Source organism: Aulostomus chinensis, chromosome 14 (genome assembly GCF_037954235.1).
Source record: "Aulostomus chinensis isolate RoL2024-O1b breed Wild chromosome 14, RoL_Achi_v1.0, whole genome shotgun sequence".
Taxonomy (NCBI): Eukaryota; Metazoa; Chordata; class Actinopteri; order Syngnathiformes; family Aulostomidae; genus Aulostomus; species Aulostomus chinensis.
This window is the reverse complement of record NC_141333.1, coordinates 16663974-16724921: the sequence shown is the minus strand read 5'-3', so window position 1 is coordinate 16724921 and position 60948 is coordinate 16663974. Positions and strand designations below refer to the sequence as shown.

The 60948-nt window shown below is 43.5% G+C and overlaps 1 protein-coding gene across 1 annotated transcript; it reads left to right on the top strand.

Annotated features, from left to right (window-relative positions):
- Positions 1-2705: 2705 nt before the first annotated feature.
- Positions 2706-28551, top strand: midn (midnolin). The gene is made up of 8 exons (XM_086224134.1): positions 2706-2985; positions 5127-5355; positions 6705-6792; positions 6897-6959; positions 16834-17388; positions 18546-18669; positions 18823-19146; positions 26079-28551. The coding sequence occupies exons 1-8, from the start codon at positions 2925-2927 to the stop codon at positions 26339-26341; spliced, it is 1707 nt and encodes a 568-aa protein (XP_086080260.1). The 5' UTR covers positions 2706-2924; the 3' UTR covers positions 26342-28551.
- The last annotated feature ends 32397 nt before the right edge of the window (positions 28552-60948 follow it).

The window sequence follows — 60948 nt, the reverse complement described above, 5'->3', positions numbered from 1 at the left end:
CGAAATCAATACCAACTCCCCAAGAAGAAGAAAAGACGTTTTTAAAAAAAAAGAAAAAGATTTTGCATCATTGATCAAATTTACTAGAGTTTTAGAGGGGCCGTTCAAGGTCAAAAAAGGTTGTTTAAACACAAAGCAGCCAAAACATCAAATATGTGGCATTTGTGATCAAATAATCAGTTTATGTCAACAAGATAGATGTGGAATGTTCTATTGTTGCTGATGTCAAATAGGTGAAATGTTGAGAGAGAGAGAGAGAGAGAGAAAGAGAGAGAGAGAGAGAGAGAGAGAGAGAGAGAGAGAGAGAGACTCCGAGTGTGATCAGCTTGACATGTTTGTATCAGCATGAAAGGAATGCAGGCATCTACTGTATATGTGTCAGCCTCCTGCGGTAATGCTGTGAATGTAGCGTGGCAATGGCCGACGAGGTGTGTCTCCTTCATTCAAGCACACACACACACACACACACACACACACACACACACACACACACACACACACACACACACACACAGTCAGGGTGAATCAGAGGGAAATGGTGGCAGAACAACGGCAGCAGGCTGAATGTGTCGGACATGGCTCATTTTTCTCCCGAGGCGGAGGGCGGCCCGTTGGTGACTTTGATGGATAGGAATGTTGTTCACCCACACATACAAACACACAGACACACACACACCCACACGTCCTACACACTCACACTTGTTGTTGTTGTTCACACATGGACACTCGTAGTGGGGCACGCACAATCACACACAGGCTGCTCTGTCCCTCCAGATCTGACATCTAATGTGAAGTGTTTACAACCCGCCCACATGGCCTTCCTCCCTTGTCAATAAACTCTTCCCAGAAATGTGTGTGATGCATGAGCATGTAGATGTCTACATATGGGGGATGCTCTTGCATCCTCCATCACACACATCATGCGTTTGACTTTTCGGCTGCATGATGACAAACGCACACATTTCTTTTTAAAGAATCGCATAACGATTTGTAATATCGATAGAATGCTGATTTATTTCCTTTTTTATGAAGGAGGAGGAAATTAAGACAATGAAGAGGCTGTACAACGGTTTACACACTTGTCACAGAAAATGTGCTATTTTCAGCTCAAACACAAGGTCTAATTCGGTCAGATGGGGTCAGAATGTTCAGAATGACCTGAGCTATGTTGACAGCCAGACCTGCTGATGAGTGCAGCCAAAGCATCTTGTGGCTGTGAGGAGAACTTGACTCTCAAGCGACCGGAGCGATAACTATGGATCGAGCAAATCCAAAAGCATTTGACTAGAACAAAGGGTTGTGTTTCAAGTTGAGGGAGGACTTTAACCAGCTTCTTACACTTCGTTCGACTGAGTCAGCATCTCAGCGCGAGAGTGATGGAGACAGATAAAGAGCGGGCTGTTTGGGCAAAGACAGGCATCTTTGTCTGTCTTTGTTTGCTGGTAGAGTCTCAGTTAGATAACACTAGTGTTTCTTTTGAACACATTCGGTTATCTATCACACATGTAAACACACACACACACACACACACACACACACACACACACACACAAAAGGATGATTCAGTTCTCAGACAGTGTGATAATATGCTGGTGGTGCACAGCGTCCGTGCTCAGTGGGGAGGAGTGTCTCTAATCAGACAGACAGTCTGTGCTGGTCCTGAGGCTGGAGGGAAGGACAGTTCTGGGCATGTGTTTTCTCAAGCAGTCAGTTCTCTCTCTCTCTCTCGCTCTCTCAGACACGTCACATCTCTTTTGTCCTTGAGGTGAGCCATATTGTGATCATTATCACATATCTGACATAATAATCACTACATGGGCATATTTCAAAAGCTTTTATCATCAACGGTATGTTGAAATTTAGTGGAGCGAAATAATAGTTGGCCATTTACTCAGTGTAACCCGTTGTACAAAACAACATTTGGCTATGATATCTTTATGAGCTGAGACACTCAACATGACAGAAAAACAAGAAAACAAATGAGACGCATTTAAAATCGATTTTAAATATTCAAATAGTGGGTTAGTTTTATGCAGCAAAATCCAGCTCATGCATTAGTATAATAAATTTGCAAATTATAAAAAGGTAATAAATGACATCATATATCAGCAACACCAGTGATCCTTTATTAATAAAAAACAAACAACATCAAAAAACAAACTGTGATAAGTATAATAGTGTATAAGTAGGACAAAGGGCAGGTGTGGTAGCTGCACAGCTTTGCAATCAAGATGGTTGTTTCAAAGAGTATTTCATATAGACTGATAGGGTGTACCCCGATTTTTTTTCCCGGAACACTCGAATGAATGGTTCCCGTTCAGTTTTTGTTTATTAGTGTACAGGTCCTGGTATCCAGGCAGCGTGTTTACCTGTACTGTTGCCCAGTGACATTTTTCTGTCGTCAGGGACTGGTAACACCCGTCATACTGCCAAACTTCATTGAGGTTTTCTTAAGGTCGTATAACACACAGATTTGTGTTTTGTTTCCACCGAAGTGTGTACAACAGTTAAATTCCGTCCTTCTGCTCGGGCACTCATCGGCATGGAGCGATATCTCTATCGGTCGCTGCTGTGCGTGGACACATTCCTTCCCATCGACGATCACACGCCAGCAAAACCACGCCACCTTAACTCACATGCTGACATAACAAGAAGAACTCTCCACCCATACGGGGGGAGAGTCGGTTAAAAGGTGTCTCACCTTCCCGGTTATGCTCTTCTAACCAGGAACCGGTGTACTGACAGCACGCGAGGGGCACCTCGAAGAACGCCACCGCGGCTCCTCATTGGCCAGCAGTCCTGCTGCGTAAACGTGGCGCGCGGGACACGCACGAGCTGCTCGAGAGGTTCCTGATAAAATATTGTGGATATTCAAGAGTCTGGATATATCTAAGAGCCTCGGTCGGTTATAGTCTCCACACTACATGCCAAAGTCGGGGGAACAGACGTCTGCGCTGAGCGTTACCGTTTTCGCCACTATAATTGGTAAGTAAACGAAAACATGAGTCATTGCTGCAACATTTCATAATGTACACACAACTGAACTGATATGTTGCTCTGACTTCTCGTCAAACTTTGACGCGGAGCTAGATTGTGTTGTTGGGCAAGACGCTGATGGGGGAGTCGATAAAGCCTGTGGTCGAGTGATTCCATGTAAATTCTGTGGACGTGATTAATTTAATAAGGCCCGTATCGACGACACGACAATGTCCAGCGGTTACTGTAAATTATAATTAGAAGCTGCCTGGAGATACGTCGATTTGTGTCCTATAATGAATACAATATACACGTTATGATATACGTTATAATAATAATAATAACAATAATAATAATAATTTGCCAAGTATCATTTACATTATTTTAAGTAGCACCTTGATTTAATAGACAAGAATCACAACTGAATCACTTTCTCGGGTTAATGATGAAGGTCACCTGCTAATCCGCTAGGTGGCGACAGAGTATATTTTTTTATGCTAAAGCTCCAAGTTTATTTTGACAGACTCAGAAGGTCTGCTTTGCAGACTAGAAATGGGAAGCGCATTTACAAAACCTCTTGACATAGATAAATGACAATTGAAGAGAAAATAGGAAAATATTAAATGCACACCTTATATTGAAGGATTTTTTTGTTTTAAAGTATGTTATTTTTTTATGAATTGGTTATGAAATAGTTTTTTTTGTAAATTAACTCTTGTAATTTTTTAGGCACTTTTGAAATAGTAACTTAATCAGCGATGGTCTCTATTACCCCCTATTATATGTGACTCCGTTCTACCCTTTTTGGTACATGTATATTACTAGATATCCCTCTATCTAGGGAGAATACCCCGTCCAGTGCGTCATTTGCATACTACTTTAATGGTTGTTGCTGAGGTCAGGAGAAAGAAGATGACGTCAGCACTAGCAATGCCAATGCCTTCCTTATAACTTTATGGCAGGTCTCTAAATAGCCACACCCACGCTAGTGCTCCGGATTATTACAGTAATAGAAACATGATGAAACTTGATCCAAACACCGACTCTTATGGTTTGATGTTTATTCTCACGAACATAAAGGTCAGGACGTTCAGCTGTAGTGGGGAGCCCCTGTCTGGACCACTGTAACTGTCTATTTGTAGGCTGGGATGTGGCTGCGTGAGCTGGAGCTGTTCAAACAAGACATCACTCGTTTGAAGATACGTGTAGCTGCCGTGTGTCTAACTTAGTGCTTTTTCAGTTCGGAGCAATTAAAAGAATGTAAGCTTCAGACCAATTGGATGCCATTTATAGCTCATTTTAGTTTGTGTTAATCTACCCTGGAAATGTGGTTATTTTCCAGTTTTTTTAAGGACGGAGACCTTACTTAGGTGCCACCGCTGCGGGCTTATGTACCAAAGGCACATATTTTGTTCTGTACTGTAATTTATTATGAATGACTTTAACTCGCCTGCCCTCCACGTGGGTGTTGATCTCGTCTTTCTATTGGCTGAGTCTAGCAGCGTCCTGAAGTAGCTCTCTTGTGATTGGTCGAACCGCCCGGAGCTGTGGGCGTTTTTTTATCGATGGTGAAACTGGGATACTTTGTGACAATGTTCATTGTCGATATTTCACTGGAGCTGCCGTGGGTATGAATGCGCACCGCGTCTCACTACACAGCCACACGAGGCTTTGCAGCGTCCGGACCGAGTATTTTCTCCTCTGAAGCTCGCAAAAGCTACTAAACACCAAGAGGAATATATTTTCTTTTTATCAGAATTAACAGTTTTTCATTTAAAGGCTACGTACATTGGCCTTCGTGGCATTTTTTTTTGTGCTGACAGCATACTTGCCTGCATTTTATGCATCGATGTAGCATTTAGGACTACTTGGAAAAGACTTGAGGGGGGAGAAGACGACGGAGATTAAGATCAAACAAAGAGAAATGCACTTTCTGGGAAAATATTTTGATAACTGAAGAGAAATCAGACTGTGGTTTATTCTGCCTCTCGGAGAACGAGAGAAAGGAGAGAGACTCTCTGAATGCTGCGTTTGAATTGCAAGCAGAACAAGGGACGGTAGCCGAAACGACGGATCTGCCGCCTCCTCCTCCTCCTCACCCTCTTCATCCCCGGATCTGCTCGTCTCGTCTCCCCTTTCTCTGACCACAGGTTATCGGATGGACCAGCATCCCAGCGCCCGGAGCTGCACCAGCCGCGGGGCTTCGTCCTGCGAGGCCGTCCCGACTGAGCCCTCCATGAACCTGTACATCCACTCCACCACCGGCACACGCTTCGAGCTCTCTCTGCCCCAGGAGGAAACCGTGGAAGGACTGAAGAGGAGGCTGTCGCAAAGGCTCAAAGTACCAAAAGAGAGACTCGCACTGCTGCACAAAGAAACGTGAGTAAATCTCGTTATTAAATACGTTCTCTCGCTATAAACACAGACAAGTCCAAGCATTTTCTAATATTCGAGTTTAGCTGCATTAAGCCCTGCAGTGTTTGTGTCTCAGGTCACTGATACATTCAAGGAAATTACTAACCAACAGGACGCATGGCAGTTACACTGAAGGGGACACACGGTCAACGGAAAACTATTGAGAATGTGCAGACTTGCGTTGATTTATCCCTCCTTCATTATAAGTTCTTGATTGAACTGCTAATCAAACTCGTTTAGCGGTGAAGTTACGGAACTCGGGCTCATATTGTTCATGTCTGACTTATTACTGTGAAATGTAAGGTAGATGTTGCAGATGAGTCATTCATAGTAATAGCCTGGAGCTTGATGATTTCAATGGTTTTCTGGGTGTGGGGTTTCATCTGGCCAGTTTCTTTAAAGCTCAGAATTGTTTCTGTAACAGCACAGTAGGGCGGCACACTGCAGAGATGATAGGCTTAATTAAAAACCTTTAATATTTAAAAGTGGGTGAAACGGTTAACCTGTGTTATGAGGTCATTTACAAGTAAATGAAGCTCAGGTTAAATGAGTTAATAATAGTGCAGGTGGTGTTATGCAAAAAAGAAAAGGGGGGGGGGAGACATGTAAATAGTATGTATTGTTTTTCGACTTCTATCCCCACCCATTCATTGTAATCACCCAATAAATCACTTCATCCTTTAAAATCTGAACCCCCCTCCCCTTAATCCTCTCCCGCTTCTCAACTGTAGTCCAGCTAGCAAGTCGGTGCTGGGGGGCTTTGTTCAGATGCATGGGGTGAGATTTGGGTCAGGCCATGTTGTTCTAAAGCAGGCTTTTCTAAACCTCACTTAGTTGCTCAAAGCAGGTAAACATTATGTGTCAAATAGTCAGCAAACATTAAACAGCAAAGGATTGAAACGGTATTAGATGTGACCACTTCATCAGAACTGCAGTGGAATTATAACAGTTGACATTACTGCTGCTATTTCATGCTTTTCTCTTAAATATCAATAAAATAGCTTTTTGTTTGCAGTGTGGGGTATCTGCTACTCCATTTTACAACTCAAAATGCCAAAAGAAAATACTACCTCCATTTAGTCAAGTGGCAGTGGTGCCAAATATCCACTGCGAGCAGTTGTCAGGCTCCACTATACTCGAAATTGAAATATGACAGCCCAATCAATACTTCTCTTTCATGGAGCTTTTCACCCACGGCTCTTTTCCAAACTAGTTTTGAAGTCTGTCTGCCCCCCTGGCAGAGGGCTATTTGTGTGTCTGAAGAGAGATATTGTCAGCACGGTGTAATTATCTTGTTCTCTCTAACCCTGCAGGCGACTAAGTTCAGGCAAACTCCAGGATCTAGGCATCTCTGATGGGAGCAAGTTAACACTTGTACCAACAGTTGAAGCAGGATTAATGGTAAGGTTTATTTGACTCAGATTTTTATTTAGTTTGTAACTTATTCAAATAAAGTATTACATCTTTTTTTCATCTAACTGACTTTTGATTTTCTTTCCGCGTAGTCTCAAGCATCAAGACCCGAGCAGTCCGTAATGCAAGCCTTGGAGAGCTTAACAGAAACTCAGGTAAGGCACAAGAAATCAGTATTCTACTACAATTGTTTTTGTGTGTTTTCATGGATTGTATAACAGATTGTAGCTTTGAGAGAGTCCAGAACAACACCCATACTGTATATGCGAGAGATGAACCAGGCGGCTCAAGCCTCTTTGCTTGTCTAATCTCAGCCTCTTAAACAAGCCAAGCCATGCTAGACATCCAGTGTGAGCTGTGAGGGTATAATAAACACAACACCCTTCTGTATCCTAGTAACATCTGTGATGGCCTGCACGTGTGGCTCTATGTGTGTGTATACTCAACTCTACCACCCAAGAAAGGCTTATTTGTAAGCTGCTGAGAGGACCAGCACTTCCACTTTTCTGTTTAGACCTTCATCTGTAATTTCTCTCCATTCCTTCGTGTACACTCACACACAGGCACAGGCAAGTTTCCAGGAAGTGTGCTGCGGCAGTCACTCACTCATAAACAGAGTGCTGGATCATCAGATGACAGCGTTCTCACTCACTATTAGCCTAGGGTTCCTGAAAGTACACATACAGTGCCTGAGTGAGGCCTACACCCTGCGCTTGCTGTGTATTGACTCTGAAATACAGTATGCTTTTTAGTCAGCATGGTGAGCATGACTCACCCAAATGATCAATAGTGAGCGTTAAGTGAAAAAAAAAACACGAAAGATTGCTCAACGCCGGTCGCAGAGTGAGTGCTCGTGAGAAGACAGGCGATAAGCCTGAGCGCACACGGACAACGGTGTGACGTAGGAAACACTCCGCAGCTGACTGACTGACTCAGATCCACTTCCTTTTGTTGCCTTGTGTAACACAAAGATATACGTAACAACAGGGATGTGCAACTGCTGCAGCCGCCTTGTGTCATAACAGCACATTGGACGTTGATTTGTAGAGTTAAGTGTGTCAGCAGTGCAGCGGCACACTCGGATTAATCACCAGAGTCATACTGTAGATTCAGTTGAATTTATCAGGTTGTCTGGAGATAGCAGATCAGTATGGCTTCGTTCCCTGCTGATGATTTTATGGTGGAAATCCTGGCCTTGCTGAGTGTGTGAACTCAGCAAGGCAAGCATTGACAGAAGATGACTGCATGTGTGTAGGTGTGTGGAAGCGTGTTAGTGTGTGTGTTAGTGGTGTAGTAGCGGGCTGGAAGCAAGCCTTTCCTACATTTTTTCTGAGTGACTTTCAATTTCACCAGATGATTGTTGAACCATCAACATTGAACTTTTGTTTTCTTGCTGTGTTTCTCTTCACCTGTTCAGTCTAAATTTCATTATTAATCATCTTCACACCAATAATACAGTGCTGTTATATTCATCTTTATTGCAACATGAAATAGAATAAATGCTAAGAATGACACCTGACTCAACAGCTACACAAATTAGTAAAGCCTTTAACCAAAGAGATTGATTCCACTTTATAAATCATGAAGCGGGGCAGTATAGATTGCGGAGAGATTACAGATTTGAGTAAGATTAGAAAACAGGAACACAAAAGCTTTCCTTCATTTCCTCTTTCCTCCTGAAAACCAGGGCTATCAAAAATCAATCAATACACTTAGGCCTTAAAAGTGTCTGACACAATAACTGATATGCCCATGCACCCAAAGATAGCCTTGGGGAAATATGAGGGGGTTGTTAGCTGTGGTAGCCTGATGGGTATGAAACCCTGGACCTTTTATAACCCCTTCGCTGATCTGTATTTTTGCCATGTGAGCTCTCCACAGTAGATCGGATGTTTTGCAGTCAAGCATTAGTTTCCTAGGAAGACTTGACTGAGTAGGTCACATTATATCTTTATTGAGATCCTGGGGGACTTCACAGCTAGCAGCTGGCTAGCCAACCAATCAGCCAAGCAGAAAATGGCAGTTTCCAGACTTTTGTGGAGCAAGTTAGATAGCTTTATGGAAATAAAACCCCAGCAATTATCAAAATAAGATTTTTTTTTTGCTTTTCCCCAACTCCCCATTTTCCTCTTCTGCTTAACAGCTCTCCCAGGGCCCTATAATTTAAATATGCTGTGGTGTGCAAGTGCGGCTAGCTGCTTGAGTTTGTCCATGATGGCTGGTGTCTTTAGCAAGGACAATCCTGACTGCCTTAATTCCTCCTCTGCCATCTCACTAGGCTTTCTGCATGACATCTAAGCTGTATTAAGCCACTGGCTACTGACAGCCCATCAAAGCACAGTTGCCTGCACTACTCTCTTTAACCTCATAGAGGTTTTGTGTGTGTGTGTGTGTGAGTGAGTGTGTGTGTGTGTGTGTGTGTGTGTGTGTGTGTGTGTGTGTGTGTGTGTGTGTGTATACACAGTTTGCATATACCGTCATGCATGGGCACACACACATACGTACACACACCAGAATTGAAAGGATATATTTAAGAGGATTTCTGATCCTGCTCAGAGAATGAGAAAACGTCTGATCCTAGTAGTAAAATGAATATGTACTTAAAAGCACTGAAAGCCAAATGAAAGCAATATTCACACTTTTTTGGCCATATGTTAGCAGTGACATCATCTCTCGATCTATTGATCTCACTATTTGACAGAAAGAGAAGGATTATGTGTCCCTCCCAGCACACGGGGACTATTTGCTCATTGATGCACATTGATGTTAGAATAAAGCCAACCAGGCAGGCATCACTCTCACCATCCCCCCATTGCCCTTCCCCCATGCAGCCATCTCTTTGTTCCTGTCTTAAAGCATGAGCACCAAACCTGCCCATCTGACAAACCCTCGGACAGACAATGATTGAGGGTCACTGCTTAAGTTTGCCTCACTCTCAGGATACTGTCCTAACATCTATAGGCTTCAGCTACACCACACTGACTGCAGCTAGAGCCTGTCTCAGTGGTTGTCCACATCAATGCATGGCCCAGCTGAACAAGGCTCAGCAGGCTGCAAATTGACAAACTTTGCCTTGAACACTAACACAGATTGCTTTGGGAGGAGGCTGTGCTTTGCCATTCCAAATGTCCCGAGAGAATATGCTGTTACATATCTGCCCCACTTTTCCTACTCTAGTCAACAAATATCTCCTGTCCTCACTTCTGTCTCTTCCTACTTCACTTCCTCCTTCTCCTCGAGGAGCGACAGACCTTGATACTCTCATTGTGAAGAGAAGCATGGCAAAAAACTAGTGGGATCTTAGAATCTGCAGGGAGTCACCTCCGAGTCACCCTCGCCTCATTTCCTCAGCTCTGACTCCCTCAGGGAGTGCCATGATGGGCCAGACAGGTAGAGGAGGAAAGACAAAGATTCATGCATTCTGTGATACGCCAAGATGTGTGTGCAAATTTAGTAGGTAGTGGGAAAGATGAGCACACATGCTTGGGTAATGCAGAGATGAAGGGATAGAAAAGAAAGGAGGAGGGTAAGACAAAAGAAGGGAGGCACTTTTTCCTCAGAATCTGCCAAATAATATTGTCTCCCATCACAAACTATGAATCACAGAATTCAGAGAGTGTAGGAACAACGATGTCTGTACCTGTGCTTGTCTGCATGTCTGTACATGACTGTATAAAACAGCTCCATGCTGATGCTCAATAAGTTTCTATTTCCAGTCACCCACCTTATCTAGAGCAGGATCGACACTACAAGAAATCATTGTGATCATATTAAGGATTTGGGAGGGAGAGGAATTGAAAAATGACGTAGTCAATGTGTTGGTCAATAGGACCAGATCCTTCTCTTTTTATAGCATACAACTCCCTCTGGCCTAAACCCACTGCCATTGAAATGAAGGCTTTTTATATGCATGCAGCTTAAAAGAGGAAGCCTTTGCTCTTTAGAATGGTAATGTCTCTTTTTGTTACCTAAATGAAAGCTACAGAAATTAATTTGTGGCTGGATATGTAAATCAAATTGCGTATGGAATACAAGACAATGCTTGTCGAAAAGGCCTATTTAGTCTCTGCTCATGTAAATCTTGGCCTTGAAAATAGCATTAATAAGCTGATCACGCAGTATTTTTTTGCACCTGTGTAATCTCCTTTGTGATGCAGAGAGGCACAGTGGGAGGAGGGGGGTGAGAATGGGTGAAGGGAATCAAGGTGTGCTGTGGGGGCAATTGATGGATTTTGCAGAGGATTTCATTGTCCTATTGTGAACATGCATCTGCCCGCATGTGTGTGAGTGTGCATGGGCCAACATCCATTTTTAATGTGTGTATCTCTATGTGTTCCCTTGTTGGTGGCCAGGGGAGTCTTATTTCTCCATATATGAGTCGTGACCGTCATTGTTTTGTATTCCCTGGCGACACAGAGCTTTTGTGATTCAAGTAGCAGGCATCGTGACTAGTGGGGCTATGGTGTGGGAGGATGAGACAGGAATATCATGTCTGATAGGGCGAACCAAGTCTAATGAGGTCAATTAGGCATATGTTCCTCTTGAAACAGGGACCCAGAGCACAAAAAATCATGGGGAATTAATATATAAAACCTTAAGAATGAGGAAGTTCTCTATACCTTTGTACAATTGATTATTTTTTTCTCTCCCACTTCCTCTCTGTTCACCTATACTCACTCATATATTTCACCTGAAAGGGATAGCTTTATTCCTGTCTTATAGACGGTGGTGACGGAAACAGATTCCCTACCAGCTCATTAAGGACTTCTTGTTTTTACAGTAGCTCAACTTGAGCATGCGAATGAGCTCGATGTAGCTGAGCAGTTGTTGGCACAGTAGGAGTTAAGCTTGAACACAAATCTGATCCTGAACCTTTACCATCTTAATGTCTCAGATCACTTGGCTGATCAAATTCAGTGATGGCCAGCTGGTCCTCTGCTGCTACTTTCAGCCTCTTCACTTTCTTATCAGGCAATGTTACAGATGCCTGTCTTTCTAGTCGGGTCTTTGAAGATACCCCCCCCTACCCCCACCCTGGCTGCTTTTAGGATTTGGGGCATGATGCACGTCATTGATTCCCCCCCCTCTCTCTTTTGAGAGCTACTTATTGCATCTTTAGCTGGTATGTGTCTGCACAGGGACTATCAATAGTGTCCTGCTGCGATCAAAACATCTAGGTCGATAGGCGGGTTAATAAGCCGCCTTTTGAATGCTACCTTGCACCTAGTGGTTCAACAGATGAGCAGCTGCATTGGAAGCAGAATATGGCTGGAGGAGACGGCTTCCTCCTCTCAAGGCTTCTCCCTCTCCACCCTACTGTCCCGCCCTCCAATCCTCTATCCTCTTTTCTCTGGCACAAAGCTGCTCAGTTGTTCATGAATGTCAGCTCAGTGCTGCCAGCACCCTCTATCTTTCCCTCCCTCTCACCCTCCCTCAGCCTCTCTCTTCCTCCATCACTCCTTATCTCCCTGCCTTAGTTCGCTTAGTGTGCAAAGGAAGAACGACTGCAAATGAGTTCCTTGAACCACAGGGACCCCAATAAATAAAACTGTCAGCCAGAGATGTCGAAAGAAAAAAAGAGGGTAGGAGCCAGAGGCACATTCTCACTGAATATTTCATCACCCACCACCAACACTACTCTGACACCCTACCCCCACTCCCCTCGCCATCTTTTCTCCATCCTCCTCCATCCTCCTCCAACTGCCCCTTATCATATTCCCCCCCATCACTGCATAGCAACTGAAGTCTCCTGAATCTCCACAACTAAAACAAAATGGTTGGTGGTATTGGTTCCAGGGTCAGTTTTTAGAGAGGAATGGTGATGGCAATTCAGTTGAGCGGCTCTTCATTAACACCTGTATGTCAACGAGATAATATAATCACTTACGCATGTTGTTTTCAGCAAATACACACCTTATGTTTTAGGAACAGCTGTCTCTTCTCTTTGCATGCCACTGGTGCTGCATCAGAAAGGAAACGATGATCTACTGGTCTCTCTCCATCTGCCTTAACACAACAAAAGTGAGGCCCTCCACTCTCCTCGTCTTGTCTCTCATAACAAACCACTACAGACGGCCATAAGTTGCTTTTGTAAAGGCTTGGAATTTATCGAGTCTGTTACAAGAAGCCAGGTGAAAAAAGAAACAAATGAAGAGGAGGAGGGTTGCAGACTTAAAGAAATGCCTAGAAGCTCTCTTTTGTTTGCCTGTTATGTTCCAGAAAGCTCTATCTGGTGTTTGTCCTGACGTCAATGGTAGCCAGCCACATTGGCTGTCTTGGCTGTGCTCCTGAGAGCAGACAGGCATGTTTGGACTGGAGCTGAGCTGCTAGCTGAGACCTTTGGGAATCATTCACAAGCCAGCTCTCCAGCACTAGAGAGCCCCTTCCCCCCTTGCTACACACACACACACACACACACACACACACACACACACACACACACACACACACACACACACTCCCTCCCCTTGTTTCTCTCTCTCTCTCTCTCTCTCTCTCTCTTTCTCACTCTTTCACTCTCTCTCACTCTCTCTGTCTCTGTCCGTCTGGAAGCGGCTTGTTGTTACACGATCACTCTTGCCAATCTAGCCTCTGGCAGGCAGACTGTGCTGTATCATCCTCCGCCTCCTCCCTTCCCTCAGGAAACGGGCCCCATTTCAGGTGTTCCACTCCACAGCCCCTGGCTTCCAGCTACACAAGCTGTTCACCCGCCCTTTCAGGATCTTCAGGAGTGTTCAGGAAAATAGCATGTTATTTGAAAATAATGCAGAATTACATACCTGAAGGGTTTACTTAGGCTCCTTTTTGTTTTTCCATTTGAGGGAGAAGAAAGTTGACCACAAATAAACTGATGAGATTACAGTATTTGACAGATGAGATTATAGTATTTGAGCTGTCCCCTGTCATTTTCACTGCGAATGAGGTGTCTGTTTATGTGGATTTCACCTTTTAATTTCTTGTCTCAAGAAAAGGTTGTGGTGGGTGTTTTGTGCATGCTCAGAGACCCCATATGAGTCATGTGCATGGTGAGAGTAGAGGAATTCTCTGTGCACATTTTTAGCACTCATTTATGTGAGACTAAGCTTGGTCAGTGTGAGCAACTTCTAAATTGACTTTGCAAGTCAATGACTGAGACTATGAGACCAGGAGTAACACCGATGGACTGGAGGAGGGGAAAGTGTTGGAGAGAAAACCTGCCTTTCTTGCAGGCTCATTCGAAACCTGGCGTGTGGTGTTGGGGGCTCAGTAGGAGTACATGAATTTCATCTTGGTGGTATTGAATAATCCACACTAGTCATTATAAGCGTAATCATGCCTCCTTGCTCTTTCTCCCGCTGTCACTCACTGTCTGCCTTTTTTGTCTCGCGGCTTTTGCATACACTTAGAAACGTAGTCAAAAAGCAAATGCCTTGTTTAAGCTTTATGTAGTGTCGCGGTTCTATCACAGTCAATCCCACAATGTCTCATCTCTAAATGCACACAATCATTAACCACATTTGAGTCAAACTCTCCTACACACAGTTGATATGCTTTTACCAAACAAATGACTAAAGAGAAAATACAGAAGTAGAAATACAGCTGAAATAAAATCAACTTTTTTATATGTAAAATTACACACTGGGATTTCTTCCTAGCAAAATCAGATCACAAGTGTGTCAGCTAAAGCCTGTCCAAGTTGACTCAATGAATTGAACTAGATGTATGAAAAGGGGTCGAGACTCAAAGATAGATCTCAGGAGTGTTTTGCTCATCTTCCAACTTCCCTTGAACTAAATACTGGGTTCATGGTCTCCCTCAGACTTAGGTTCTGTTCAGGATCAAAATACTTCTGGTGTGATCTAAACATAAGTAAACATTAATGTGGTGGTATGTCTAGTCTCTTAAAAACATGAAGGGGAAGAAATCAGAACAATACAGACTGGGTCTCGTCCTTGGAATATTTTAAGCGAAGCCCAACAGTTTGATGCACTCAGTCTTTTCTTTTCTTTTCCTTTGTCCCTACTGGCTTCTCAGGATTTTCTGGGGTTGTGAAATACTACCGTGTTCCTCCAGCGTGGGCCAGGTCACATCTGCATTGATGCTGTTAAAACAATATGGCCTGATGCGACCCGGACCACCTCTGAACATGATTAGATCTCATTGAGTGTTTTCAAACCTGCACTAACATGTTCCCTTGTGGTCAGATCACACACAATGGGTGTTGATGGCAGGTCTGACTGAGACCTTTATGTAACTGTCTGTGTGTCTGTGTGGTTTTGGTTCCCCAAGAACTCATTCTCTTACTCATTGTCTTGACAGCTGTCACTCAGACACAACGACCATCACTTCCCTCTCCTTTTACTCTTATCTCTCCTTTTTACCGCACCCCTTTTTAGGGATTCTCTCTCCCCCCTGGGGTCTCAAACAGACAGACACTCACAGACACACACACACACACACACACACACACACACCTTCTCTGTTAGCCCACAAGTGAACTTTTGTATATGGAGATTCCAAGACCCATCTCATGTAGCACCCTACCCTGTTCTCCACCTACTTCACACCCAGCCGTAGGCCTGCTGAGTTTGTTGTTTTACCACAACAGGGTAATCATGGCGGGTGTGGACTGTATCAACAAGACATTGATAGACTAAGTTTACACTCTGAAAGGGCTGAGTTTCTGTTTATCCTGCAGCATCCTTTATGCTGATTTCTGCTTCTTTAGCTGTTGATTATTTACATGTTGAAAAGCAGCCATGAGATCACCCCAACCCCCTTGTCCTTTCACCTGTCTCTCCACTCCCTCCATCCTCCTTTCCACACCATGTCAATACCAATGTGCAAAGGTCACCCTGGCAACAGGGAGGCAACGGTCGATAGAGAAATAAATAAGCAGAAGAAAAGGGAGAGAAGTGATGGAGGGCAGAGACTGGTGATTCACAGGGTTAACCACAGGCCAACATCTCACAAGCACACTGTAAAAGCTGTGGGGTCTAGGGGGACTGAGGCCTCCACTCTCTTTTTCTGTCTTTGCATGTTTGTCTCTGTTGCTTGTTTTGCTGCTGCTTTGCCATTATTCACCCCCCCATAGTATTCTGTCTTCCTGTTTCCGCTCCCTCTCTGGGGACCGAATGCACACAGGCAGTAGGGGTTGTTGAAAACTTTTTGGACAGACACAACACTTAGTCTCTACTAGTGTTGATTGTGTTTGCTTCTATTTATGGCAAACTCGAGACTGCTGACTCCTCGAGACCCTAAAGATGCTTTATGACCCCTGAATAACTCTCAAACAATCACACACACACCAGTGAACTTAAGGATTGTCAAGATGAAGCAGTGCAGGCGTGCAAGAGGGGGACAACAGAACTCTTGTTGTATAGTGTGAATCTTCCAGCCAAGTTGTGACAACTCTGCTATCCTGTGTGTGTCCATCCGGGCCTTGGGTGGGTCAGAGGAGTCCCCCTACACTTGGCTCTTGTTGCCATTGCCAGTACTCCAAAAATGGGCAGCCCTTCCAGATCCGCCACAGACAATCGGCCATTCTATGTGTGAGAGGCAGGCGGGGTGTATTTCCTGGACGTGGGACTGATTTTTCAGGCCCCAGGCCAGACAGAAGGGTGGCCTTTGTTTCTGAGCTGAATGACACTGCTGACTAAGAATGGACCGAAGGGCAGTGGGAGCAAGAGAGTGGGCTCTATTTGTGTGTGTTTTCCAATAGGTTCCCCAGCAGACGTAAATAGACCAGTGTTAGAGAATAGTCATTGATTGCACGGTGGGCTAATATGGTGTGTTTGTGTCTCGATGAGGGGGAGCTGAACTGTTCTGTGTATTTTAACTGCCATCCACTATTCATTTACAGAGGAGGAAGTCAGTATGCACATGGGATCTTTCTCTTTTTGACTACAGAATTCTTTCATGTGAAATTGTGATTACTTGATAAGACTTTTTTATGTTGCAATGCTGAGTCACTGGCTTTGCTTTAATAGTGTGGTTGAGTTGTTTATAAAGCTGAATTATTCAACCCTCCTCTCTGTTTTCCATCTGCAGGTCAGTGACTTCCTGTCCGGCCGCTCTCCCCTTACCCTGGCACTGCGTGTAGGCGATCACATGATGTTCGTCCAGCTCCAGTTAGCGGCACAGCAGTCCGGAGGTCCCCAGCTCCAGCACAGACACCTCATCACCCGGGGCAACACAGAGACCACAATGGGACAGCCCACAGGGCAGCCCCGTGTCCCTCACCCTCACCCGCACTCCCACCTCCACCCTCATCATTCACACAGTCACCCCAACCCCCATTTGTCTCAGCCTCACCCGGTCCCTTCCTCCCCCTCATCCCCAGGCTCCTCTTCCTTCCCCCTGCCCTCCACTCACCACCAGACCCTTCCCACTATGTACCACCAGTCGCCTGCCTCCACTCACTGTAGCCCTGCCACCCCTCCTCTTCCACCTCACTCCCCTCGCCCATCCCACATCCCTGCTGGTCTGTTCCGCTCTCCTCCCCATCCCCTTCATCACCATCATCATTATCACCAGCCCTCTTCAGGGCAACCCAGCCAGGACATCAGCCAGGCCAGCCCTGTAGCCCCCATCGTCTGCCCTGAGGTAAGCCCCCAATATGTTATCAATTCTTATGTTTCTGTGTTTTTATGCTGCTGTTAAACCTTTATGAGAATAGTGAGAAGCACCATGTGGATAAAATTGTTCCCTGAATACCACAAATTCAATCAGATATTCTTTAGTTATATATAAATTGCTTGTCTTCAGGCCCCCTTAAAAAATGCACAACAGGATTATGACTTGCTTGACCCGAGCGCCATGCAAGTAAAATAAATTACTGTTCATTAAATTGATTAGACGAGTAGGATATCAAAGCAGCATGTGGGTGAATGTGGGGTTTTACTCAGGTCTGAAGAAAAGTTTCATGTGATTTCCAAGTCACCATGTATTTAGTCATCAATAGAGCTCAGTCTGCTCCAAAAATCATGGAGCTCAAACAGTCACAAACAACCACTCATGATGTGCAAGTGTACAGCAGATTTAATGAAGTTGTTGTTGGATTTTTTTTTTTTTTTTTTTTAGTTTGCTAACTAATCATCATCCTCACTGTAGTCATTCATTAATCATTAACCTTTACAGCCATTTATTTAACTGCAGCGTGTAACTTGAACAAACACACTGACTTTTCCCCACCAGCCAAACATTGCTGTTGTTTATACTTTCTTTACCTCCTCAAGCGTTAGTCTCTGGAAAGTGAATAAGAACCAGATGTCAATGGAGTCAGTGGACTCTGTGGGAACGCTGGTTCATGACATTATGAGAACGACAGATCAGTTTAGGAGTGAAAAAAGAAAATGATTATTCCTCGCCAGTCTTTCGCATGCTTGACACAAGAATACAGAATATCACAGTGTTGGGTTTCAGTTTCATTTTCGGATGTCAGTGAATTGTGCAGATACAGAGCTGCCAAGTTAGGTATGATCTGAGTATACGGGAACCAGGGTTTGTTGACATATAGGTCACATTGCTTTCTGTGGTGCCTCATTAACATCAGCCTTTACTGTATAGGTTACTTACAAAGTTCAAGAGTTACTTACAACACCACAAGCTTAGGTCATTTCGGAAGGTTTTCTTACAACACAGGACATGTTTTTAATTTTCACAAAGCTCAGCCATCTGATGTGGAAACAGGATGGGATGTGATCATAGTAAAGGTTTTTTTTATGTCAACCAGCCTCACTCTTTTGGTGAATTTTCTCCAGGCTAACTGCAGCACCAACAGCCCCAGTAGCGGCACCAGTTCGTCGCCACGATCCCGTAAGCCCGGCGCCATCATTGAGAGCTTTGTCAACCACGCTCCCGGAGTTTTCTCAGGGACCTTTTCAGGTGAGAGGACAATAAAAGCTACAATCATGATTATTGCTTGAAGTATAACTGGGGTGTATTTGGGGTCTCAGGGTGTATTGTCGACAGATTTTCGATCTCTTATTTAGATTCAACTTGCATCTCTGCTCATACTTTTTGCCTTCTCTCTCCCAGGCACTTTGCACCCTAACTGCCAGGACAGCAATGGGCGTCCCAGACGAGATATTGGTACCATTCTTCAGATACTCAACGACCTCCTGAGCGCTACACGCCACTATCAGGGCATGCCCCCGTCCCTCACCCAGCTCCGCTACCAAACCCAGTGTGGTACACCCAACTCCCCATCTCCCTCGCCTCCTCCTTCACCCCCAGTTGCTGGCATGACAGGCCTCTCTGCCAAAGCTACCTCTGTGCCCACTGGCAGCCCTAGCAGCCCTCCGCCAACTCTTCATCCACTGGTGCAGTGCCAGAGCCAGATCCGCATGTGCAAACCCCCTGGTGAGAGTCTCTACATTGCATTCCCTGTGCTCATGCAAGCATGTCATGAGCACATACACACACGCACACACACACGTATTCATTGTGCATCCCTTGAAGCTCTTGCAGAGCAGATGTTGCCGCGTGTGTGTGTGTGTGTGCGCGCACGCGCGCGTGTGTGTTTGTGTGTGTGAGTGTGTGATGATTATTCATCACTGTGGAGTCAGATTAAACAACAAAAAAGGACTCACTGTATATATGTCTCTTGGGTTTGAGGTAAAGGAGAAGAGTGCACGATGGGAGAAGGTAGTGCACGATGGGAGAAGGCGGGGTCTTCTCAGAAATGCAACTCAAGCTTCTCCAGACCTGTTCAGTCAGGCTTCACTTGTCAGAGAGCTGAGTTGGCTTTGTTTATGTGCACCATGGAGATAGGTTTACCTCTTCACCCTTGGGCTGGGCTATGTTTAGATTAGATTAGGCTTTGGGTGGTTTAACCTAGGGCTGCAGCTGGGGTGTGCATGGGTAGGGGCTAGTTGGAGCTGGACACCTATGCCCAAGGGCTGGGCTGGGCTTGAGTTTGGATGATACTGTTTAAGCGCTGGGTGTTTTTAAAAAAAAAAAAAAATTCCTTTCCTTGCAGAGACACAGGATGTTGAGTGTCAGACAGATGTCCAGGACAGATAACATTCAGTCAGCATTGTAAGGTTAGACTGGTGGTGCTGAGAGAAACAGCATTGTCCTCTGCTGCCTCCTTATCTCCTGTTGAGGAAATCGAGCTACTCATTGGTAGAATAGTGTTTCAGGGTCGGTGCTCGACAAGTGATTCATGTGTGATGTTTTCTTTTTTTATAGAACAGCAAGAATGTACATTTCTATTGCAATAGTCTGGCTTTGTTCCTTGTTTCATGACCTTGTGTTCGAGCAGAATAGAGTGCTGGAGGTGTAGCGACTGAACATAGTTTGGCCAGGAATGTCCACTATTCTTCTTCATCACCCTGAGTGCCCTTAGAGGTGTTCAGTGAACAGTTGGAATAACACAGGCGTATTTTCCTAACTCTGGGAAGACCTTTCCATCAATGCCTCCTCCAACTTAGCCCCCCACCACCCTCCCCTCTTCTCTCACTTTTGTCATCTCTCTACATCTGCACTCAACAGCCCACGCTACTGTGCCCCCCCCCCCCCCATTAGCTGCCCAAAAACAGCCTTGTCTGTAAAAGTCATCTATCTGTCAAGCCCCCTTCTCTTTCCATGTCTGGGTTGTGCATCAATACATTGTCTGTGTTCATTTGGGCTTTAAATAGATTTATTCCAAAACGCAGCTCTGAAAAAATTCGCTTTGTGGAGTTGGAGGGTAGCAAGAGGAGGAGGAGGACGCGGAAGAGGGGGGTGGTTAAAACCACAACACTAAGCCACCATTCATCATATGGGTGTTTATATCCTGGCCATCAGTCAACCAACTGCCCACTGACCGACTGTGGCTCCCCCTACAAAGAAAGAAAGAATGGGTGAAAGACTAGCTTGTCTAACTCCCAATTCCATTTTACTGCCTCAGCTGACTTCCTGTTCGCAATCCACACCTCCAGAAAGTGATGTGAATGAGTAACCTGCCCAACCAAGAAAGTCTGGCTCTCTGAGACAATGAAATGGTCCGTTCATATCCAGTGTTTGCGTGCATCCTGTTTCGCAAGGAAGCCGATGACTAAGCGCTCTCAGGCAGTCTTATCAGCCGACACCTGATGGAAGACTTACTGGACTTAACACTGTGGCTTAACTCTGCTTCACAGAAAGCTGCCTTCATTCAGCTACAGGAATAACCTGTGCATCCCATCTGCCTGAATGTGTGTGCCCGGTCATACTCGGGTTGAGATGGGCTCTTGAAAATGTCACATAGCTTGGCTGTCTCCTGAGAGCCTTTACCCTTTCCACTACAAGTTCATGTGCGAGGTGAATAAAACAAGTGTAAATAAAAAGCGTGAACACACACATGCACACATACTTGGCCACAAATGCCTGGTTAAAGGCTGGCTTGGTTGGCTTTGGTGTACAGTATTGCTGAGTGTGGGATTTGTCAACCCAGGACTCACGTTGGATTTGAACGGGAGGGCTTTACGATAGCCTGGCAGGCTGATTGTTAGCTAAATTCCTTTACTGAGTAGGGTGAACCTCCCCGGCGCCCCCCTCCAGCCCTCCAGCCCCCTGCCTAGCCAAACCCATTGTATGGGGGCCTGAGACAGGGGCTGCTTACAGGGCACCAGGCTGAGCCATTGTGGGTCGGAGGAGGGGAGGGCTATGGGATTATAGGGCTGCCTTTTAGTCCAGCTCCCACTGCAGCTGCCTTAGTTCAACACAGGCACACAGAATAGGAGCAGTTAGCACTGAAAGCCTCTGCAGCCCCCATTCCTCTGCCTCTTCCGGATCCCTTCACCCCCACTTGTCCCCTTTAGATTTGTCAGGTCACGTTAGCTTCCTGCTGGAAGGCTGAGACTACACAAGCCAAAAGAGGAGGATGAGAAAAAAGAGGGTGGGGGAAGAATAAGAGATCCAATGCCTTAACCTTGCTGAGTCCTGCATTTAAGCCCTGACCTGCTTGACCACAGCAGTGTGCATTATCCACTGGTAGGCTTTACTCCTTCTTTGTCACACAAGGTTTGCTGTGGCACACGTGCACCAGTGAGTGCCCCAGTGACGCAGTACTGCACAGAGCTATCTAGCAAAGCCAGCCAAGCACATCAGGTGCCCTTTCATTGTCGACAAGGAGAGTGAGAGAGCGAGAGAGATAGAGAGCGGGAGAGAGAGTGAGGGAATGCAAATGAAGTCTAAAAGTCATTGAAGAGCTTGTGTCCCTGCAGGGCTGTCAATGCCCTTTCACTAGCTGTCAAAATGCACATTTTAGCTCTGATTTGATTGGTTACTTTGGTGCGCCTGGTTGGTAGGTTTGCTGTTGTTGCTTTTTTCTTAGGTAGAACTGGACAGTTTTTCCAAGATGGTTTGCTGAACTCTACTCCACAATGGTATCTGGGGGGCCTCTGCAGCTTGGCCCTAGAACTTAAACAGTGACTTTGTTGGCTCAAACTTAATTTTACTGTATTAAATTCATCCATCTGAGGAATTTTTACTGAACAGGTGCTTTGTCAAAGTTCATTCTGTACAGTCCCTTTAACACTGGTTGTTCAATGTGAGAATGTTGCACTGTTAGTCTGCAGATAAAATATATGAAAACTGACTGGAGGCATTGTGGTTCCAATGTTAAGTCAGTCGCTGAAGTAGTAGTGTCATGTCCTCATGCATCAACATATTGTACATGATGCACAGCAACTACTGTTTGCCTCATATTTGATACATCATACTAGATACAGGCGGCTCTTTTTAATGGTTGTATTTCTGCATGCGTGTTTGAAGTGGGCAATCTCGCTTCTTATTTTCTCTTTCATTCTCTGTCTACCCCTCCCTGTTTCCCCCGGTTCCCTGGATGCTGACCAAACACAATGTTCTCTCTGCAAGATCACAAGACTTATCAAGGCAAACAAACAAACAACAGCCCTAAGACAACTGCAAATGAAGACCAATCTTTATAGAATCAATAAAAGGAGAAGCTCCTTCAATCTTCCCCTGTGTCCTGTACACTGCAGCTCTTTCTCTCTTCCATCCTCTGTTTCTTTTTCTCCTCGTCCTCCTCCACCACCCACTCCTCCCACCCTCCTGTTTGCTCCGCATCTGAGTCCTTGCCGTGTTGCTGTGCTGGGCTCAAAGGCAAGGAAAACTGACTGACGCATCGATTATTCATAGATCACCTCTTCTGTCTCTCTGCCTATGTTTCTCTGTCTTGCTCCTGGAGCTCAGTGTATTTACAGGCCATGTGTCAAAGACTGCAGAGAGGACAGTTTGGGCTTGCAAACATTTGCAGGTCCAGGTTGAGTTTTGGTTTGATTGACACGCAGGGAGTGGTAAAAATGTAAAGGGAGAAAAATTGACCAGTCTTTTCTTCCCTCTTTATGACCTGTGTTCTGTGCATGTATTCGAAAAGATCAGTCGTTTGCTACCTTGTTTGTCATTTGTGTGTCACATAGGGGTTTAAACGAGGATCCTCCCTCTCTCGCTCTCATTCCTTATGTCTCTTACCCACCTCTCTCAGGGTCCTCCAAGGTTACTGTGCTTACATCAAACTGTAGTTTCTGCAGCCAGGCTCCAGGCCAGCCTGCGTCTATCTGAATTTATGTGTGTGTATGCGTGTGTATGTGTGTGTTGTGTGTGTAGTCTGTCCTTCTTTGCCAGCCCTAATAATAGCCCTACTGTCATAAACATAGTCTGGAGATCCCTGTGGCCAGCTGTGTCCGGCCCAGCCGCCCAGGGCTCCGGTAGTGACGCTGATGAATGGCCACACATGCACACACACACACACACACACACACACACACACACATACACGCACACACACGCACACACACACACACACACACACACACACACACGCTAAGTTTGGGGTGGCTCCAAGCACATTCCCAGAACACATGCCAAGCCAAAGGCCAAGACCTCCTACTGAACCACCAAACTGCCCCTTACACTTTGTGTGTGTGTGTGTGTGCGTGTGTGTGTGTGTGTGTGCGTGTGTGTGTGTGTGTGCGCAAGTTATATTCAAAATAGAATAACTCCTGAATGGACATAGCCAGTAAGACAGAGAAACACTGGAAGACAACAAAGGCAAACCCATTTTGTATATAGGCACATGCCAAGTTTCTACTGTTTTATTGTTCACACCATTTTGACAAAGCTGAGGGGCAGATTTCACTTTTGGCTAGTTAGAACAGGGGACAAAGGGGGAAAAGGAGAACCGAAGGGAAAACCAAAGAGGGAACAAAGCCTTACAATAGTGTCTCGGGGTGACACATGAAGCTGAGGCGGCAGAACAATAGCCCTAATGTAGGAGAACACCCCCTTCGTACACCCACCGCCCAAGACATGACGGCTGCCCTCACACACACAGGCCACATCCCTACTGGACACAAACATCTGCATACACAATCGTTTGTATCAGGACTGAACAGATTGGAAGGGAGTGGAAAACCCCTACCACTCGTTCTCTGTGGCCAACTCCAGTGTGAAGGGGTGTTTTCTTCTATCAAATGCACTTCTGTTGACATCCTCTGTTCTCAAAAAGCAGCACCCAGGCTGCATGACAGCAATGCAGCTCCACTCAGTATGCACTGCAAGACCGTAGTGAATATTTATAGGTAGGGAAAAGGCTCTGTGCTGCGCAATCCGATAAGCAAATGAGGGAAAGAGGTAAATTAAGCCCACACAGAGTCCGGAATTCATTCTGATGGGGGGAAGAGCAGAGGAGGGCACAATCGATTCGGAAAACTGCCACCTACGGCTGATCCTTCACCCTCCACCACCCTCCTCCTCTGTCCTTTTCTGCATCCTGCTCGCCCCTGGGAGAGGAATTCCTTAACCCGTGATGCCCCCCTCCCTTCCTCTTGCTTCTCTCTTCCCCCTCTTCACACTGCCCCAACTAGCAATCCCTGGGGAGGCATGGGGCAAGAGCTGGAGCTGTAGGGAGGGGGGGTTGAAATAAGGGCCAGTGTGAGTGTGTGTGTGTGTGTGTGTGTGTGTGGTGGTGGTGGTGGTGGTGGTGGTGGTGGTGGGGTGTCGGGTCAATGAGCTGAGAGTAGGAAGCTACAGCCATAAAAAAATAGAAGAAAAAAAACCAATCTCCCCCTGTCTCTCTCTCCGCTTACAATTTCCATTCGCTTGCATTTTCTATTGAAAGCCAATAGCGTTGTCCTGGGTCTGAGATGGATGGTTGCACTAGAGCTAAGGTTTAATCAATAGGTCTTTTTAATTTGCCATCGATCCACGTTAAAAGCTACTGCGGCTGTTGCTGCTTGTGTGTGTGCGTCTGTGCATGCATGCGTGCACTCTCGAGTGTGTGTGTAGTAGTGTGTCCATTTGCACATGGCTTTGTACATTGGGTATGTGTGAATACATGAAGTACACAAATGTGGATTTGGGTTTGTGTGTGTGTCTGTGTGTTTGTGTATTTTCTGGGGCGCAGCAGAGGCAGAGATGGCCACTGTGCTTTGCTTTATTGACATTCTAGCCCATTATTTAATTATTTCATTCCCAGACAGATACTAATGGAGCTGGCTAATAGATTGCGGTTGCTTTCCCTTCCTTCCAAGCCCCGAATATATGTATAAATGGAATTAGGCTTGAGTAGGCCATTGTAAGAAAGCATTCACAGTGCGATGCAAGGCTCCCACGAGACTGGGTTCACCTATAGGCACATCAACAGCTAGAAATGCACTCAGTCGCACATTCAGACACTGAGGCATGTCATCTGCAATTATGAGCACTGATATCATATGCAGTGACCAGAAAGAGGCGTCTGTGTTTGTTTTCATTTGGCCTTGCTATTGGTTCTCAAGGAGATTCAGGTCTAAAAGAGTCCACCCACACTGTGATAAGGGGATGAAAGACTCCTGAGGGAGCTAATGAAGCTGGGAGGGGGGGGGGGGGGGGGGGGGTTAAGCACCAAATTCCCATGATACATTGTGCATATGACATGTGTGTTGAGGGCTGTTCCAGCCAAGGGTGTGATGGTAGCATGCTTTATGTGCCTTCTGCTGGATTTGAGGACACAATTGTATGACCCTTGCTCTACAAATCAGTGTTTACTGGCAGGGATTTATACCATGTTTCATCGAACTGGTCTGAGTCAAGTTTTCTACTGTATTTCATTTTTAATTAAGCTGTGTGGGTGAACACAAGAAGGAAAAGTTTGTCTGCTCATATTCTTATTGAAGAAACTTTTCCTACCTCCACACTGGACATACATGTTCTACACACAGTCACTCACACACATCGATTGTTTTTTTGTTTTTTTCAAACAGTCTGAATTCTCTCACCGGTCCTCGTGGAGAAATACCCAGCTGACCATCTTTTCTCCTCTCCAGGTGATCGCATGCGGCAGACCGAGAACCGTGCAACTCGCTGTAAAGTGGAACGCCTGCAGCTGTTGATGCAGCAGAAGCGTTTGCGTAGGAAGGCCAGGCGGGACCAACGCGCTCCTTATCAGTGGCTGCCCAACCGTAAGGCTGGGCGCAGCAACAGCAACAGCAGCATGTCCAGCGAGGGCTCCCTGGACCTGGACTTTGACGATTCTGTGTGGAAGCCCGATGTCAAGGCTGACTTGAAGTCGGAATTCGTCATGGCCTGAAGCGTGTGATCACGGGGGATAGATTGAAAGATGTGCAAAGCATTGTTTGGGATTTACTGAGAGATATTTTGGCAGGAGGTTACACAGAACTACAAAGAGGACTGTGGCTAGCACCCGTCACGTGGAAAATCCTCCCTGCAGACTTAAATCACATTGTCCCTCACAGTTGACCTTGTGAACACCAGAACTTTCTCTGATGCTTGGATTTGGACAGGCAACAACCTTGTAAAAGACTTTTTATGGTATAAACGACAGAGACCATACCTTAACTTGAGCATAGCAGAATTCAGTGGGTGGTGGTGGTGGTATTTTCAGATTTTTTTTTTTTTTTTAAAAGATTTGTTTTTTAAAGCGCACTCTGGACAGCAATGAAGAGATCCACACTGGACTAACTAACAGGACAGGAGCACCAGAGGCCACAGTGTTTCCTAATCACAAATATGGATTATTCCGATGGGCATTTTTATTGATCTCAAAAACGTACCTACCCGTCCAGTCCGGTTTTTACCTGTTACAGGGTGGTTAAACTTTTCTTTTCCATTTTGAAACATATTATATTTTATAGACAACAAAAAAAAAGAAATATGTAGCATTGTTCACAAAGCATTCAGGTTTTCATATAACAGTTCAAAGTAGTTGTTGATTTGCACATTTTCTTGATTTATAACAGCTGGTCAAAGTGTGCAAGAAGGAGGTGGGGCCTGAAATAGAGTAACAAATGAATATTGAAGTATTGATATCAACCTCAGTGACATAGGGTATCGATAGGAATGATAAATGAATAAACAAAATGAATTAATATTAACAGAAAGTGCTTTAGAGGATTTTAAAATCTTTAAAATGTATATGGAAAAAAAAAAATCTATTTTTATTTCTCTTCCTATCTGCTGTTTTAAAAAAACAGCAGCCCTCTGTGGCTTTAGTCAAATCGATGACTACCGACAAATACGTGCATCCATTCAGTCATTCATTAGCTCATCCTAGTCGTCTCGCCACAACTAAAGATCATTTTTCATGCAGCCCACCTCATGTCTTTCAGACCTGAATGGACTCGTTGAGGGTTTATATTAGATTGTGTACATAAATGTGACAATTGGCAAAAGGTTTATGAGGGTGTGTGTGTTTGGCTTTAGCTTAAATTGATTTAAATCTCCCATGGTTTTTTGTTTTTTTTTTCCGTCTTCTCCTCTAAATACGTTTCTCAGATCAGCAGCAGTGAATGCTCGAGTCTCAACTTTAGTTCCATAACAGGATGAAATTTCAAAATTCGTTCCCAATTGTAGGCTCATTTCACGTGTCCTCATAGTAGCGAGTCTATTTTTTTATTGGCAGAGTGAAATCTGTTTCCAGCATCATTAACTAGTGCCTCCACCAGGAAATCCATTGACATATCAGGTTAGGCCTTTCACAGTTTTTGCTGCTACACACAGGGGGGGTGGGGGGGACGGGACTTCAAAATTAAAACAGAAAACAGCAACAAAAAAACAAAACAAAAAAAAAAAACTAGGTGGGAGGAGAATACTTTTCTTTGCATGCAGAAGTGTGAATTACACTGATCGTTTTTCTATTGCTGGAAGAAAAAAAAAGATACTGGTGCTGTGGGAATGAAGGTTAACAACATGCATGAAATTGTGAAGAAAATAAAAACAATGCTGCTTTTGTTGGTTTAGGTTTTTGTAATTTTCTTTTTTTTGTTTTGTTTTTTTGAATGTTACGAGAAAAAAAACAACAACAACAACAGTGTCCTGCTAAAGTATTATGACGCAAAACCAAAACAGATGAAGTTAAGTGTGGACTCATGTCTTGCTCAGCACTGAACATTCCTGTTGTGTGACAATGAAGATAATGACGATGAGCAAAGAGCAACTGACTCTCTACTTTTCCCCAAATACTGGTTTCACACCCCCCCCCCCTCACAAATGACTCTCAAGGACCCAGACAGCCACCTGCTCACCCCCCCCCCCCCCCCCCCCCCCCCCAGCCCGAATGCCAGCCAAGGATGGCGTGGACATACTCGCAGGGAACCAACAGACCAGCGGATTTACAGTACTATCTGTCAAATGAACTCGCAAAAAGACTTTGTCTGTCTGATTGATCGACCACCCTACCACAATTGCACTCCCAGAGATTGCAGTGAGAGATTACCTTTTTGGTGAACCTCATCTTTTTTTTTTTTTCTTTTTTTTTTTTTTTTAAGTGGCCTTAACCTTTCACTAAAAAAAAAAAAAAAAAATGAGACACTTGGGGACAATGGGTGCGGGAATGTTTTTATTTTGTTTGTTTTGTCTTTAAAACTTTCTGTGTATCGTTGTCGGACTTGTCATCAAGTTTGTTTTGTTTTTTTTTCTGTCACGGAGGACACTGGGCATCTGTCGTTTCTAGTGCTTTTAGCTGGTGGAGTCTCTATTATGTCAAGGCTTCTGTGCCTTAAAATGTTGCCCTTGCAGTGTCAATGTCACATTTAAGCTGAAATAAGTTTTCATTGATTGATACACACGACTGTAGTATTTGCAGCCATGAGAGTCGTAGGTTTAAAGGGTGAAGCTTGTTTGAGTGCAACACTGTTCCTCAAATAGTCTTTGTCCCCTTTCTTCATTGTGTTGCCATGCTTGTTGGGTTCGTCTGAAGCTCACGCCCCCCTTTTGACACAGTTCTCCCACCAACAAGCTGCAGAAAGCTAGAAAATTTTAATCAACTGAGAAAGTTAAAGCCACAGTGTTTGCGTGACACAAATTAGTCCCGATTCAGAATAATAAAAGTCCTCTGAGGACTCCAGACTACATGCACTTCCTGTTTCCTTAGATACAAAATTACTACAGGACAATTCCCCACCCCCCCTTGCCCCCCCCTTCCCAAATTTTATTTATTTCTTTTTCGTATATGTAAGAACTATACTCTGTGTGTGCCTCACTTCTGTGTGAAACTCAAAAGATGAAACAAAAAAGATTACAAAGCATTACAGAGAGGAAAAAAACAGTACGTTGGTGGAATTCTGATCATTTAAGTTGCCTGTTCTTTCTTGTAGCCAACTATTGAAAATAACAGGATTCAAGAATACAATTTACAATGTTCTAGCTCTAGACCGGTGTAGCACATGTGTGACTGTATTAATTTATGAAACCAAAATGGTAACTGTGAATTATGTATTTCTTTGTGCATTTTTTTTTAAAAGTGGGGGAGAAGGTTGTTGGGACACTGCAGCAGCTGTTGTTCAGTGTCTGAAAAAAACTTGTTTTTGGTGGAATATAATGGAAACTAATATGTTCCTGGAAAAAGAAAAAAAAAGGGGGAAAAAGAAAAAAAAGAAAAAATATATGAATATATTTTTTTTCTTAAGCAATACATTTCAGTGTGACTTGTGATAGAACATTTTCTTTTTTTAGGTAATAAATAAATAAAAAAACAAAACGAGTACACCAGGTTGTCTGTGTGAGTATTCATTTCTAACTTATTCAGTAACATTGAGTGAAAGCTTCATGTGAAGATCTATTTCCCGATGGAACTTAATACGAGCAGCAAATGAAAAAAAAAAATAAATACAGACGCTTGCAACTGCATTGGTGAAATATCATACCCGCAACGAAGCAAATGTTTTCCACGATTGGACTGAACCATTATTGAGGGGTGGGCAGAGCCATTGGATGGATTTTTGAACACATCAGTCTCAGGGGTCAAAGGGGTCAGGGGGCCCCTAAGCCAGAGCACCTGTATGAAAAATCTCTCGAGGAAAACTCTGAGTGAAATATGTCAAAAATTATTGGATGGATTTTGATACAATTTGGTAAAGACATTGATATCCTCCTAAGGCTAAACTTTAATAAACTTAGTTGATCCGTTTACTTTAAATACTGGTTGTACAAAGCTTTGGCTTGTGACCAAGTAATTGCAAAAGCGTTATATTGCCATTTGACTTTTTATCGTTGAACACTACTTTTCATGACTGTCTGACACCTAAAATGTTGAGTGTTTGATACTATATCATTTATTGTGTTTTGTCTGTCTTTTTTGGCACAATATAACGACAATAAGGTATCAATTCACTCTCAACCCTAATAAAGGATGAATAACTGGTCTTACGTGTGCTGCTAATTTCATTGTGAACACTTCATAATCCATGAATTAACAGTTAATGACTTGCCACCTATTTTCCCATTTATTAATCTACGTAATAATGATCATGCGTTTTTGTTTTTGTTTTTGTTTTCTAAGCTTATTCAGCTTATTTATTCAAGTTGAACTGGAAAACGAATATAATACTCAGGTCCAACCAAGCCTTGGGGGTGTGGACATGGACATAATACATACAAGTGTGTAGATGTCATCATGTCTATGTGCTACCATCTAATCCATGAAGGGAACCATCAGTTGTTATGGTGGGACGCTGTGCTATTATACAAAAAGAAAGTAGAAGCATTTTGTTTTTAACTGTAAGGGGTAAAAACTACAAACACTTGAAAACCTAAGCATTTTAACAAAGTATTGGCTCTTTGTTACCTCCCACCTCTACCAACAAGAAGAGTTAAGCAACGATTAACCTGTGAACTGTTATGGAAGAGATGGAGGAAGTGAGGGCTGGTGTGTATGTGTGTGTGCGCGTGTGTGCGTGTGTGTGTGTGCGTGTGTGTGTGTGTCATCTGTGAGTGCAGTCTGACTGAAGATCAGACAGAATATGGGAGCAGGGAGGCAGGTTGGAGAAGGGAGAAAGAGAGGTGCCTGGTGTGAAGCCTGCTTGCTGACACCTGTACTCACAGTGAAAAGTGTTTCTGAAGCAGCACTTGTAGCTCTGGCTTTTGTAACAGAACCTGACTCAGGATCAAGAAATCTCTGAAAGAGGACTGAACATGCAAGGACAAATAAGTCAACGTGGAGCAACACACAGGACCCTAATGAAAGGATGCGACATGACAACATACTACGCCGATTGAGATAAACAGCTGACCTGACTGTTCTTCATAGTCATTCGTTTGAAGGATTGCTTTATGATACTACAACAAAATGAAGCGGCAAAAGACACCTCAGCATTATTTCATTTTTTTTTTTAAATCTCTGAGATGTTACACAACAATTACTGTTAAACTCACATGTAGGTAACAGGTTTGAACCCACCCCCCCAAAACTGTCAAAGTTTCCTTGAGTAAAAGCATTTCGAGAAGGCGTTAACAGTTGAGTGCTGCAACACTGCCACCAAGTCCATTATATTCATTTGAATTTGTTTACAGTAACTAAAACATGAGGTATTGTCAGTACGTGGGCTTAAATCTCTTGATTTTTTTGAAATGTGGAAACAAAAATACGTAGAAAGAAAGAAGCAAACGTTGTTCTGCCATTGTGTTGCTTTACCCCTCCATCTGTCTGTCAGTTGAGACTCAAAACAAAACAAAGCACCTGCAATGGCAACACACATAATGAGTGCTGCAGATGGTCATAGCAGATCCTGCTGTTCTTTTTTGACTGTTTACAGCTTTACATTTCAGTTATCATCCCAAGATGACAAATTCTCACGTCTTCCAGTCATACTGCAACCATCAAGAGCTTCTTCTGAGAAGTCACTGCCTATTTCTGACTGTCAGTCTCAGCCTCCACGCTCATCTGCAAGCTTGCCATTTGTGGATGTAGCTGTCTTCATTGACAGAGGAGAACAGAAAGACAGAGAGAGAGCGAGAGAGAGAGTGTGAAAGTCAGAGAGAGAGCGAGAGAGAGAGAGAGAGAGAGAGAGGGAGGCTGAGATGCCGCCACAAACTGAAACCCTGTGGTTCTCGAATCCAGCGGAGTTCCACAGAGTTGGGCTTTCACATGACGCTGTGTGATCTACGATAAAACACACTCAGCTATATCCTCAGCTCATCTTAACAAACGAAACAAAAAAAACAACCGAAAAACAACACATGCACAGATGAAAATACACAAGCATAACAGAAAATATTCCATGGTGACACGATGCAAGCTAACAAGTACTGTATGATCTCGTCATAATGAGAGTTCACGGCAATTTCTGGCAAAGCATAGCGCGTTATCTTGCTGCTTATGAACTGCAGGTGTAATGCATTTTTAGAGGAGATGTGACAGATGTGTCTCATGTATTATCTTTTTTTACAACACATCGCAGAGGCACGTTATCTTATTTTGCTTAAAGCAATACACCCGAAACATGGATCTTGCCTTTCAAGTACTCAGGCGTTGTTGTTGTTGTTGTTGTTGTTGTTGTTGTTGTTGTGTTTTTTGGGTTTTTTTTTAAAAAAATGTGTGACTCCAGAAAGAGCCAACCATGTATATGGCTTTAACCTAATGGCAAACAACTATTGACCGTGGCAAAACTGTCTAAAAACATCCGTTCAGAAGCGTGCTCCAAACCCTGCAAACATGCATTTCTGCATACGCACTGTTATGGTTTTACAAGCAACCTCTTTGCTCTGATGAAAGTCCCATCTGTGCAAGAGAGTAATGAAGCGAGCAAACTAAAGATGCTTTTTTCTTCAGGTCAGAGCTCGGCCTCACACTCTCTTCCTCGGCGAGACTGTTCACATGGTCAGCGGGGACCTTGTTGTGTTTTGTCTATTTTTGTTTATTCCCTGCACAGTTGAAAGAGAAGAATGGCTTTCTGTTGGAAACGTTACCTGATGGATATTTATGCAGCTGTGAGAAAACACACACACACACACGCATACGCACACACACGATTCCTCTCTGAAGCCCCTGAACAAGCTATCTCCGGGCCACTACAAGACAAGTGATCACACACACACATGCACACATTACACTCCAAGGTGTTCAGCTGTCTATCCCCATCAGTGCGCCGCTGACCTCGGAGCTTGACCTTGTGACACGGGGGGAAATGGCACAGAGGTCATGGTTAAAATAAACCCTGGAAACTGGGTAAACAGGATGTGTACACCCACCCAGACATATGGCACTCACTAATCAAAGAGCATTGAGACGGGAAAAAAAAAGACATGGAGGCTGTGGTATTAGAGCTCTGTGAATGGATCTTACTGCTTAGCAACAAACCCACAGCCGATGAGGAACATTCTGTGATCAAGTGTTCTGTCATTGACAGGAGTTTAGGGCCAGACAAACAGAGGAGGCTTGTTACAGTAGGTCAAGATGGTATACAAATGAAATGGACCAATCACAGACATTTTTGATCATAAAAGTCTTAAAGCGGTACTTGTATTCATAATTACTATGTTTTATTTATGTTACTGCCATTACTATGTTTTTATATTGACGTTGTTAAAATTATTGGCTGTATTTCTAATCACGAGGTTCGACTGTGCTGCCTGTTGTGTTAAATAGCTTTTACTATCTTCATCTTTTGATGATGCACGTTTCTGTTTTCTTTTCAAGTCCTGCATTGTGAGCCTTCGTGTTACAAAAGAGTAGGAATCAAAGAGCAACCTTCATAACGTCATGATACAACATTTCAGCAATGACCCATGCATCACAAGACAATTCATCCCCACAAAACTTCAGTAAGAATAATAACACAATATCGTTACAACTGAATGAGAGGAAATACACATAAAAAGCAAAACAACAGGAATCGTGTACTCACTCCTGTACTGGGGTGTGGGAACGGAGAACATCGTCTTACCTTTGTGCATCTAGAAGAATTGACTGAAAATGGCAATAGAGGAATCAATTAATGAATCAATAATTCCATATTGGTATTTGCTGTCAATGTATCTATAATTTACGACAAGACAATAAATTGCGATACATTGTACCAACAAAATAATGGATGTCTTGAATGACGCTTTTGTTGAACACGCTAATCCTCTCTTCTCTTTTTCGTATTGTTTTGCACGATTAAAATGACTTCAACTGCTTTTTCATGTCAATTCTTTAATTTTGTTGTCTTGTTTGTTACGTGATTCCGTGTCATTTGTCCTGGGAGTTGATACAGATGAAAAGTAGCCTCTCTAAAAGCTGTCTTGAAAGAAAGAAAGAAAGAAATACATAATTATTAGTTTTTCATTTATTTCATGGAAACTAAAGGGGTTTGTTCTGTTTTGTACATCCTCACATTGACACATACTACAAGCTTGGTTAGTGGTTACAAAGTCTGACAACCAGGGGGATGGGAAAAAATTACGGTACTATTTTCATGATACAATATCAATATTAGACTGCATTGTAGAATATCGGGATATTGTGATACGTATGGTGAGGTCCTTGCCCCTTACAACAACAAATCTGCTCATTTCCTCGTACAGCTGTGTTTGCATTGTTGTATTTCTTTATTTTCTTTCTCTTTTTTGTATGACCAAAAACCCCTCTACACACAAACACATGACCTGGTTATTCCTGTTGCACGTGATCGTGAGTCCGTTTCGAAAGTTCATACCTGACCTTTGAAAACTGAGAAAAACAGCTGAGAAAAACAGTCAACACCTCCAGGACCATTCTGTTGCTCTAACGAAGCTTTTGATCCGTCACATGATTGCATCAGCAGATGGAGTTGGTCGATGGGTCTCAATGTCATGGGATTGCAAATGCCACCGTTTTTTTTTTTTTTTTTTGTCCGAGCTATTTGAGGACTTCTTGAGAATTCAGTAAATTCAGAACTTCTTCGAAGATTACGTGATACGATTGGAATCATTTCATTTTGGTTTTTGAGTATTTTGGTCCTTAAGTAACAAACATTACAAATGTATCGGTTCGTTTATTCTGTGATTTCGAAGTGATGCCCTCGCTCCCCTTGTCTTTTGAGGGTTCCATCCTTGTTTGGGTTGCTGTCACTTATACACGTAACATTTGGGAGGCAACTGTCAAACGCTCTTTTTCTTTTGTTCTCGTTCTCTCTCTCTTTCTCTCTCTCTCTTTCGTCTGTGGAGGAGATTAGGTGCGTTTCAGCAGTTGCTCCAGTGACCTTTAACAGCTGTTTGGGGAGAAATTGCTTGAGCTTCCTTCACCTCATCCTAGTTCTCTCACTTATTCTGTCTTTCAGAACACAAAAGAATGAGCTGCCATGTGTCAAATTCAAAATCTTGGTTTCCTTTGTAGCTCCGTGTGTGTATGATCCAGCTTATGTAAAACACATAGAAGCAATACAGTGATTTCTGCCTAAGAAGGCAAAAGCACATGTTGTTTTCTGGTTGTCTTCGCCTGTGTAGCACATGACACAAGCGGTGTGCACCGTATCTCAGCACAAAAGAGCTCTGACAAATCAACAGAGGCCTTTTCTACAATGTAATTGCACCGCTGCCTGGTATAAACAGATTTACTAACCTGGTAAATCAGCAACCCTGTGCTGAACAGGCCTGCCCACTCCAGCACTGAGGAGCCATGGCACAGCTTCTACAGAGCTGACCACCCTTCCTGTGCAAATGATGGGATCTCTCATGCTAAACACTGAATGAAAATGGCAGACAAGTGGTTTGATATAACTCCAACAGGTTAGGGAAGGCAGAGGATGAGGAGGAGAAGGAGGAGGAGGAAGAGGAGGAGGAAGGAGAGATTTTTTTTTTCATGCTGGCCTCCTTGATACATCTTGTCCCACTTATTCAGCCCCCCTCCCCTTCGTGAATGTGGTTCTATAGCTTATGGGAGGTCTTTACAGTGTGCAGAAACAGCTGAGATCATGAATACAGCCTGAATGTATGCAGCCTCCTGTCCTGAATGTAAATGAGTTGTCCTTTCTCCAGCCACGCAGGAGCTGAGTTGAGCTGAGCACACACTCGTCTGCCCCTCCCTTCTTCTTCCATGCAGGCTCCAGGGCTGCCATCCTGCTAATCAGCCCCAAGTATGTGGGACAATAGTCAGCTTTAAGGGAAGGACAGAGATCCCTCTGAGAAAGGTCCCAGTTCCTCTTAAACATGAACAAGAACGCTTTCTGACAGTCATCTCCCCCACAGCCCTCGCCCCCTCTCTCTTTCTGGCTTCCTTGTTGTGAGGAAACACTTGTGTGTGGGTTTAATTTAGTTTCCACCCTTTTCAAAGAAGAGGGAGTAACAGTGAGAGAAAGAGAAAGCTTCAGATAATGTTTGGGATTTTGCATCTTTATGTTAAGATCAAATAACACACCCCAATAACCTGGACTGCTTTGTGTGTTTTCCTTTGTTCTCCGGTCCCTTGAAACTCTACGTCAAGTAGCATTCACATTAACATTCCATTCAACTGTAAGTGGAGATAATTGTGTGCAAATGGCTTCAGCTTTGAATGCCTGATTGGGAGCACGGCACTGTGTTGTTTGTGTGTGTGTGTGTGTGTGTGTGTGTGTGTGTATTTGTGCCTTTGTGTGGGTGTATGGCTTGTGCACGTATAACGGTGTTGTGTGTGTGTGTGTGTGTGTGAGTGTGGATAACGGTGTTGACGTGACTTTGAGGGAAGCCCTGTGCCCATTGTTCATAAAACCCCATATATGGTAATGTAAACACAGTCCTTCGTAACTCCTCTGGAGTGTGCACACACAAAAATGAATGAACACAGGAAGACCCACTCTGGCAGGAAGTGGCAGCTGCTACCATGGTAACAAACTGAAACCTGAAGCAGTGAGAAATCCGCCTTTCTCGCTGTCTTGACGTCATTTTTTGTACGCAACGACAAAAAGGCAGCAGCTGCAGAGCACACAGAGCAAACAAAGATATGGGGAGTTTTCAGACGCTGACAGAAATATGACGAGAGACGCTGCCAACATTGTCCTTTCAAGAAAATTCTTGTACTGGAAAATCCCCATATGTTCACCACTATCAAGGACAATGATTTAAAAGCAGTATTGACAGCATTAAGGAAAATAATAGAATATTATCAAATGTGTGACTGATGAATATGCAAATGTTCCCTACGTTAATGCCAAATTAGCAATATGGTCACAACACATTTCTCAACAATAGCACTCACGCGTGCACAGCTTAATGGTGTATGTGCGTGTATTTTGGTCCTGGCTGTGGCTGCAGGCCAGCCTGATTCCAGCAGAACTTTGCTGAAATGATCGAGAGAATGTCAGACTTATCAAACATTGTTAAAATTCTGCGGTGTGGATTGAGAGGAGAAAACATGATGGAACAAAGCAATTTTCACCACCAGCTGGAAGGGTGGTGCAAACTGGGAAATGGAGGAGGACTAAGGGCATGCATGCATGCATTAGTGACGGGGAGAAAAAAAAAATGCCAGAAGCACAAATGTCATGCTGTCACATTTTTAGGTCATGGCTCAAATAGAGTATGTCATAGCCCTCTGTGCCTGTAGGGCTGAAAACATTACAATATTCCTTCAACTATCTCCATGGAGAAAGTTGTTTTTTTTTCAAGTACTTAAGAAAGAGAAAAACTTTTATTCTCTTGTCTTCTCTCAGTGACTCACTCTGTTGACTGACCCATTTAGCTTGAACACTGTTGTCACATCAAGACAAATCACTAAATTTCATCTTTTTATTTATTTAAGCCGGTATAAGACGACAAATGTCTTGTGTTTGACGAGGTCGTGTTAGATTTGCTGTATCCGATCAAACGGTTATGGTGTCACAGTATCTGACTGTGTCTTGATCGGGAAGGATTTAAAGACCCTGCGTGTGTGTTGTCTTATTTTGTTTGACCCTTGTGCGTTCAAGAGATTGTTAATCACAGCAACAGAAGTACTGTGTGTATTTCTGGGGTCACAGAAATTGTGGATCTGATTGCCAAAAATAGTCCACTGTATGTTGTGTAAGTTCTCATGTTACTGGGGAACGATAGCCTTGCATCGCTCAGCTTTCTCCCAGACACTTTTTTTCCTTCCTCACACCTTAACAGCAGTCCCTTGAAGAAGTAACAGAAGGGCCGGGGTATGGCAGTGCTGTGTTGTTGCCCGTTGCTGTGTTAAAGAAAACAAAGCAGGCCCCCGAATTTCCTTTGTTTTGGTGTTTTAACTAGCCGACTCTTTCTGTTAGCCATGAGGTTTATATCTGTGTGTCATTCTGGCATCCTATTGGTCAGCATCAAGGAACACGTCACCTGTACATTGCAAGCACTGTCACACAAAAAGAAAAAAAAAAATGGATATGCGAGTCTTTCCATTGCGATGTGGTGGGTCAGCCCAGATGCCTCACTGCTGGTCTTCTGTCACTCCACAGGATAAAACCGTCTGTTTGCTGGCGTTGGCCACAAAATCATCTAAAATCTGGCTGAATTCATGGCACTGCACGAAACAAACTGGACACCAAAACACTCCGCAGGTGATTTGTTGCTACTCGAGTGTCCCCAGCCAAGAAAACGACTCCCTCGTGGCCTGGCTCATCTTTCCCTCGCTTCTCTGCCTCACTGCCTAATTAAAAACTCTGCATCTACACAGATTTAGCCAACATCTCTGCACCATCACCCATTAGCCACAGCCTTATTCTTTGTAATTAGGGGCCACTGGTATATATTATCATTAAGGTTTTAAGAAAGGTGTGTGGTGTGTGTGTGTGTGTGTGGTGGTGCGGGGGGGGGGGCAGTTTTAGATTAGACCTTGAGGCTAAATCCATAGATGACAAACCTGCTTTTCAAACAAGGGAAGAGGAAGGAGGGGGCACAAGTGTGTGTTTAGATTTTGTGTGTTGGTGATTACTTTGAATAAGGCACATGCAGGAGGTGTGTGCATGCAAATAGAGCAGGATGGGGGTAAACCCTGAGGGCCCCCCCCCCAAACACACACACACACACACACACACACACACACACACACACACACACACACACACACACACACACACACACACACGTATAGACACATCTGCCTGGCTGCTTTTTTGCCCCTATAATCATTCAGACAGATTTGCTCTCTATCCTCTCAACCCTCATCATCCCTCCTTTTCCTGTAGCACTGTGAAAGGCGAGGGACAGGTGCTGTTCCCTCCTGGGTTTTAAGCTCCTCAGAAATTGTCTCCCACTCATTAGCTCCTTGTGCCCCACCAAACACACACACACACACACACACACACACACACACACACACACACACACACACTGGATGGAAATCCAGAATTGTTATTCCATGTCTGTCAGGTTATGATCATTAATGTCTCACAAGAGCCAAGTATTGAAACATCTGTGTCAATAAGTAGGATTCTGGGTTGTCGGCAGGTCAATTGGGAAATGACACTTGATGATGCGGAAAGTTCTTTTGCTGTTTTATTTGCTGGGTTATTCATTAAAAGGCAGGAATTTGAGGAGTTTGGAACATTCATATTTAAATGTTAATATTAACCTAAATCAGAATCAGAATCTTTTATTGTCGCTGTACGGGGGGGGGGGGTACAGTGAAAATAGTCAAAAAGAGCGCACCACACCACCATGCACGACAGAATGCACATACAAGAAAAGATACAGCAAATAAAATCAACAATAAACAACGTGAGGACAGTAAAAATATAGAAAAAAGATTTTAAAAATGTGCAAGATGCAAGTGAAAAAAAAAAGTGAGAGGTGCAAAAGGAAATTGCAGAGAACAAATTAAGGTGCAGTACAGGATGAGGTAGTTTGATGGTTGTTGATCGGGGGGGTCAAGAGAGTTGTTTGTGTGCAGTATTGACTGTTCTTCTGCAGCAACATTTGCTAAGCAGAACAAGGTTTTGATGAGAAACTGGAGGCTAAAGACAAATAAAATTTGGAAAACAATAAAAAAAACAACTGATCCAAAAAAAAAAAGGGATAACCTGAAACTGCAGATATGCCGCACGGTTACAAGTCTGTCGAGAGACATTCTTTTTCCAGGTGACAGTTGCGTTGATTGAAACAGTGTGTCCGTGTCTGTGGTGCACACATCAAACGACTATTATTTCAAAGCCTTTGATTTGGCATTTCAACAATTACAATCTTGATTTTTGAAGCCAATAGTGGCCATATTTGAATGAGAGGGGGGCAAGTTAGCTTGGTGTGAAAGGTGCATCCATAATTCATTTAAATGTGGATGCTATTTTTGGCTTGTGAAAAACAGGCTTAAAGTGCTACTTCACCCTAAAAGGAGGGTATTTTTTTGCTTTTAAAACTAGCAGATAGATGTCTTGACCTCACAAAAAGGTTTTTCTCCCCTCCTGCGTCATTTCTAATGTGACTCTAGAAAGCACAAAGAGTCAGCCACGCGTATTTAGCTTGAAGCTAATGGCTGACAAACTGTTAGCTGTTATTAGCCCTATGGAACCACTTTCTATAAAAGTTAGTCTGAGCACAAGACACCAATTTACAAATATTTGAAGGGAAAACAAAGAACTCTTGAGGTGCTGTACTGCTTTAAAGAAAATGTACTTACTTGGAAAAATGAACAGCTGACTTCTTACAATGTCTTAGTGCAACTGAACCCCGAACACAACATTTTAAAATTAAGGGTCTAAGAGGAAAACAGTTTGTACTTACAGGAACTAAATCATTATGCACAAATTTCATCTTAGTGGTAAATTACGATCATTTTTAGAGTGGAAAGGTTGCTGTTAGGGCTGTGGAAGATGAAAGAATAAACAAACTTAAAATATCTACACTGGAGCTGTGAGTGACACATCATCAGCCCTCCACTAGATACCACTGAGCATGATCCAATTGTCCATGGTGGGATCAGTGGATCATCCAGGACCCTCCTGCTATGCAGCCCTTCCTCCTCCTTCCCCCCAAACAGTGTGGTGCCTCTAGTACAACAAGGGGGTGATGATCAATAGAGGATTTTGTGTGTTTGATTGTGTGTGTGTGTGTGTGTGTGTGTATGTGCGTGCGCGCATATGCGTGTGCTTTGCCATCTGTGTGTGTTTAAGTGATATAGGAAGGGGTGGGGGAGTTTTTGGGTTCAGTGCTGTGGTTGTGACTGATAGGGTGGCGAACCCCAGCAAGTGGGGGCCCAGGAGAGCACGTCTGAATTAGTGGACTCTGTAGAGGAGCTTTCTTTTCCCCATCGATCTCAACATGTCAATTAGTCAGACTCAAATAAATGTGCCCTCAACCTCAGCGGGCCGACTGTATGCACAGCCTCTCATGTAAACGACACCCACACATCAGCCCCCGTGTCACCAAAGCCGGGGCGAGCCTTAGAATTGACCGAGAGCTTTTCCGCAGCGCAGATAGTTTTTCACTTTGACCTTTGCTTGCTAGCAGCTAGACATATGTGAGACTGCAGACTGCGTGTAGGTGAATTACCTGTTTTTCCTTTTGATTTCCTCTAAAAACGACTCACTGAAAGCTGCAAAACAATGCGAGAACAGAGAGTGAAAAAAATAACTGAAGATGCTGTTATAGATAATGTTTTATAACCATGACCTACGAGGTAAAAAACTTGATACTTCCTGGAGCGTAAAAGTCAGTCAGTTCATTTATTCAGTATTGATAACATTAGCACGGGCAAACTATCTGACAGCTTTTGCTCTTGTGTGAACACACATGGTTTGACACTCGAAAAGAGACATTTGAAGAGCAAAGATAAGACTATAAAACTGACCGTATCCAAACAAGTCCACCATTATAGAGACAGATTGGGGTTGAAGCCTCTTGAAGATAATGATTGGGGGGAAATGAGTCACCTCCTTACTGGAGGAGATAAACCTCTGTCTCTCCTCCTGCTCCATATTCACCCCTCTAAACCCAGCTCTTCACATCGTCTTCCTCACAGCAGACACCCCTGCGAGAAGACCCCCCACCTCCTTCTAACCCCCTTCTCTATCCTCCCCACTGATCAGTAGGATTTACTGTGCACTCGTCCACAGTTCTCAGCCGGTCACACGCGCCCTCTGGGTCGATCCAGGTCGAATTCAATTTGTAAGATATTATGTATTGATTCCTTTGCTCCATCCTGCACCTCCACCACAACCACCACGCCACCCCCTGTGCTGCCCTGGCAGGCGCTCATTGACCCCCATGCACAATTCCTTGGATCATCATCATCATCATCACAGACGTGTGGCAGTCTAAGCCAGTATTAAGGTCGGTGGCCCCGGGCCCCTGGTGGCAGCCCTCCATCACATCTGCTGCCCAAGATTTTCTAGACTCATGATGAAGGCGCTGCTTTTCTTGAAAAACTACAATCCAGTCAATGCTCAGGGGCGCATCTTTAGGAAAAATTGTCAGTGTGAATTTTTTATCCAATGGTTTTTGGTGAAATCTTCGATAATTTGCCTCTTTTTTTTTAATATGGAGAACTCCCAGTGCTTCCGAAAACCATCAGATGCTGCCAACAGGCTCTAAATCTTTCAGATCAATAGGTGCTCCCTCGCCTCTCCATCAAACCCACAAGTAAATAATTCAAATGAGATAGTTAAGCCCTTTGGAATTTAAATTGGCAAAAAAAATATCCCCACTATGATTTGGCGTGCAATTTATGGGCATAACATCTACGGTGCTGGTGGTGGTGGTGGTGGTGTGTGTGTGTGTGGGGGGGGGGGGTCATCCATAAATTTGCAGGTTAAATCAATGACTGGATAAACTGAGATCTGAAAAGCTTTTATGACATTCCTATTACATTAACATCAAATGTGCAGGAGCCTCCAGATCCCATTAAGCCAATCGCAGGATTACACTGGTGTCAAGAGAAAAAAAGTGTTCAACCAAACGCTGTAACATATATGACGGCACAGACAAAAAAAACAACCTCTGACCCATATTTTACCAAATATAATATGGTGCAGCATAAACAGATGAGCAGAAGTCTTGCATGGCCGGCACAGATAAGAGAAATAAGGTCACATGCTAACAGGGAGAGAGCACAATGCCAAGGTGAGCGATGGCTATGACATTTTACAAACTAGGCTAATTCCCCTGAAAATGTATAAAGGGTAAATTTCACAGTATTGCATCACGATGGTGCTCATGTGGAAAGTATATCAGAGTCGAACTATGTTTTTCCATTGCCAGCACTAGTAAGCTGTCACAACAAACCAAAATTTCCACGCTTGTTCAGAGCTCTTAAAGTACAAATGCTACAAAATCCTTTGTCTCAGGAGGAACATGAGGGGTTCTGTTCAAGCGCACGTGTGTGTTGAAGTGGGATGCATGTGTGTTTCTCTGTGTGCTCATAGGGGGACAGTAAAACCGCCATCGTCCCGAGCGGGGTGAGTGGAGGACGGTTCTGTGGAGTTTCCTCATCAGCGTGTGGGATTCCCTCTATTTACCCCTCCACTTCCTGTCTCAGCAAGGAAGCATGAAAGACTCGGCTGGCAGGAAACACAAGCCCGCTTTGCTTTGTGACTCACATCATGACCTTCAGCCAAACCTTCATCACATGATGGTTTTAGAAGAGCCCAAGGGGAAATTTAAATGCTCTAAGAATACAAATGAGCATGCAGAGTGTGTGTTCTTTCTTTCTTTCAGCGTACAGTTTGCTGAAGTCCTTTAACAATGAATTCAAGGAAAATTTTGAAAATCACAATCAGAAAATTATATAATATGCAAACCTCACAGGAGCTAAAGGCCCCAGTGACTATATTTACAGTAAAAGCTCTAGTGCTAAGCTGTATTACATTTTACTGAAACTCCTCCATCATGCAAGGTTGACAGGTTGACTGTATTTACCGGAATTAAGAAAGAATTTGATCTGAAAATACACTTCACTTATTTTTTCCAGAGTTATAACAGAGTTCTGCAGGGATAACATATTTTGTAGAGCTTGGAAGTTAGCATAGGTTCCCTCAACCACTTATGATTTTTCCATCCATCCATCCATCCATTTTCTTCCGCTTATCCTTTTAAGGGTCGCGGGGTTCGGGCGTGAGGCGGGGTTGAACCCGTTCACATTAGCTCTGGATTTGTATTATACTCTTTCATGTCGTTCACCCTGCTTCTTTTCTCCAGTGTTCTATTAGAGCCCAACTCCCGTTCCTTACCTTTCGCGTCAGAGAATAGGCTCGGTACCAAGAGTTTCACATGTTTTACTTCACAAGAAAATCTGAACACCTTAGGATTTTTTAAGTGTGAATTCAATCATTAGGAGTACCAAGCTGTCGTTACTCTACGAGGAAACTATACTGCAGATGCAACATCACCACAATTCACATCGAGCTTTTTCTGTTGTTGTGACGATGTTCAATGTCAACGACACCTCAGTAGTTTGGTTAAGCCACTTGATAACTGCATATCTTATAACATAGAACAAAACTTTTAAACATCATAAGGTTGAGGGAACCTTATTTTGGTCATTTAACCAGAAATAATGAGGGAACCAGATGTTTCAACAATGCTAACTAATTTGTGGGTTTTAGAACTCATTCCTGTGGCGCTCAGACTATCAGCGTTTTTTCCAGGGAGGGATATCCTTTGACGAGGCTGGGGAGTTACAAGGGAGATTTCCACAGAACCCAGTCGATAGTTTTCACCGGGAAAACTGACTCGGTTTTAAGATGTTTGACGTAGTTTAATGTTCTTAATGTCACTTTAAAGGTAAAATGTACTGGCTTCCTTTCGTCTCTATTGAGTCAAGTATTTGATTTTACTTTTGAATTGCTTTGAATTAAAATGCAGCTTGGTGATATTTAGCAGTTTAAATTCACCAGGGTCATCATGTTGGATAACTTTTAGTCTCCCGCTTCTTAGAATCAACTGAAAACAACTTAGCAAATCCCTTCTACTGCGTCACAAAGTGCTGACTGGCTGTTGTTTTTATTTCTGAGTCTTGGAACTGTTCTTCCTTCCTTCCTCCCCATTAGTTTTCATCTCTGTCTGAGGTTGGTTTGACGGGGGTCAGTGCTGAGCCTGGACAACATCAAACACACACCAGACACTGCAGCCAGAGCACAGACAGGAACCGTGAAGCTCTGTTTGGCTCTGTTGCTGTCTATCATGAAAAAAAAGGAGAAGCAAAAACCCGACAACCGAGACCTAGAATGAGCAGGGATGCAGAGACAGTGGTGTTGGACAGGTGGGGAGGGACCCAAGTCAGCAGTCTGGTTTTTGTCAGCAAGTTCTGTTCTGTCTTGTCTGTTTTAATGGAGAGAGAAAATCAGGGAGGACTTCAAGTGACTACATTTATGTCTGCAATTCTTTGTCTTGGTTCAGGGAAATTGCAAAAACAATGTCTAATATTCTGAAGGAAAAGAATATTTAGCATTGCACTTAGCGTGCCAGTGAAACCAAATGCATTAATCCAGTCCATGCTGTCATCCTGACGTCAACTCAGAACTGTTTTCCATGCGCAGTTCATGTTCAAGGAGTCTGTGGGTTTTGTCCAAATATATATTTTGATCCAGAGTTAGCTTTGGAGATATTAACGGATGAACTGGAAACATTTCAGACTGAAATCCTAACATGTCAGACTTGAATAAGACCAGACATGACCAAGCAAAACTGAGCTGATGCAAGAGCAGGGAAAACTAGCCCAGACTGGACCAGATCAGACCCTTCAGATGTCCGTCAGTCTGCATAGATCATTCCGGTCAGTCTGGGAAGTATTGATCTCTTTGATTGATCTAAGGCTTTGTCCATCTGCCTGATTCAGACCTTAATGCCACAGAACATAAAGAGATGGTGGTGGTGGGGGGGAAGCAAAGATAAACAGATAAGAACCCAGATAGAACAGGAACTACAGAGGAGGAGGGGTTACGGAGAGTCTAGCCAGTCTCGTCTGGACAGCTGGTGTTGATAACTAATCTGCTGGCGCTTTTTGTAAAACATGAAACCCAGCAACCTGATAGCATGAATTAATAAATGAACAATTTCTTCTACAACAGGGGGCCCCCCTGATCCATCGGGGTTTCTTTACACACACACACACACACACACACACACACACACACACACACACACACACACACACACACACACAATAGACACTTAGAGGGGCCCACTGGGGTGTTCACCCCCCCCCCCCCAAGTACTACACAGATCCCTGGATGACTGAGAACCACTTGATCAAATAATAGACACAGAGAGCTAATATCCTCACGTTGTGTAGCTGTCGAAGAAATAAAGTGTGGAATCTGTGAAGAGCATTTGGGAGGGCCTGAATGCTGCTTCCTTGTTTCTTTTTCAGTTATGTAAAAAACAAGCCTAATAAGCAGAGTGGGTGGTGAATGAGGAACCATAAGCTCAATAGCTGAATGAAACCCAACTCAGACGTTACTTGCTTTGCTTTTCACCTCCAGCTATAGGAACACCTGCACTGAGACACAGGGGCGGAGTGAAAAAAGGGTTAAGAGATGCAAAAGCTTTTAGGCGAGGGAGGGTTGCTGGGAAGCAAAAAAAAAAAAGAAAAAAAAAGAAGATTTCTTGCTCGCAGCTACATTAAACCATCCTAGATGTTCCACAATTGGCAGCTGCCAGTGATGAAATTGGTGACGAAAGGTGAAAAGTATGAGACTTGGGCATTGTGGGTGCTGAGAGAGCCTGTCAGAAGGCTGATGTATGGCAAGGCAGATGCAGCAAGGGGGGGGTGGAGCAGTTATAGGCTTGGCTGAGGTAAACTGGCAGGTGGGGCAGCTAAGAGAAGATAAAGAACAGAGAGAGAGAGAGAGAGAGAGAGAGAGAAAAGAGGAGCAGGCATGCTAGCAATGTGATGATTATCAGGCAACACAGGGGCCGTCTGTTTTCCACCCTGCATGCCCGGGTGGGGAGGCAAGGTAAGGGAAGGAGGGAAGTGTGGTGGTGGTGGTAGTGGTGGGGGAGGGGGTTGGTCCTCGAGCAGGTGTGCAGGGCGGAGAAATGTATAAAGGAGGGGGGAGGGGCAGAGAGAGACAGCAAGGGAAATTGAAAGTAGGACCGAAATGGAGAGAAAGAAAAACGAAAATTAGAGAAAGCAGAGGTGAGTATTGATAAAAAGACAGAAAATAGACATACGGTTTGATGACATCATTGCCGCAAGCAATATGGCACTGAGATGAGAACAGAGGTCAAAATAGGTGAAGGAATACAGCACAGAGGCTTGCTGGAAGCTATCCTGGTCATTAGCGTCTCTCGTATGGCTCAATAAAGAGCTCAGACACTGGAAGACTGTATGCCTTCCAGCATTCGTCTGCATGGTTAGATGTCAATATAGAAACAGCAGTGTATCAGAGGAATCAGAGGGATCAATGCAGAGGAGAGGTGAGTGTAACTGGATCGCTGTAACCCTCAGCTGACCCTTCATCACCAAGACACAGACACACACACACACCAAGTCACCTGTCCCCCAGGCGCACGCTTGCTCCTCAAAAACCACGAGCAGACATGCAATTGACCTGGTTTACCGCTTCATCACACTTATTTACTTCTTTTCATTTTAAAATCACTACCTGCGGTGACCCCGAGAGTGGAAAACACAGCGACTGATGAGCAAAAATACGAAACGGAGGCAAATTTCAATCATCCTCACATAAAAGTTAAAAATGAAGGACAAATTTCAGTCATGAAGAATGGAAGTGTTTTCAAACAGCGCTAAGACTTGGCTTACCTTTATTTGTGCATATCTAACATGTTTCATGAGTTTGCAGTGAATTTCTGGAATATGTTGTGTGTCTTTGTTTTTCTGTTTGCAGGTATGTCTTGCATTCTGTTGCGTGAATTCATGGCATGTTTGTGTTATGTGTTGTGTTAATGTGACTCGCATTTCTGCGGTGTGTTAGTTTGCACCGCCCATTCTGTAACATGTGAGTTCATAACACCCAGGTCTGTCCGATATGAGGAGGATTTCTCATTTCTCAATTGTATTTTGCCTATTTGAACATGTGTTCCTAAATTGCATTGTTTTGGCATCTCAAGGCCACCGTATCTTACAAGGATACATGTTCCTTCAGCGTAGAGACATATCTCCTTGTACCTATTCAAAAAATAAGTGTAGAGTCTACACTTATTTTTTTGAATTCCAAAATGTCAGGGTTTAATTTCACATGGCACATTTCTAGCCCTCTCCAAACATACTTCTAAAATTAAAGCTATGAATGAAAAGGTATGAATGTGATGCTGTCATGACGACGGCTCATATATGTATACTTTATCCAAGATAAAAATATCTTTCAGTTCTAAAGCTTTTGAGTGCAAATAATTGGCTTGGCCACTGCAGTACAACATAATTAAACACACATAACTCATTAGAGAGCAGTGAAGATCCTCCCTGCACACATATGCACGCACACACACAAACATGCACACCCACCCACACACACACACACACACACACACACACACACCCACCCACCCACACACACACACACACACACACACACACACACACACACACAAAAACACACCGCCACTGTTGCCCTTTCAGCTTCTGGTAAAGAGGCTGTGGGAGTGTAGGGACATTTCTCGCTAAGGGAAGAGGTGGTTTGCGGTCTCATTTTAGCCTTCGTGTTGAGAAATGGCCAAATGCTGCTTTCATTTTGAGCTGAGAGGCTAGTAATTACACGGTGCAGGTCTCGTGCTCTGAGATGCATGGCTTTTTACTGCACCGCTGAGACCCTCCAAGGCTGATATGCTAAGAATGAAAAATAAAGAGACGACCTCTCACACCCACTCCACCACTCCCCTTGCACACTTTAAAAGAAACGCTTGCACACACTTGGTACCTTGTCCTCTGATTGGCTTTCGCGTGTGCATGCCGCTCATCTTTGCATTCATCAGTCTCACTATAATGAAAACCTTACCCTAGAATGAATGGATTCACCAATAACACTCCAAATGTTCCGGGGCTAACATGGTCCTGGCCCTTAATGCTTTTATTGTTCTCTGTTGTATTTGCTCCATTGAAATATAGATCAATATCCTGAGACAATAGATGACCAGCAGCATCAGATGAAAACAACACACACACATTTAATTGGTGCAGAGTTGTCATTAATCTACAATGGTGTATGTGTGTGTTTCTTGTGAATGTGTGTGTGTTTTCTATTGTCTGCGCCGCATCGCACTTTGTTTCTAAGTGCTACATTTTTTCATTTCTCTCCCAACGACAGGCAGCGCATCTTTTTTTTTTGGGTTAAGGAGGACATTGATGAATTGCTTCTAGGCAAGCAGGAGAGGCACAATTAAGATTCCATCAGGATAAAGGTAAAGGTAAATGATTTACATTAACAGGAGGGCCGAGCTCGACCGAACAATCCTCCACAAATGGAAAAAAGAATGGCCCTGCCTCCGAACTGGAGGAGCCGGCTTCCGTAAATTGTTTGTGCTTTTAATTAATGAGCAAGCCAAATGTTTGTGTGTGTGCGTGTGTGTGCACGCTCTAGGGTGGGGCCAGCCTGAGGTGAGGTAAAAAGGAGTGATGAAGCCAGAGGCAGAAGCCAGGGTTTGCTCATTAATGTAGCCAGCGAGGAATGGAAGTCGACTTTTTCTTTTAATTTCTACAGACTTTCTTTCCATTCTTGTACGAACACTTCAGCTTTTTGGATACACTCCTTCCTCTTTCTATGTCAAATGAAATGATGAAAGTGCTAATTTTGAAAACACATTCTGCTGTCCTGCGTGAAGTTGTTTGGTGAGGTCCATGAATGCCGGATTATTTTTCAGCCTCAAATTATTTTTGGCCATTTGGAGTCTTCTCTGTTAGGGTGACCAACATCCTGTTTTCCCGGCCTGTCCTTGCTGTCCTGTTTTTTTTTTTGGTAATATAACAATGTTTTATTCATAGAGAGGGAGGCATACTTTAAATGTATTGAAATGATAAGGCATCTTTGGGTAAACTTCGAGTATCATTTGATTATCTCATTGCCTGGCGAGTGTCCTGGTTCTCGGTTATCAAAATACGGTCACTCTATTTTCTGTGGTTATGTTTTTGATTCATATTCCCAGGTTCCTCATTTATTTTGAAATACGCACCCTTTTGTTTACACATGTGTTACTTCCTCTTTTTGGCTGTTTCCCGCCTTTTTTTTTTTTTTTTTTGAGTCCCTCACCTGCATCCTGGCAGTTCATCAGTCCTCATCAGTCACAGCTGTGCTCCCTGTCTTTCTTATTCAATCAGCTCCTTCCCTGCCCTCATGCTCTCCCACCTGTTTCTCGGAGCGTGATTTGTCGAGCGCTTATTTTTGTTCGTCTGAGGCTGTCTTATCGTCTGGTATGTTTCTGTGCGGCTCCTCACGCGGGGTTCGCAGCATCACGGGTGTTTTTTTGTGTCCTTTTATTTTTTATGAATTAGGTTGTGTTCTATCTTTTGTTGACAAAATAAGTTCTTCATCTCATCGTGCCAGCAAACCTGAAATTGTGACAAAAATGTAATTTTGGGAAAATTCGAACCTCTGAATCTAATCTTATAGCGCAGTACAATGCCAAGTTGTCAGCCAAGACTATAAAGAACAACAAGCTAATTAATTACCTGCAACACTCTGTTCGTGGCTCTGGGTGCAGGCGTGCTGCAAGTACTACAAGCAAACACTACTGCAGTAACTTTACTTTTAAGGTTAGACTTTGGACTCAAAAAATCATGAGGTGTTAGGTTTTTAATATATCTCATGTTTCCTTCTGTTAGATGACATGTGCTGCTTGACAAGACTTACAGGCTGTAAGTGTGTCCAAGTGTACGTCTCTCTCTGCTGCCTGCTGTGACTTCAGACACTGATGAGGGCATTTTGAGTGAATCAGAGCAACAAAGTCCTGGGTTGCAAACCCGAAACAATAAACTGAAAGATACTGAAATGCTTCATGTGGCTTAGGGGGAACGAGGTGACCCCTCTTATATACAAGTAGTTATATGATCCATTGTTTAGTTGAAGTTGTTTTGAGATCATTTACCGGCTACAGGTCACTGGAAATGTTAAAGCAAGAGTTATTGTTAGTTTTCCAACTTGTGCAGCCACAAAAATAATACAAGTCTCCATGGCGGAGAGGGATAGGGACATGAGAGTGAAACTAATACGTCTAGAATCAGAAACATAAACACAAGTGTGTGAAAAAAGTCACAGTGGAAAACTTTAAATATGAAACACGGATTTTGGCCTGGCTTTAGTTGACAAGTTTCCAAAACTAACTTTTCCCTCATGTGACATTTAGATAACATTTCTAAATGGACAACCGGCGTTACAATTAGATTTGCTTGGAACATATACGCGCAAACATTTATGCGATTCCTCAAATTTCCAGCTCTGGACTTTCTTCTTTTGTTTGCATTATTGAATGTTTGAAAGTGTGTTTTGGCTTTGAACTCCTGCTCATAAATAAGAATCCGGACAAGCAAACTCCACATCCAAGTGCTCAACCATTTCAGAAAGGATCAACAATTATTTCTGAATAAGGTCAAAAGCTACTTAATGACTAGACAACCCACATGAATGATTCTACTACAGTGGTGTACATTCATTCCGCCACTCTACAATCCCGTGGTCCTTTCACTCTGTTTTGCCATTTCCATGGACATGCTATTTTAGATTTTACATGGAAAAACCCATCATGGAGGAGCTCTTCATCAAAGGTCTCAGATGCCTGAAAAAAAAAAAAAAGATTTCTCCTTTAAACTTTTGAAAATAGGATCAGAGAACATAAAAAAGGAACATACATTTGTATAACAGAGCTCTATTTTCTCATTTCCTAGTCATCTTGACCCCTTAGATTTATCTTTGGAGGGGTCTGACATTTCAGTTGGGGGACTGAGTGCCATTCTGAATATATAGTAGTTAAAACTGACTCCACCTCAACCAGCTACAACAGTAAAAAGCTGCTTATTCAGAAAAGGGTGCTTTTACTTCCATAATTTCAAGTATACTTTACTGATAATACTTGTGATCCATTATATCCTGCAGTGTGGTTATGTCATAGATCCCACTTTGCAAAGCTTCTATAATGTCTTTTAGTCTGAGTTTTAACCCTCTTATCCTTCATGACTGATGCTTGATTTTCTGGCTGAATGATGCTGAATGCCTCGCGAGCCCTCACAAGCAGAGACGCCGCACATATTAAGAGTTGAAGCCCTGCATGTGCACTTATACATAAAATCTAAGTTAGAATTTTTTGCACAGCTCTATATGTGTAAATGTGAGTGTGTGTGCCCACGCATGTTGAACATGTAAGTTTGTGTGTGATTGTGTGTGTATATGTGTGACAGAGCCAGAGAGAGTCTGAGGCAGAGAGGGAGTGAGAAATACTGTGTGGGCGGGATACGTTTTGACAAAGTTCCCCATTTTTCAGAAATAATCACTTGTTCCTGTTACACTGAAAGAGAGTCGTGTGACTGTGGGGCTGCTGAGAAGACAATCTCTCTCTCTCTCACTCTCTCTTGATACATACATATATATATATATATATATATATATATATATATATATGTATGTGTGTGTGTGTGTGTGTCTCCAAGACCTTGTCCTTGTGCCTGCTAACGAGGGGGTGTGGCTGTCACTGGAGGCGTTGGGGCTAAATCACCATATTAATTAGCCCATCCTTTGACCGACAAACACAGAACTGAAATGTCACCACACTCACATTGGCCATAGGAAACACAATTAGTGGAAGTCATTATTGTTTTAGCAATGCCCTGTTTTTCCAACTCCATTTCCTGCGTCCTCCTTTTCTCCCACTCTTCAGCTCCTTCTCCTGCTCTCTCACTCCGGTGTTTGCTGTTTGACCCTTGTGCCGCATCATGTTTGCATTGCTACGTAAGAGGAGTATTGAGCCGAGCAAGAACTGCCCCCATCAAAAGCAAGAGTGGCGAACCGGGTGATCGAAGCCTCAAGAACAGGGATAGTGATGGAGTTGTGAGGGGCCTGGGTTGAATATACAGTGCTCACCTCATCACCTGTAGCCTTTTCTTACTTAGCTAGGAACCTATATGTGACCCAAAAATAAATGTACTCTGGAAACTCTAAACTGTGCATGTATTACATATCACAGTGGCTTATGGGATTGTTTGATTTTACGGTCTGAGCCATGTATGAACCTGCCAAGAACATTTCAGCAAACACGCACTGAATTACCAAGATAAACCCTGATACCTGTGAGGTGTCTACCTCAGAAAATTTTGAATGTCTTGGCCACAAAACCAGAAGCCGTCAGGGTTAGGAGGTGACTTGACACATCAACCCCAATTAAAACAAAAATATTCAGTATTGCATTCACTGCGAGGTGGATCTCTCATCACTCTATCTTGGTAGCATGCGGCACAGTTGACACACTCGTACAGCTGGTTGGTTTTCATTGTAATACATTTAATCATTCAAGAGTTTGTTGTCATCACGTGCAGCATGGCAAAGTAACAGTTATGGGAGAATGAAATTCTTAAAATACAATTAATATTTTAGGTGTATGTTTGCAGGATTAAGCAAAAAAGGTGTGAAGCCCAGGCCAAGGATTTTTTTTAATGAAATTTTGGGTCATTATAAGTAATTGCTTTTTTAACATTGGTTTTCAGCTCCAGCTTCCTCCCACAGTCCAAAGACATCAAGAGGCGACCTGTTCAGGGTGAACCCTGCCTCTTGCCTGAAGGCTGCTGGGATAGGCTCCAGCCCCCCTTAACAGGATAAGAGGTAGAAAATGGATGGATGGAATGTTGTTTTTTGAGTGGAGTTAGGTTGCAGGGTGCAACTAGTACTTGGATGTAATATTTTCGCAACCATCACTCAAAGGTATAATTTGGTTATTTTGATTTGGTGTTATATGAGACACTGATGCCCAGTCAGCATTCCACCTGCTGTAGATGTTGCTCACCTCATCCTCTGCCTGGAGAATCAGCGCGACGCAGCGTCAGGAAGCTGCTGTGGCGTGAGTACTAGCGCAAACATGTCTTTTAGTCTCAACCAAGTCCAAGGCATAGATGTCCTTTCACCTGCTCACTACACTTTTCATATTTTTGGCACTCTGCATTTCTATCAGACACCTGATTCCTCTGGGGACTACTTTTCTTAACTGCATAATATCAGTATTCCTACGCACAACTTCAGCCGTACCCTGTATTTCTGTGGTATTAACGTGTTAGACATTGACTGGGCATTAGTGTGTCATAGGCCCCACGTCAAAATAACTAAATTATCCATTTAAGTCATTTTCAGGGATAGAGAATATTTCTATGTCATCCGCCAGAAGAGACACTAAACATGTTTGCATCATGAAGTGGAACACAACTGCCATAAATGACTTCTTTAGGATCTATTAAACCTGTCAATCCTTTTTAAATGTAAGAATATTTTATCACCTCAGAGGAAAAAAGTCATGTTTTCACCAGCATCTCTTGGTTTGTATAATTAATTTCATTTAATTACCAGGATGATTTATGTAAATATATAAAAACCAATTGGAAGAGTGTAATATTGGCTGAGGAAGGAGCCGTTTAGATGTTCTAGATCCGGGAAAAGAGTCAGGAATAGTGTGTCACATTGGCCCTCAAATGTATATACTCAAAAAAACAAAACAAAAAGACATGCAAGGATTTATGTTCGATACATACACACGTATGAATTTGATATTAATGGACTGATAAAAATATATACATGCTAAGCATCAAAATAATTGTAGCTCATTTAAAAGCTCAAGCATGAGCCACAGTAGCTCCTATCAAGCAACAATGTGTGCAGCATTTATATGCTTGTTTTCTTAAAGTACGTTGCAGTCCGCAGTCTCACAACAGCACTACTCCTCTGAAGCATTATTCATAGGTTTCAGTCTTCCTGGTGAAAGCAGACTGATGAATAAGTGAAAGCAGAGGGGACTGTGAGGCTCAGATGTCCTCCTACGTAGGTCTGACCCCTGGACCGCTGCCTTTGTCTTCTTTCATGCTCCAGAATGCTCTCATCATCTTGGCATCAAAGATACTGTCCAGATACCTGTCCCCTCACATGGAGGTAACCTTGGAGTTCTATACGCCTGAAGCTCAGGACACGTGTGTATGTGTGTGCACACAAACAATTGTGCACTCTTCCCACATTCCTTTGATCTTGTCAAAGAGTAAGAGATGTGCTATATCAGATGAACGTAGCCTGACATTGGACAGGAAGTAGTTTCCCTCTTATCCTCTCCTAATCTCTCACAACCAGACCTCAGCCTCATTAACCTAATGGATGTGTGGAGTCAGTCAAACACAAAAGTTGCTCAGAAAAGGGTGGATACAAAGTGGCCATGAAAAATGTTTCGCTCTTAACCAACTAGGAGTATTACTTCCTGAATCTGGTGTTTCCTGGCTCAGTTCTCTGAGTTTGACATCTCCATCCATTTTCTTCCGTCGCATCCTGTCGCGGAGGGGCTGGAGCCTATCCCAGCGGCTTTTGGGCGAGAGGCGGGGTTCACCCTGGACAGGTCGCCAGTCCATCACAGGGCCAACACATAGAGACAGACAACCATTCACACTCACAGAGGTTTGACATCTCCCTTCTCACAATTAGTCGTCCACTGTCGTGCGCCACTGTCCCGTTATCAGCAGCCTGATCTCCCTGAGATCAGCAGTCTCTCTTAGAATCAGTCTCAGCATTTCCTCAGCGGCAGTGATGCAGCAGTGCAAATCTTCTCTCTTGAGAATGTAGCAATGTCTTTCATACTTTCAGGCCAAAAAAATGTAACACAAGGAAATGACTAAATGTATCTATACATGCAAAACACTGGAGAGGACCGTTAAAATGACAGTGATCTGAACCAAATGGCAACTCGTCATTTCATCAAATCTGAACCGTTAGAAAAACAAAGCAACCGGAGATCGTCACAGCAACTGATCCTCCCATGACAAAATAACATTTATGGATATGTAAAATAATTTGTGTATACTTTAAGGAACGCAAATATTTGTTTCCTTTCCACGCTGGAAGATAAATATAAATTTCAATAATTCAAAGAGTCTCTTCCTGTTGATAGAAATGTCCAGAAATATTAGTTTATTTCAGATTAAGAGATCTCAAACTTTACCACAAGTAAAGATACAACTGGTGCATAAACGCAACTGTTGAGACCTTTGTTTCCAACTTGTGCCAAATGAGAGGTTTTAACAAAGAACTTGATTTTATACACAGTTACTGTTAGAGTGAGTGCAGCCCTGAAATAAGCTTTAAAACCCCCTTTTAGTGACAGAAAGGTCCCACACTGACAAGAGAGCCAACCTGCAAATAAAGAGTCCACGAAGGAAGAAAAAAACCCACTTTTCTCCACGGCACACTGCATCCACGTGGGTCTTTTACAAATCTACGTGAGACCACCAATAAAAGAAGATTGACCCCTCTCCCACCGTCAGAAGACAAAGAGTTGCCTTCTGTTTTTTTGTCCCTTGTATTATTTTACTAACACAATACACACTGGTAAATAGAGTAAATGGGGAGTACAAAGCAGAATGGAAAGATAAGAAAAGAAACTTTATTGTCATTATACACAGGTGTACAACAACATTCTGCTTGGCAGCATCTCTCACACACATAGCAGCTATGAGATGGTCACTATATATATATATATATATATATATATATATATATATGTGTGTGTGTGTGTGTGTGTTTGCATTGTAATAAGTAATAAAATGATAATGGCATTGATAGTGTTTCTAAAATTGTTATCCAGCTTCTCAAAGAATAGTGAGCAGAAGCATATCAATGTGTACGCGGCGCTGATCGTGATCAAACCCGTTCCCACTGCAGACAGTATCGAGATGTTCACTGGCATTAGCGGAGTGGGAGTGGGGAATTTATGTCTGAAAGTAAACTTATCCACTTGCATTGGCAAATTAATCCATTGCCATTTTTTGGTGAATTGATTTATGTTATGAAAACTGTTTATAGAGGTGTTATTTTTGCCGAGAATCCTTCTGTAACCTTTTGTGTCACATCTGTGCTCCTTCTCTTCATGTGCGGTCTGATTTAGTTTGAAGGACAAGTAAAGAGGCAGCAAGTAAATGAACCAACAGACAGTGATGACATCCTGCTGAAGTGATGATTGTTTTGCATGTTTTGCATATTACAGTGTTTTTTGTTGAGAATGTGAATTCTACCAAACCCCCCCTACACACACACGTACAAAATAGCAATTTTACAGCCTAGTTTATGGATTAAGTCCGTAAACATACAGTAATTAGGAAGCAAATCTGATACCACAGCTGTTAAGTTCTGAGTGATGCTTCTCACTTTGATTTAGTTTATGCAGTGGGGGTGTTCCTCTTTTCTTCTCGTCTTTCCTCTACGTCCCTAAAATACAACATGCCGTTAGAAGTCTTCTCCCATAGGAAGAATGCGACGGATACCACATTGTTGGTTGTTTGTCTCTCCTTGAAGGAGAGGCAGGAGAAAAAAATCACAATGGTGTGGGCCGGGATGAGAAAAATAGAATTACAAAGATCACATTTTCATCTTCTTTGATCTGATGTGTTAAGAGAGGGTTTTGGTGAGTCGGTTAGTGTGTGTGTGTGTGTGTGTGTGTGTGTGTAAGGGGGTGACAATGTTTGCATGAGTGTGTCATGACAGAGAGTGGGGGGAAGAAAGAAAAGCAAAGTATATGAGAGACAGTGAAAGCAGGGGGGCTGTAGAGCAATGTGAAGCTGTCCTTGAGGGTTTGAGATGCATAAAGAGAGGAGTTGCTCCATACAGGGAGAGTGGGCTGTTTATTTACTGCAAAGATGCTGTCTCCCTCCAGGGCTTTTCAAGGGAGCTTGTCCCCATCACTACCTCGACTCCTGCATCTACCCTGCAGCTAAACGCCCCAGTTAAGCTCCACCCAGCCGGGGAAGACTGCAGAGAGAGAGAGGGAGAGAGAGGGAGAGAGAGAGAGAGAGACTCTCCTCCCATAGCCCTTGGCCGTGTTCTTTCCCTCCCCTGACTGGAGCTGAAAATGGGGGAAACCATGCAGCGCCTCTGCTTCGGCACCAAGGAAAACAAGCAGACTCCTAATGCCAAAGAAGTGCTTATTAAATCCCAGGCACCCTTGCAATTGTACTGCGCAGCCAGTCAAAATAAGAAATTGCTGTTGGTTTATTCACCCTGCCTCCCTCTTATTTCACATGCTTTCTTAACCTCTTCCAAATGAGCCCGGACTTTCTGTTTTTCTCCATTTCACTCCCCCCCCCCCCCTTTTCCTTCTCTTCTCATCTCTCTGTTTGTGAGAAGTGATGTGAGGCCAAGGCAAAAAAAAAAAAAACATGGGACAAAAACATGCAGATGAGACAGTATAAGGCGGCTACTGGAGGGCAGAGAGAGGCATTAGGGAGAGAAAGTGACAGGCACAAACAGAAAATTTGATGTGAGCCATTTGGTAAAAAACATGGTGCACGGAAATAAGAGAGAGAGAGAGCGCGCAAGCCTGAAGGATGAAATATTTGAAATAGTCAAAGTGATTGTTCGTGCAGAGAGAGAGAGAGAGAGAGAGGGATCGTTGGGGTACATTGTGGGGGCGCTTGTTGTCACGGTGGCCCCGGTCTCTGGTGCCCTCCTGTTTCATGGCTCTCACAGGCTGTCAGGGAAGACAGCTGTGCTCAGGAGGCTGAGGGGGAGAGCAGAGCAGAGCACTGGAGAGGAGAGGAGAGGAGAGGAGAGGAGAGGACCTTTGTTTTCTATTTTGCTCTTCATCTCCTTTAGTGTCTCTGTCATCCATTTGAGTTATCATAGCAGAAACAAAACCTGTGGTTAAAATTCATCAACCTTGACAATATGTACATACCTGTAGCGGCTGTTTGTACTTGCTTTTGTCAAACCATGTTGACAATGTAAAATATCCCCGTCTTTTGTTTGTGCCCTATATTAAGCCACCACCTCAAGGCGATGGTGCATTTTAGAGGAAAGGCTGTAAGTGCTGACACATTGGAGCTGTACGCATGATGCTGAGCAGTCGACGGGCAGAACTATAGCAAGCTGCCATTTCCACTGACTCAAAATCAATCACAGGTTTGTTCAAGTGATTTTTATTGGCCCTAAAATATCCTAGCCAGAGGCTAATGGGATAGATTCATCTCCACCCGAACAAACAATACATCTCTCGACGTGGAAACTTAAAAGAATATGACAGCTCGCCACCCAGAGCGTCTCTATGTGTTCATCCTTTTTGTGCTCATGTCCTCTACATCAGAGATCATACAGATCAATGCTCTCCTCTCTCTCCTTTGAAGGGACAAGTACTATCCCAGACCCCCCCCCCCCCACCCCGTATATGTCCTCATCTCCCTCCACCCAGCTCCCCCTGCCATTCCTACCATCATGGCCTTGTTTATGAGCCTCTCCATTGGACGGACAGGTTAATAGAAGACCTGGCTCAGCTCAGGACCGCCTGGTTCCCATTCACTCACTAATAAGACATTTCATCTCCTGCTTACTGCCTGCTTGCCGGCGGCAAAGCTCTCTCCAAAAGTAGTGAGTCTAATATATTTGTGTGTTTTCTGTGTGTGTGTGCGTGCGTGTGTGTGTGTGCGCAGATCTGGAGTGGCCTTGAGGTGCGAAACACACCCACATTTTAGAAGTGAAAGAAAAACTGTTAAAAAACTTTTGAGAATACAGTCATTCCCTAATCTATTCAGCAGAATTTTACACAAAACACTGCCTGATAACGCTAAGGATTGGTACCCCTGTATCTTCTGTTTGACGTGCAATTTCACTGCATCATCTAATGTGTTCATTGTAAAATCATCATAAAAACATACTTGTCTGTCTCAACTTTTTACTCATCAGTTAAAACATTTTTATTTTTTTTTTGCTTAAAAAGTACCAAGAGGAAGGATGTGGTGAAGATGAAAAAGATTCAACTTTCTCATGCTGAAAAAAACTTGAGATATGTTGCATAATCATCTGTGCGGGGCACTCCAAAAATAATGAAACCTCAGTCTGCTTTCTTTCTCTGATGTGTTTCTAAAATGTTCTTTGACTTTCATTTTTCTTCAAGTCCATCTCTCCTGGAACATTTACGTTTCCTCCTCATGGCCTCCGTACTGCAGCACACAATTAAAGACAGCAGAAACAAGCAGTAAAGGTGGCTCCCAGCACACAAGGTTACCCTGTAAATCAGCTCTCAAGGACACAATAACAACCTCCCAAAAAGACTGAAACACAAGGACTGTGATCTTTTTACTGGGGGACAAATGAAAGACAGGAACTGGAGGAACGGGGAGCCAGGCCTGATCCCTCATGCTCAGGCATTAGGCGCTTTAAATCACCTTGACTGGCTGAGCTTTAAAAGCCAGGCAACTCCCTCCCGTCCATAGGGAGGCCAGGGAAACTTGGTGTCCAGTAAACAGTGTCCGCCTCGCCCTCTAGAACCCTGGGAGGAAAGAGGAAATGGCGTGTCCTCGGGGGTTCAACTTTGACCCCCCTCCCTGATGAAATATGGGCTCTGCCCTGCAGTGCAGACTTGTTTGAACTCAAGTCTCTAATGGGTAAGGTTGTGTGTACATGTTCCATGGAGCTTGTGTGACTCTTTTTGGAAATGTGTGCATTTGGAACAAAAAGGGGGGGGGGGGGTTATGAAATACAGTTATGTGATTGCAAATAATAACAATCATAAAAAAAAATGTTTTGTTGGATTACTATTTGGAGAGAAAATGACATTTTGATTGGGGTTCTGCATCATTTGAAATAACAGTCTAGACATGGTTTAGGTTGCAAATGCAATCTGCTGCTGCATTGATTTTAAATATAATCACAGCACTCAGTATTTTTTACTCTTTGTTACAATACTTTGCATCAACCTATAATGGATGTTTTATGACTTGTTGGCTTGCATGTGTTTACAGAATAAGAAAATGACTTGTTTACACATGCTGTAGCTTGACTTTTGGTAAACCAGTGATGTGTAAGAGCAGTAGCTCTTCATTCATATTCAATATGATACCGGGCACATCATCCATCAACACAGCATCTTGACCTTTATCACTCTGATGAGCAGCTTTTCATTCTGTGTGGCAGATAA

Coding starts and splice junctions, on each gene's coding strand:
- midn (XM_086224134.1), top strand. CDS start 2,925: ATGCCAAAGTCGGGGGAACAGACGTCTGCGCTGAGCGTTACCGTTTTC. Junction 6,960..16,833: donor AGAGCTTAACAGAAACTCAG/GTAAGGCACAAG, acceptor TTCCATCTGCAG/GTCAGTGACTTCCTGTCCGG. Junction 18,670..18,822: donor TTTCTCAGGGACCTTTTCAG/GTGAGAGGACAA, acceptor TCTCTCTCCCAG/GCACTTTGCACCCTAACTGC.